General features: G+C 40.4%; 2 protein-coding genes and 5 pseudogenes across 8 annotated transcripts; 6 read left to right on the top strand and 1 right to left on the bottom strand.

The window, feature by feature from the left end:
* Nucleotides 1–23,411: 23,411 nt before the first annotated feature.
* On the top strand, nucleotides 23,412–25,398 carry LOC112622047 (annotated as a pseudogene).
* Nucleotides 25,399–26,175: 777 nt separating this feature from the next.
* Nucleotides 26,176–27,718, top strand: LOC112622050 (transforming protein RhoA-like). 6 transcript variants are annotated; one of them, XM_025381306.1, is made up of 2 exons: nucleotides 26,176–26,928; nucleotides 27,426–27,704. In XM_025381306.1, the coding sequence occupies exons 1-2, from the start codon at nucleotides 26,398–26,400 to the stop codon at nucleotides 27,525–27,527; spliced, it is 633 nt and encodes a 210-aa protein (XP_025237091.1). In that variant the 5' UTR covers nucleotides 26,176–26,397; the 3' UTR covers nucleotides 27,528–27,704. The 6 variants fall into 6 exon arrangements, with proteins under 6 accessions (XP_025237091.1, XP_025237092.1, XP_025237096.1 ...); XM_025381311.1 differs by having other exon boundaries at nucleotides 26,177–26,370; nucleotides 26,494–27,718; XM_025381308.1 differs by having other exon boundaries at nucleotides 26,195–26,526; nucleotides 26,587–27,718.
* Nucleotides 27,719–29,213: 1,495 nt separating this feature from the next.
* LOC112622052 lies at nucleotides 29,214–29,950 on the top strand (annotated as a pseudogene). The gene has a single exon (XR_003118923.1). The product of XR_003118923.1 is annotated as a transcription factor BTF3 pseudogene (transcript).
* Nucleotides 29,951–33,101: 3,151 nt separating this feature from the next.
* LOC112622668 lies at nucleotides 33,102–34,390 on the top strand (annotated as a pseudogene).
* A 4,665-nt stretch (nucleotides 34,391–39,055) lies between these two features.
* Nucleotides 39,056–39,983, top strand: LOC112622048 (annotated as a pseudogene).
* Nucleotides 39,984–43,533: 3,550 nt separating this feature from the next.
* Nucleotides 43,534–44,328, bottom strand: RFPL4B (ret finger protein like 4B). The gene has a single exon (XM_025381305.1). It carries the CDS (start codon nucleotides 44,326–44,328, stop codon nucleotides 43,534–43,536), a length of 795 nt encoding a protein of 264 aa, XP_025237090.1.
* A 22,195-nt stretch (nucleotides 44,329–66,523) lies between these two features.
* Nucleotides 66,524–67,119, top strand: LOC112623838 (annotated as a pseudogene).
* Nucleotides 67,120–72,089: the final 4,970 nt, after the last annotated feature.

Genomic DNA, 72,089 nt, shown 5'->3' with positions numbered 1-72,089 from the left:
GGGATAGCTTTGTTATAAGACAATATTGACTCCATAACATGAAATTTCTGGAGATCAGATAATAATACAATTTGATGAATTGCAGCAAACTCTGTCTCACCCTGAAGTGTTTAGCTGACAGGCAGATTATTGGCTCCTAGAAATTGGAATAGGTGTATTCCAGAGGATCTAGAGTTATCAGTAATCACTGATTCCTTGCCTTTCCCAGAAAAAGGTGATAAAGCTTCCCATTAAAAAAATGTACTTGAGTTCTAGTTAAACATGACAAATTAAACCTAGGTACCTACTTCTTTGAGCCCCACTTAAGTGATTACTAAGAGAAATAAAAATATATAAACCCAAAGGCAAAAAGAATGAGATAGAAGACAACTGAAAGGAAATATATTAATAAAATTTTTAAAGGTAGACAGTGAAAAAAGCAGTAGTAACTAACTTTCTAAACAGAGTTGAGAAATGTTTAACTTAAGTGCTTGTAGATGTAAGATACTAACAGGAAATAAGCTAACATATCCCACTCACAAAAGGCTCAGGGTTGAAGATACCAGATAAATGTTAAATGTAAAGTTAAACACATTTCAATTGATGGATTTATTGACAATCTATTTAAATAGAGTAGCTGGAAGTCCTGTGTCCCCTTCTCAAAGAGAATAAGTAAACATCCCTTCAACAATTTCCCAAAAGAAAATAAAAGATTTTTTCTTTGAGGAAACCTAACCAGAGAGGGTCCAGACTAAAGGATGCACAACTATGACAAAGTATAAGACCAAACTGGGGATTAATGAAAATGTACATACTGGACTATTGGATGCCAAGGCCTTTCATTGTTCCCAGAATTCTCTGGAGAAACTGAACAGTTCTGGATGGAAGATATCTATGTACTGATTTTCAGCATCCTGCCAAAAAAAAAGGGAAGGTTTATCATGTTCACATCCTACAGTGAACTCCATCAGAAAAACATTCTGGTGCTTGATGCACACATTTATAATTTACAATCAACTTTTTAGTGACTCTTAATTATGAACAACCAGGGATCACCAGACATTTGAGAAAATCTTCTAGTGTCAAGATGCGCACCATATTAAACATAAGTGATGCAAAGGAAGGAGACAAACCAGAATTTTTTTTATCCTGTAACTAATAACCTCAGAGAGATAAAGAAAGCAACAAATGCTTATGGAGCTCTTGCTACAGGTCAAGCAGTGTTCTAAGTGCTTTAAGTGTATTCACTCATTGAATAATCACAACAATCTATGATGAAAGCCTTATCCTATTTTACAGATGAGAAAATTTAGTAATTTGTCCTAGTTTGCACAGCCAGTAAATGACAGAGCTGGGATTTGAATTTAGGTGGTCTGGCTGCAGTTCTACCTCTTAACCACACACTACCATGCAATAACATAAGAAACTACTGTGTGTCAATAATACAAGTTTCACCAATCAGAATAAGGCAGAGCTCTTGTAAATAGAAATAAGGTAAGCATTCTTTAAAATATAGTATAAGAATCAAAAGATGATTTCAAGGAATCTCCCAGGAAGCTGAATAAAAATACAAATGGAAAATTTTAAAAGATAACAAAATTAAAGTCTCGGTACAAGAAGCACAGAACATCCTAAAAACCTGCAGAAAGCAAACAGAAGCCCATGTACTAAAGAATGGAAATTCAAATAGCACCACTTTTCTTTTTTTTAATTAATTTATTTATTTTGTAAGTTTCAGGGTACATGTGCAGGAAGTACAGGTTTGTTACACAGGTGGTTTGCTGCACCTGTCAACCCATCACCTAGGTACGAAGCCAAGCATGCATCAACTCTTTTCCCTAATGCTCTCCTCCCACTGCCCTTCCCGAACAGGCCCCGGTAAGTGTTGTTCCCCTCCCTGTGTCCATGTGTTCTCATTGTTCAGCTCCCACTTATAAGTGAGAACATGCAGTGTTTGATTTGCTGTTCCTGCATTAGTTTGCTGAGGATAATGGCTTCCAGCTTCATCCATGTCCCTGCAAAGGACATAATCTCGTTCCTTTTTATGGCTGCATAGTATTCCATGGTGTATATGTACCACATTTTCTTTATCCAGTCTATCATTGACTGGCATTTGGGTTGATTCCATCTCTTTGCTATTGTGAACAGTGCTGCAATGAGCATCCATGTGCATGTATCTTTATAACAGAATGGTTTATATTCCTGTGGGTATATACCCAGTAATGGGATTGCTCAGTCAAATGGTATTTCCAGTTTTAAATCTTTGAGGAATCACCACACTGTCTTTCACAATTTACATTCCCACCAACAGTGTGAAAGCACTCCTATTTCTCCGCAACCTCACCAGCATCTGTTGTTTCTTGGCTTTTTAATAATCGCCATTCTAACTGCTGTGAGATGGTATCTCATTGTGGTTTTGATTTGCATTTCTCCCGTGATCAGTGATGTTGAGCTATTTTTCATATGTTTGTTGGCCATATGTATGTCTTTTTTTTTTTTTTTTGAGAAGTGTCTGTTCATATCCTTTGCCCACTTTTTAATGGGTTTTTTTATTCATGTAAATTTGCTTAAGTTCCTTGTAGATTCTGGATATTAGACTTTTGTCAGATGAATAGATTGCAAAAATTTTCTCCCATTCTGTAGGTCCTCTGTTTGCTCTGATGATAGTTTCATTTGCTAAGCAGAAGCTCTTTAGTTTAATTAGATCCCATTTGTCAATTTTTGCTTTTGTTGAAATTGCTTTTGGCAATTTCATCATAAAGCTTTTGCCCATGCCTATGTCCTAAATGGTATTGCCTAGATTTTCTTCTAGGGTTTTATAGTTTTGGGTTTTACATTCAAGTCTTTAACCCATCTTGAGTTAATTTTTGTGTAAGGTGTAAGAAAGGGATCCAGTTTCAATTTTCTGCATATGGCTAGCCAATTCTCCCAGCACTATTTATTAAACAGGGAATCCTTTCCCCATTGCTTGTTTTTGTCAGGTTTGTCAAAGATCACATAGTGGTACATGTGCGGATTTATTTCTAAGTTCTCTATTAGGTTCCTTCGGTCTATGTGCCTGTTTTTGTATCTGTACCATGCTCTTTTGGTTACTGTGGCCTTGTAGTATAGTTTGAAGTCGGGTAGTGTGATGACTCCAGCTTTATTCCTTTTGCTTAAGATTGTCTTGGCTATACAGGCTCTTTTTTGGTTCTATATGAATTTTAAAATAGTTTTTTTTCTAATTCTGTGAAGAATGCCAATGGTAGCTTAAAGGGAATAGCATTGAATCTATAAATTGCTTTGGACAATATGGCCATTTTCATGATATTGATTCTTCTTATCCATAAGCATGGAATGTTTTTCCATCTACTTGTGTCCTTTCTGATTTCCTTGAGTCATGGTTCGTAATTCTCCTTAAAGAGGTCCTTCACTTCCCTTGTTAGCTGTATTCCTAGGTATTTTATTCTATTTGTAGCAATCATGAATGGGAGTTCATTCATTATTTGGCTCTCTACTTTTCTATTGTTGGTGTATAGGAATGCTTATGATTTTTGCACATTGATTTTGTATCCTGAGGCTTTGCTAAAGTTGTTTATCAGCTTAAGAAGCTTTTGGACTGAGACAATGGGGTTTTCTAGATATAGGATTATGTCATCTGCAAACAAAGCTGATTTGACTTCCTCTCTTCCTATTTGAATACCCTGTATTTCTTTCTCTTGCCTGATTGCCCTGGCCAGAACTTCCAACACTGTATTGAAGAAGAGAGTGAGAGAGGGAATCCTTGTCTTGTGCCAGTTTTCAAGGGGAATGCCCCCAGCTTTTGCCTATTCAGTAAAGTACTGGCTGTGGGTTTGTCATAAATGGTTCTTATTATTTTGATGTATGTTCCTTCAGTACCTAGTTTATTGAGAGTTTTTAACATGAATGGGTGTTGAATTTTATGGAAGGCCTTTTCTGTGTCTATTGAGATAACATCTGGTTTTTGTCTTTGGTTCTGTTATGTGATGAATTGCGTTTATTGATTTGTGTATGTTGAACCAGCCTTGCATGCCAGGGATGAAGTCAACTTGAACATGGTGAATAAGCTTTTTGATGTGCTGCTGGATTCGGTCTGCCAGTATTTTTATTGAGGATTTTCGCATCGATGTCCATCAGGGATACAGGCCTGAAGTTTTCTTTTTTTGTTGTATCTCTGCCAGGTTTTGGTATCAGGATGATAATTTCACCACTTTTCATGAGCAACACTGAATGCTAGAGCACAGAGCAGTAATACCATTAAACTTCCAAGTGAAAATTATTCTTAACCTAGCATTCTGACTCATCAGTGAAAAAGTTTGTATATTCATAATAATGCAAAAATATCAACCAAAATTTGAGTTATGATTGTACTGGTTGGTAGAAGAAGATAAAAAGGATGTCTTGTAAGAGTCAATGCCTCAGCCGCAATAAAAAATGTTATAAATAAAGGCTAAATCAGGTAAATAAATCAAGAAGGAGCCCCATAAGTAACTTTTGTAAATAAACAAATGTAAATCCCAGAAGAAAAGGCTAAAAGTTGAAAGTAGTTACCTCTGGAAGTGGAATTAAAGATGGAGAGAGGTAGGGAGGGGAAAGTCTTCTTAATATGAGCTTTTTGGTAATTCTTTGATTTGAAAACTGTGTGCTGACATTACTTTGATGAAAAAACAACTCGATAAAAACAAAAAATAAATTTTGTGAGTTGCATTCAACTAGGACTCTGAGTGACAACATTCTAAGGCATTCTATTCTCCCCACCCCAGCCTGTGGTTTTCTTTCCGTGTTCTGTGAATGGCACAGCCCACAAGCTTAGTGTTAAGAAAGGAAAACTCTAAGTGCGGAATACAGACTCAAAGGCTTGGCTGAACATGATTATTAGATAACTGAATCTCCCAAAATCAAGTTGACAAGGGATTCACTGGGCTATTAAACTGCACTGCCAAAGGGGGAATACAATAACAAATAAGTCTGTGATTGTTCAACAAGTCAGGCCATGCCCAGGTTTAAGTAGCCTCACCAGTGAGAAGGAAAAGTTTAAGCAACACGGAAGACTCAGCAAAAGAATTGTCCTTCCTCTCAGAGTGATGCATAGCATACTAGAAAATGAATGTGTGCTGGTAAGTGGACCCCAGGGAGGCTGCAGGATTGTGAAATTCAAAGATGCCCATGAGATTCTTAGGTCCTGCCATGTATCTCAGTGGTCTTCAAATTATTTTACATCTGTAGAATATTGAAAAATTATGTACCTCTCACATACTGGCATTTAATATTTTTCATCAGAAATTTAAATTGTTGCAAATAACATAATCCCTGACATATTATAAATACTGATACCAAAATAAAGACATTGTTGTCTAATGTTTTCATCATAAATTTAAACAATTAGAAGTAATTTAATTGTTGGCATATTTCAAGTACTGACATTTTGATATCTTAAAATAAAACTGTTATATTACTCTTTTAAATGTATCCAATGAACTGAAAAAGCCATCAGGATTTTATATCTATCATCAGCCATTTAAAAAATGCACGAACATGTCCATCTCTAACAGTCAAAATTTTTACATTCACTTTCTCCTTTATCTCATATTTGCAATCTACTTCCTCACATACTTTTTACTACTGTAATATAATTTATGCTTTAATACATGTATAGGTTTTTTTGGTCACACATTATATTTCTCTGTAGCCAAATTTCATATGTAGGTTAAAACATTAAAACATATTTTAATTTTATGATTGTAAGTTTCCAAGCATTAAAATAAATCTTAATGATATTTGTTATTAATAAAGCACAATTGGTTAAAATAATCCAATTGCACAATTCTGATAAACAATTATTAAACATAAAAATAAATTCAATACGTTTATGTACTTAGGTGATAGAAGAAAACAGATCATTTAAATGTACAACCAGGACTAATAACCAATGTTTGCAGAAGAGCCTAAGGAGTCAACTTTTAGGTGTTACAAATGGCCCATCCAGCTGCAGCCATGCTTCTCAAAGTTTAATCACAAATGAAAATGCAGAATCTTACTTGACTCAGGTGTAGGGCCTGAGGTTCTATGTTCCTGGCAAGCTGCCAGGTGATTGATGCTGACGTTGCTGGTCTAGGGATCATACTTTCAGTAACGAGAAGCAGTAGCAGTGAAGTAGTAGTTCTTAACCTAATCTGCACTTTGGAATCTCCTGGGAATCTTTAACGTGTCCCACCCACTTCCAGACATTCTGACATCTGATTGCACAGTCTGGACTGTGGCCTGGGCACAAGGGCAGATCATCGTGTAGTGTAGGAATTCACCACTGGGGTGAAGGAGCTAGTGCTAAATGCAGTGTGAATGTTTCCTCTTGGGCCTCCCTTTGACTGAGTCTCTTGCCCTGGAAGGCATGCTACTCTAAAGAGAAATAGTGTAAATCTCCAGGAGCTATCTGAACAAATTGACTGTTGCAGGCAAGGCTGGTTCCATGGCTTTATAATCAGTGCAATTGTATAGGAAGTCATGTGCAGAAGAACCCTGCACTTGGTATCATGCTCTGACTGTCACCATCTTTGGATTCTTAATGATACTATCTTTGAACTTTTTTGTAAGTGAAGTCTGAAAAGACAATGAAGCATAAGCAGAGGACTGCACACCGTTTGCATTTAGGGCATGCCTTGTTGCCCTATTTGCATATACATTCAAGAGTCCGATGAGTGTAAATTTCAGTGGACCAGCAATGCATGGGAGTCCAGCAACAAAGTGCAGGATGAACGTGTTATATCCACGACTGAGTAAACGGAACATTGATAGCCACATTTTCCATTCAACCCAGAACTCAGAAAGGAGGCAATGATGTTCTAGAACATTCATGACTAAGAAACTATCATATTTTTTCTTACTTGTATCACTTTCCTGTATTATTCAAGGACTTGCACTGAAAGTGATGACATAGAAGGAAAGGAAAAGAAAGAGAAAGACAGGGTAACCCATATTGCACACATATCAAGAAGTAAAATAAAAACATTTGAGTTATTTTAAGCAGGTTTTCCACTATTCTGGGAAGAACAAAATACATATGCATGTACAAAATTCAAATTACGTGATTTCCGCATACAAGTTAAATGCTTTTGTATTTGCATTTAAAATGGGCATTGTACATTATAAAGATGAATGGTAAAATTTATGCTAATAATTTATTTCATTTAGGACATTAAATAGCAAATCCACCATGAGAAGATGAAAGAGAGGGCCCATGGAATACAGAAAAAAAGCTTTATATTTTAGAACCTTAAAAACACTTTTTTTCCTGTTTTTCATTTAAGGGGACAAAAATTTTCGTTTTGCATTGGGTACCAGAAATTATACAGCCAACTCAGGTAGTAGATTAAAGACAGCATTGCTCCTGGTGACCAAGACTCAGTAGAGTTCCCATCTCCCACTCTCTCTTGTGCATCAGGGCCTGGTCTTCTCCCGTCAGTATTCCACATGCTAAGACTCTTAGAGCAGAGGTGGGAATTACTTATCCTTGGCTTATTTACTCCTCCAAGAAGTACCAGTCTAATTATCAAAAATTGGATTGCTTTATCTTACTTAGGGAAACACAGATTAAATTCCAGTTTAGTGACAGAATTTGAAGTATTTTGGTGGCTCGATTATGTTAATCAGTTTTAAATTATCTCTATTTACTTAAAGCAGAAAATCCTAAACCAAAATATACTCAAAATCTGAATCCAAACAAATTCATTTTGACTCTTATTTTAGCTTTTCTTAAAAATGTGTATTTTGAAACTTTCCGATGCTGTTCTTTCTTTTATAATCCATGCTTTATATCTTTCCAATATATACATCAAGGGAATTTAATTAGAATTGCCACAGTTAAGTGTTTTCTCAAAATAATCTTGAACTAGACAATTTAAATAATGCTGTGGATTAAAATTATATCAACAATTTACATTTCTTAATGAGACGTTTGTAATTTCCATTCTTAGGAAAGTACACTATACTGGCCTGTTAATATCTTGCAGAGTGCTTCCCCTTCATTCACCAGTCAGAGACCCTGCCTTGTTCCTAAATAGTCAAAAAAGTCATCTCTATGTGGCGCCTAATTCCTATTAGAAAATTAAACAGAGCCGGACACAGTGGCTCATGCCTGCAGTCCCAGTTACTTGAGAAGCTAAGGCAGGAGGATCATTTAAGCCCAGTGTGTGGAGGCTGCAGTGAGCTGTGATCGTGCCCCTGCACTCCAGCCTGGGCACAGAATGTATAAAAATAAAATAAAATGCATAGGTAAAATTAAACAAAATAAAGCTTGTGGTAGGCCCTACGTGATGGTAAACTAGAATTACACATTAAATTTCCATTCTGCTAATAGACAAGATCTGCCACACTAGAGAAGAATCCCTCTCTTCAGAAGCCCCACTAGCAACCAACATTTTACTCTCTACGAGCTTGAATTTTTAGGATCCACATATAAATGAAATTGTACAGTATTAGTCTTTCTGTATCTGGCTTATTTCACTTAGCAGAACATCCCCCAGGTTCATCCATGTTGTTGTATGGGGGATGTGGGGAAATATTGGTCAAAAGGCACGAACTTTCAGGTATAATAGATAAGTTCTGCAAATGTGATGGTTAGCGTGGTGACTGATTCATATTGTGTTATTTACTTGAAATTTGCTAAAGGAGCAGATCTTCAGTGTCCTAACCACAAACACACCCCCAAAAAAGAGTATGCATGGTGATGAATGTGTTGATTCATTCAAACTATTCAGTGAATAGTTTGATGGTGGAAATCATTACACAGTGTATAGCAGATAGGTATATCAAAGCATCACATTGCACATTCTGAGTATTTTTTTTTTAATTTCTCAACTACGTCTCAATAAAGCTGGTGGAGAAAGAAAAAAAAAAGCCTTCTAAAGAACAAAATGCCTTCTGAGTCCAAGGAGTGAAGTAACTCTGGTGTTGATTAAAAACTGTAGTAGAGAATTCTTACAATTTGAGCAAAGCCTTCTTCTGGAGGTTGGCACCTTGAACCATTTCAGTTTTACTCCAGATATCTGCCAAGCCGCCTTTGTCTCTCCGCCATGAGATAGTCTGGGACTGTCTTGCTTTTCCTGACTCTAGAGCTAATAATGGCTTTGTACTAGAGAGCCCACTCTGCTTTTAGTAAAAGCCCATGCAAAGAATTGTGATCTGGGTGCTACCTGCAGGTGATCTCATTCCAGCCAAGCACTGGCAACAGATGCTCTTCCATCCTGCAGCTGGCCTTTTCACTCTCTTCATATGGAAGTAGATAAGACTGTCAGCAGAGTAGAAAAAGCTGCTTTTGTTACTGAATAAGAATTTTTCAAAATCACAAGTTCATGCAAATGTTTTCCATTTAGCACTGTTTGTCACTGTCCCCTCTCTTCCTTTTCTAATTAAATTCCTCAGAAAAAGTATCTCTGCCCAACTTTCATTGTCTATGTTTTTTTATATGATTATTTATATTTTCTTCAAATTGCTTCTAATGTTTTCTGCACATTTCTTTAAGGTGTTATAGCAAATAATGAACGTTAATTTATTTGAGTCAATATGCTTAAATATTGAAGCTTTCTGGATTCACTATCTCTAATCTACTCAATATATATATAATAGATTTGAGAAACTATTTCCAGTTATTTATCACCCAAGGTTTCATTTATTTGATATGATCTGATCATGTGAAAGCATTAAAAAGAAATATTCATAGTATGTGATACAGAGACTCCATAAATTTAACTACTTTATTTATTACTTATAGAATAATTTGGGATACAATCCATTCCATGTAACAATAGTACCGTTATTCAAATTAAAAAGCATTACATATTTTTTTAATTGTGCTACCAGGTTTAATTCATTGGATATCCATATGGAAAACAAAACATATATCATTCTCAAACCACTAAAACACAGTTCTAAGTAGATTGCAAATATAATTGTAACTATTAAAGCAATAAAAGTTTTTGAAGAAAATGTTGGAGGATGTTTTCATGGCAGACAACGAGTTCCAAACAGAGCTATAATAAAGAAAAGATTATAATTTGGACTGGACCAAAACAGAACTCTGTTCATCAAAAGACATTATTGAGAATGAAAAGGCAACCCACATAATGTAATATATTTGCAATATATTTACCCAATATAGAATTTGCATCCAAAATATACCAAGAATTGCAAACTAATAAGAAAAAACTTGATGGAACATGGAGAAAATGATTTAAGCACTTAAGGTGCACAATGTGATTAGGCATCATGACTATGCAAATTAAAAGCAAAATGCAAAGGAATAAACATCCAGTGTTGGCAAGAATGTAGAACAACCTAAACTCTCATATACTGATGGTGGGAGTGAAAATTGATGCAAACATGTTGGAAAGCTATCTGGCAGTATTTACTAATGCTGAACATATGCCTATCTTATGACCCTATACACACAAAAGATGTGTATACATATGTTCACCAAAAGATACAAAATGAACGTTCATAGGAGCACTTTTTATAATAGCCAAAATCTGGAATATACCCAAATGTCCATCAAGAATGAAAAATAAATTGTGGTACATTCAGATAATAGAATACTATGTAGTTCTACTCCCCACTGATACTGTTCAGAAAGAGTATACACAACTATATACAATAATGTCCATAAACCTCATAAGCATAATCCCAAGTGAAGGAAGCCAGACACAAAAGAGCAAATACTGATTTCGTTTACTTCAGGCTCTTGATTGTTTTTTGATCTGGCTTTTTACATGAGTGTGCTCATTTTGGAAAAAAGAAAAAAGCCAAAAACGTAATTTTTACACTTTGCTGAATGTGTGTTAGACTCAATTTAAACACTAAAAATACTTAGCAGAATATTACGACACCTTGCTGTGTTAGATAACATCATCTCTATCTATAAGAAGTTAGTGTGTGTGTTTATGTGTGTATTTGAGTAAAAAGTTGCCTTTGTGGCCGGGTGCGGTGGCTCCTGCCTATAACCCCAGCACTTTGGAAGGCCCAGACGGGTGGATCATGAGGTCAGGAGATTGAGACCATCCTCGCTAACACAGTGAAACCCTGTCTCTACTAAAAATACAAAAAATTAGCCAGACATGGTGGCGAACGCCTGTGGTCCCCGTTACTCGGGAGGCCGAGGCAGGAGAATGGCATGAACCCAGGAGGCGGAGCTTGCAGTGAGCCGAGATCGCGCCACTGCACTCCAGCCTGGGTCACAGAGCGAGACTCCGTCTCAACAGCAACAACAACAAAAAAAAAGTTGCCTTTGTGGCTCCACAACAGAGCCATTATCCTCAATTAATATTGCTAGTTCAGGTGAATCAAATGTTTAAAGTACTTTCATCTGTTTTCCTTGTAGCTGCAGGGTTGAGAGGCTAATTGCTTTGGAAGGATAAGTTATTTTATTTTTTAACTGTGCTTTACTTATTCTTGAATTCAAATTGAGTTAATTTACAACTAAGAATTGAATGCCATTTTAGGATATGAGTTTACAAAATCAAATTTTCTTAAGTTTATAAGATTTTCAAATTTGAGAAATTTAACCCTGGCCTTAGATTTTTCACATCTGGGAGTTTTAACTATGAGTTAGCTAGTCCTGTCCATAGGAGCTGAATAATTTCACCATTGATCATTTTCTGTCAAGGTCTTCATACCACTGACCGCCTCCATTCTATACACATGCCTAAACCTCCTCCCAAAATAAATAAAACTAAGTCACAAACCCTGATCATCACTACAGTTTCTGGAATTTTCTGAAAGCAAAAAGAGACATTTGACTCTGACGAAAGTGAGGGCCCCTGAGGAAATAAGGCGCATTGATGGTCCCAGGACCAACACTTGGTCATGATTCCCAAAGCCTGAGCAGTCCTGGTTAAGTTATCTAAACTCTTTGAGTTATATCACTTGTATAACCATTTCCTCATTGGTGTACTGGTGATAATAATTCTAACTTTGCAACAGAACTATGAGAAGTTAAACTAAGTTGACAAACCATCTGGCCTTGAATAAATGCTGCACAATTAGTGCCTGTTATTTATCCATGTATCCATCTGGAGGTTTCTCAAGGCAGCAACTATGTATTGTTCATTTTATCCTCAATGACTGGCTAAATCCCTAGCAATTGTTAAGTGCTCGATAAATAGTTAAAATGACTATGTTAATAAGTTAAAGAATTCTTTTAAAATATGTTATTGATGGCTTTCAAATATTCCATTTTACCTCTGACCTGATTGGTTCTGAAAAGCTAGGTGGACCTGTCCTGTTTTCCTGGAATTCTCTGCCAGAGCACACAGACCAAAACCAAGATACCCACATTCTGAGTTCAGGGAGTCATCTGCTGTGAGGCCTGTTTGCCATCCTATGAGGCTTTTGGAGAAGTGAGAGGTGAAACCAGCTGGACTTCCTTGGTAGAGTGGGGACTTGGAGAACTTTTCTTACAAGAGGTTTGTAAAACGTACCAATCAGCACTCTGTAGCTAGTTGGAGGTTTGTAAAATGCACCAATCAGTGTTCTGTAAAAACACACCAATCAGTGCTCTGTAGCTAGCTAGAGTTTTGTAAAATGGACCAATCAGCACTCTGCAAAATGGACCAATCAGCAGGACATGGGTGGGAACAATTAAGGGAATAAAAGCTAGCCATCCCAGCCAGCAGCAGCAACCCACTCAGGTCCCCTTCCACGCTGTGGAAGCTTTGTTCTTCTGCTCTTCACAATAAATCTGGTTGCTGCTCACTCTTTGGATCCGTGCCACCTTTAAGAGCTGTAACACTCACTGCAAAGGTCCACAGCTTCATTCTTGAAGTCAGTGAGACCACGAACCCACCAGAAGGAACCAACTCTGGACACAGAAGGACCATTTCAGCAGAATCTATATTAATATAAAACTACCAGAGGACTAGAGAAGGGATGCAAGTTTGCCACAGGTTGGGAGAATAAAGATGCATAATTTGTGGAGTAGCAAACCATCCATTCCTCCTTATTGGGGGAACCAGCCCCCAATGTTTCATCGTAGGTTCTTTTCTATTTTCCCTAAGTGTTGGCCAGTCTGAGAAATAAAGGGAAAGAGTACAAAAGAGAGAAATTTTAAAGCTGGGTGTCCAGGGAAGACATCACATGTCGGCAGGTTCCGTGATGCCCCCTGAGCTGCAAAACTAGCAAGTTTTTATTAGCGATTTTCCAAGGGGAGGTAGTGTACGAATAGGGTGTGGGTCACAGAGATCACATGGTTCAAAGGCAATAAAATGTCACAAGGCAGAAAATCAGAGTGAGATCACAAGGTCAGGGCGAAACTAGAATTGCTAATGAAGGTCCATGTCCCACTGGGCATACATTTTCATTGATAAACATGTTAGCAGGAAACAGGGTTCAAAAGCAGAGAACTGGTCTGACTAGAATTTGCCAGGCTGGCATTTCCTAATCCTAGCAAGCCTGGGGGCGCTGCAGGAGACTAGGGCGTGTTTCATCCCTTATCTGCAACTGCATAATGCAGACACTCCTAGAGCGGCCATTTTAGAGGCCTCCTCCTGGGAATGCATACTTTTCCCAGGGCTGGTAATTATTAATATTCCTTACTGGGGAAAGAATTCAGCGATATTTCTCTTACTAATATTTTCTTAGAAATGAAAAAAATATTTCTCTTATTTTCAGCAATAAGAGAAATATGGCTCTGTCATGCCTGGCTCCCAGGCAGTCAGACCCAATGGTTATCTCCCTTGTTCCCTGAACATCGCTAGTATCCTGTTCTTTTTTCAAGGTGCCCAGATTTCATATTGTTAAAAACACATGCTTTACGAACAATTTGTGCAATTAACACAATCATCACAGTGTCCTGAGGTGACATACATCCTCAGCTTACAAAGATGACGGGATTAAGAGATTAAAGTAAAGACAGGCATAGGTAATTATAAGAGTATTGATTGGGGAAGTGATAAATATCCATGAAATCTTCACAATTTATGTTTAGAGATTGCAGTAAAAACAGATGTAAGAAATTATAAAAGTATTAATTTGGGGAACTAATAAATGTCCATGAAATCTTCACAATTTATGTTCTGCCATGGCTTCAGCAGGTCCCTCTGTTCGGGGTCCCTGACTTCCCGCAACACCTCCTCTTCTATCTTTTGGGATAGGGCCATTCTATCAAAACCCCTGCCCAATTCCTGTGATACTGGAGGCACCTAAGCCACTGTGCTCAAGATTTTCAATTATCTTTCGTGTAAAAATGCTGAACCTCTGTTCTCACACAATGCCTGTTTCCCCAAGTCTGGTGGTGGAAGCATAAAGAAATGGGCGGAAGAGTGGCCGTGGTACAGAGAGAGAACCTAGTTGGACTGTGTTACCATTTGATGTGTAAGCATCTGTGGATTTCCTACAGATGATCGAGCAGGTGGTAGGGATTCAGCCACTCATTGTACTGGCCCCTTCAAGAGAGCCATTCTGGGTGAGGCAATCCTAGCAGCAACAAGATAATCTGGATAACTTGTTGTAGGGGCTACAGGTGAGAAAAACACAAGCTCAGTTGCTGGTCCTTTACCACAGCCTCTGAAGGGACTGCGCCCTCCAATGAGCCAAACATACACCCCACCACTCAGGACAGCCTGCTGCTGTGAGGAAACCGACAATCCCATCTGGACTCATTGATGAGCAATAGGAAGAAAAAACCTGCAGGTATAAGTGAAGCCTCCCTCCCCCACTTTCCTCCTCTCAACACCAGGAGGGCAAGTGCAGGAAAGGAGGTGAGTGAGAGAATAACTATCCCAATGTCCACAGTTCCCAGCTGCTAGAGCTTTAAGTCCACCTGTATTCGTGGGAAGAGGAACAGAGAATGCACAAGGTTAGGTCTAATATTTGAAATTCACCTCTCTTAATAACTAAAAGTGTTTGAAAAATTACATAAATGACTTGAGTTGTCAGTAAGGGAGTCAAAGACCCCACAGGAAAACAAGGTTTGATGCAATATAACAGTAACACTAATATAATAAAATAAAAAATAATGGTAGTAAATCCAAAACAAGTCCATGTGGATGGCTGATCATTTATATAAACCATTTTCTAACTTTCACTCACCTTTCTAGCCTGCAGTTTTTGGACTCATGCAAATAAGACGGCTTTGTGGCAGGATCTTAGGAAATTTTATACCACATGGTGAGCTTCACACCATCCAGTTAGAATAATTCATATGCAGCACAAACCTGAACCAAGATGATTTTATCAGGTGCACTTCTCCAAATTCCTCCTGTCCTTGTATGCTCTCTGACCCTTCCAGTCCTTTCTCGAATCTCTTCTGCAGTGGACTGGGCTGAACCCTGCAAATTCCATTTCCCACTGCCTTGTAGTTGGGTTCAGGCAGTGGGAACACTGGCAGAATATTTGAGGGTGCAAAAAAGAAGAGGCCAGGGCATTTCTTCACCTACCTCTCTGTTTTGGAGGCATCCTTGGAAGTGGCTGGACATCCTCCAGGACTTCCAGATTCCTCTGGACAGCTTCTCCCTCTGTGCTCCCAGCCCCTCTGGACTCTGGCCATACTACTTCCTTCGTCCCCCTTTCCTCCGTTCTAAAGCTGGTAGGAAATTCCTGCTGTGGATAATAATGGGGCTGCCTCTTTTTTGCCTTCCTGACATTTTGGATCTTGCATCACTGCTGTAACTAGTTCCCCATATTGGATGTCTTCTATTGAACTACTTGGCATGAGCTGTTTTCTTGGACAAGCATTGACAAATATTCTCTCTTAATCCCATCCCTCCTCAACCACTGTGTGGTGACACTCAGATGAATGCTAAATACACACACCTCATTTCAAGATATGCCATATTTATTGATTAATCTTTAACCTATTGTATTAAAGACAGTGAGAAATACATTAAGTGTCTATTACCAATCTCAAGTTTTCAAAAGAAAAGTGATAGCCATCAAGAGTAAAAGGGAACATCAAAGTAAGTTTCTCAATCATTGGGAAAAATGGGCAGAACACTGCACTCCCCACAGTTCAAGAATGGATATGTTCATGGAATCAGTGTATTCTTCCATATTAGAGCACAAATCCTTGGAAAATAGGCCACAAAACCAGGTAAATTTTGATTGGAAAAAGAATTGGATTTCTTTCACTACTTAATTCTAGGTGCTGGATATACAGCTACGCATGAAACAAACAAAATCCCTGATCTCCTGGAGTTTAGTCTCAAGGAAGAGACACTAAAAAAGTAAACAGATCAACAATATTATTTCAACAAATTGCAAGTGCCATAAAGAAAGATGAAGTAGGAAAAGGAGAAGCATAGTGGCTGGGAAAGGATGTTTATTGGTGGTGTCATGGAAGGCTCCTGAGAGGTGAGAAGATAGCAGAGTCTGACTGATGAGGGAAAGTCAGGCCAAGAAGAGCATCCCCAGCAGAGGAAGGAGCAGGAATGGAAGCCCTGCTGCAAGAATGCAGAGTGCGGCTGGGGAGTTCTGCCCTGGCTCCAGCACGTGCCCTGAAGAGCCTGCATTTTGTAGCGCATTCGGATTTATATACCAGTGCAATTGTATTTCAGTCATTGTTGGCCCACCTCTCAATTTTTCCAAAACACACACAGACTCCTCAAAAATAACTATCACTGAACTTTTCTCAATAAATTCATTTATAAATGGTTGCAAACCTCCACATTATTGGCCTCGGGTCAGCTGGTGTTCCTTTCAGTGATAATCCCTAGAGCAGTTGCTTCCCAGTCACCTGAGGTTGGGGTTCTTGTTTAAAATGCCACTTTCTCATCCCCCTCTCAGAACTTCTGAATCCGAACCCCTGGGCTTGAGGCCTAGACATCTGTGACAGTCTTTCCACGTAACATTTATGCACACTAAGTCTGAGAGTCACTGGGCTGTATACCTCCATGCCTCTATGCCACAAAATTTAGCATTACGTGGTTAGTGAAGCTGCAGCTTGCCAACAAGTATATACAATTTCACAGTGTAAATTGACCCCCTCCACCAAAAAAGAGTCCCATTAAATGAAAAGCAATCAGTCAGTATGGAAATGCCCAAACAAAACTAAAATGCATAATTTAATTTGTGATTCTGATTTCAAAGGGCCAGTTTATTTAATTCCATTTGGAACGTTGTCAACATTACTAGGTATCCCCCTGTGTGTGTTTCTCCCTCTCACCCTGGAGAAGATTGAGCCAACTTTTACTGTGGTCTAGCAAGATTTTAACTTCTGTGTCTCTGGGGCAACTAGTGAGCTTCTACCTATCTTTGATTAAAAAGAATCTCTGGCTATCTCGATTTCTCAGTATACTCCCTCTTTAGTGCCCTTTCCCAGTGCATTCCTGGCAAAGTCACAGAAAATCACTTTCAGACTAACGTTTCTTTAAAAGTTATTACCTCTAATTTATATAAAGCACTTGTCTAAAAGTACTATATAATTATATGTTTAACCTTATAGCATAGAGTTCTGTTTGCTTTAAGAGAAAACCAAATAAATTACAAAGTGTATATAGTCAAAAACTTTTCTAATAAATCAAATTCACATAGATACTTGTTTGGAGGTTTGGAGCAAGTAACCATTATTTCAAAAATAACAAATTGCTTGCTAACCATTATTTCAAAAATAACAAATTGCTTGCAAACCCATCAGAAAGGTCACACAAGAACAAAGTAAAAAGGCCTTTACTAGTTTCAAAATATAAATAAACATACATTGCAAATCAAACAATTCAAATTATGTATATGGGGTTTATTATTTCTAACAATTGGTACTATTTTTGTTACCTTTGGAGCACACTTTTAACCTATTTCATATATATTACATCTGTCTGAATTTTAAAAAATTGATAGTTGCACATTGTCAAAAGAAACATTACTTCAAAAAATTAAAAAGTAGAAAAGAATAATCTCTGTTAGTAATGGCTTTTAGGATATTAGGTAGCCCTACTGCCACTTTTAGCCATCACACTTTCTATCTCATTCCATGGAAATGTTGCCATTCCACAGTCTTCCAGAAGTTAATTGACTGGGGTTGGTGAGGACAAAATCATAGGATTTCAAGAGCAAAATTTCTTGCTGTTTTTCACAACTTGGTCAATTCTCTGTATACCAAGTGACTTTAGTCTAATGAAAATTAAAATAATTTTTCTAATTTCACAATCACAGGTTGGGTTTTTTTTTTTTACATTTTTATATTTCCATGTCATGACACCCAGATGCTCCGATTTTCTTTTCTGTGAGAGTGTCTCTCCAAATTCCCTGTCAAACTTTGCCCTATTCTTCCTACACTCTGCAAAGGGCAGTAGAGTGAAGCAGCAAGGACTCTAACACATTCTACATACACACTCCCCTCTTCCAACCATTGTTGTCTTCTGGTCCTGTGGTTAGTCCTTCATACTCCTCGTGTTACCACAAAGACGGCAACCAATAAGCTACAGATTAAAGGGTGCCAAGGATGTGTAACGTTGCTCCCCATTAACTAACCCAATTGCAACCTGTGTTGCACAGCGGTCTATGCTAGTCCTTAAAATGTTCACTAGAGGGTGCACTATTTCTTTCCAAATTATTGAAGGTGACTCCTAAATTAAACAGTAATATTAAACGCAATCTATTCAAATGTTCCACTATATTAAGTTGTCAACATTAGATTTCAAGAAAAATAATAGCCAGAAAAGTCATATTTAGTGGGTCTACTGGACAAAAATGGAAGTAGCAGCAACTATCTACCGTTAGTCCAGTGTCAGGATAATTTCTTCATCTGGAATTCTCAACCTTAGGATGAATGTGACTGGCACCATATGCACTATGGTTTGTCTGTGCTTTCTGTGCGCGCACACACACACATACATATACACACATGCACACACACACTCCCTACTACAGCCAAGGTTCTTGGAGAAAAGATGGAGGGGAAGAGATGCACCTCAGGATAGTAGCCAGACAGAATAACTATGACATGCTGTGCAAAAACCAAAGAAGCTTGGCCCTTTTTATAGTAGCGCTCGTCTCTCTGCTGCTATATCAGAGGAGGGTAGTTCTTTCCATGAGCTTATTAACTCAAAGGCAGGCTTCCTTGTCAATGAAGAATCAGTAGGGGAAGCTATTAACTGTCAGCTTATGGCCAACGCAAAAGTGGAGGTTTTAACGTCAGATCAGAGTCACCTGTTACCCCATGCAAACTTTCATAAGGAGAGCGGGAAAGGGCAAATCCAAAGCTGGACATCTGAGATCATTGATAGTCATTATTAAGTAAATGAACAAAAACTTTTTCCCAATAGCAACTTTAGTATAATCCTCACAATATCACTCATTCCGTATATTTTCTTCAACTGAAAATGCATACTTGTGTTTAATACAATTGTCTTTCCATAGCCTCTCAGCACACTCCAAGACACCTGTTTTTTTGTTGTTGTTGCTAGAGTGTGTGCATGTGTGTGTGTGTGTGTGTGTGTATGAAACCAAGGCTCCTGTTTAAACTCAACCTGTTTCACATTGTGGTAATAGTTGACTTTCATTTGTCACCACTTGTTCATTTTTATAAGGCTGACCTCTTTTCACCTCTTAACACTACCCCAGAAATTTCTGAAAGTATCATCAGCACTCCCATTCAGCTAAGATGTTCCAGAACTATCTTGTTCTTCCTGCCCAAGTTAAGCAGTTGCTCCCCTCAAGGGAGAGCTGGTTCATTTTGGGGAATGATAGTACATAGCCCTGAAATCCGGGTGCTTGTCTGCATTTTATATCATTCTACACCACTACTGGCAATAAACTGCCTCATATTAGAAACCATGTGTTTTTAGTAACATAAGAGTAGACTTTCAAATTCAGTCCTTCAGCTGTCGATGTGGAGTAACTGGTGCTCACCAGGATTGGGTCATGATGGTGAGTGTTTATTGCAAAGCATGTTGACCTCCAGTGCACATTGATGCCACTGCTCTCCTGGGTGACAGCAAAGTGGGCTGAAATTCAGAAAATGGTTCCCCTAATATGGCACAAGTCCATAACGTGACCACAGCTACACATAGCCAAATGCAGGCTTATTTTTTGTTGGTTTTTTTACATTATCAAGTACAGCATTAAAAAGAAATTATTAACACACTCTGGCAAAATGGGCCTTGGCTGTTAGTCTCTGTTAACAAAGAAGCTATTCAATAAGGTGAAGTCTATTAGATTCACTGTTCTTGCTAATACTGCCCTATGGAATGTAATACATATTCTCTACAGATGACCAATGTATGGAAGGGTCCTGTGTTTGCTTTGACTTTCCTTTGTCCTAAGTAAGAACTTTTATTGAAGTTCTCTTAATTTTTTTCCACCTGTTATACATCAGTGATGAATGTAGTAACTAACCTTATTTCACCTATGGTTTACAGACAAGCCTTTTTCTTTCAAAAAGAAAATACCTTTTTTAAAGCTGTTTTGAAATTATTTCTCTTACTTCATCCCAAAGAGTCTGTTTTTGAAGGTGGTCTCAAGTTATTTAGCTATTCTAAAATAGAACATTCTTAGCATTTTAACCAAGCAAGGTCATGACTGGAAAAGCTGCTACTTTCTGACAAGGGTCAATAGGAGTCAGAATTAATTGGCACATTTTCAGTGGGGTAAATTGAAAACTTTAATCAGGGACTAAAAGTTCGATCATTTCCAATAGTAGAACGGTCAAGGGGGAAAAGAGGTGTGCTCTTCATAGGCCTCTTAACTGAATTATTCATGATGGGAGAAGATATTACACTCTTATAAAAGTTTCCCTGTGGACTTCATTTAGAATTATTTCCTTTAATCTATTTGGATATTCAGGGGGAGTCCTGCCTAGGGTGAATACTGACTTCAGTGCCTATAAAATTTCTGAATGACTCTGTTTTTGGGATTCTCAGCCCAGGCAACTTAATAACATAGCAACAGCTTTTAGGATAAACGAATTCACCCAATTAGGCTTATGAAACTGGTCCATGCCCATGAGGTCACCTACTCTTGAGACCCCCCCGCCCAAACAAAGTTTTCACACCTCTGTAGAGCAGAGGCCTTAATACAAATGTTTACAGAAACCAGAGACCAATAAACATGGCTTCCATTGACTGGTGATAGACAACGGGGAGGGGAGCTGCAAAGCATTGCTCCACATCTGTCTCACCTCCTGGTTTCCACTGTACCAGACCTTAGGTGGTCAAATCTTCCTATTTCTCAAGAGAAGCTGGTGGATTTATAAGTTCACTTATTGTAGGCATGTCAGATGGGTAGAATGGGATTAAGCATGCCATCAGTTTATGACACATTATCTGTTTCTTATTTTATTTTATTTTTATCTCCATCCTGTACAATCCAATTTCTCTTCCCTGCTGACCTAAAGTATTTCATATTTGTACCTTCAACTCACCTTCCATATGCTTATTTATATGTGTGTGAATGTCTTTAAAATATGAACATTACTATTTGTGTACATGTAATTTACATAAATAGTGCTAGACTACAAAAATTATGTTATCGAGATCTGTCCATGTGGCTAAATATCTACTTTGTTCATTTCTTGCGACTGCTGTATTATCTAAATTTAGCCTAATTATCCCCTGGTTCTTTGCTAGCACAAATAATTCTGCGATAACATTCTTATAAATATCTCTGGTGCACACTTGTAAGAATTTCTGTAGTGTTTAGGGTCTACAGAGTAATGAATCAATTCCACTAAGTACTGCTTAATTGCTTTCCAAGGTGACCATACCAGTCCATATCTCCCAGCAGTACCCAGGTTTCCTCTCTCCACACAGTCCCACCAGCATTTGATATGCAATGTTCTAATTTTTTGCACTTCAGTAATCAGTATCTCAGAGTTTTAACCTGTATTTTGTTGATTAAAATGAAGTTTAACAATTCATCTTTGCATGTCATTTTTTAGCCATTAGGGTATGTCTTAAATCATAATCCTTGACTTTTTATTTTTTTTCTTATTTATAAAACTTTATTTTATTATGGTAAATATTAATTCTTTGTTGGTGATAAATACACTATAGATCTTCTCTCAAACTGTCACTTATCGTAAGTTTTGTTTTCGTTTTCTCCAAGTGAAACCCCATTCCTAAATTTTGTTTGTGGTGTTTTCGATTCTCCTTTATTAAGCACTGACTGGAAAGCTAAAATGCCACCTTTCCAGACTCTAGAAAGTGAAGGTAGCCAGGTAACAGCTCATTTTGATGTAATGAAATATATTAATTTTTCTCTTTATTGTTTATACTTGAAGGATTTATTATTTATTTATGGTCCAAGGTCACTCTATCTGATGGATTTATTTTAGAATCCTTGTACATGCCCAATCACAAAGAAAAGTTTCTGTATTTTCTTCTACTAGCTTTACAGTTTTAGCTTTCAATTTTAATTTTTTAAATCTACCTACTTATCTAACTTAATTTTTCCTCCTATTCCATGCTTTATATTCTGTCCAAGTCTCCCAACACAATTTCTTAAGTAACTCATTCATTTTCCAAAGATCAAATACTAAGTGTATTTTTGTGTATTTTTTTATTTCTATTCCTTTGAATAACAACTTAAACTCAGATAAATTTTTGCCCCCTTACTACTCCTCATTTTCTAAATTAGCTTAGCTATTTATACACATTCATTCACCTATGATCATCTGGAAATCAGCTAGTGAAGATGCAAACGCAAAAAAAAAAAAAAAAAAAGTTTACTGGGATTTTAATTCAACTGCCTTAAATATTTAAAATATTAAATTATCCCATCCGTGAACATGATTTATGTCCAATATTTTATGTCTCTTTTATATACCTTACTTATATAAGTATGATGCACTTAAAGGTAATTCCTAGATAAGTTACAGATTTTGTAACTGGACATTGGGATTAATACTCAAAAGCATTTGAAATCACTTTTTCGCCTCCTTCCACAATGGAGGCCAGTTTCGGCCAAAGACACCGAAGGTCCCTGTAAAGGGGCTTTTCTTCCTCACCTCACATCCTCAAAAGCAAAGCTCGATGAGAAGGAACCCACTGAAATCCACCGGACATTGAAGTCTTCTTATCAGTAATCTTTATAACTGATGCACTCAGCAAAATCCGGACACGGAGATCTCTTCAGCCCAGTTTCTTCAGCCAAACACTCTCAAGGGAAAGAAGTGAAGGGGAAAATGTATAGAAATTTCAGCCAACAGCAATGTTTGTATCTTATTTGGATTTCAATTCAAACGTACACATTGGATAAACAATGTGTAAGGCAATTTAGGAAATGTGAACACTTGGATGTTTGGTATTATTAAGAAACTATATTTTTAGATGTGATAATGATACTTTGGTTATTTTTAAAGGATTTGGTTCTCTAAGAGATACATGCGGTAAATATGTATAGATGAAATGATGCGGGAACCCCTCAGAAGGCGGCGGGGAAGACGGTGAAGGCTGCAGCCCGCCGACCCATCCGGGCTCTAATCCGCTGTCTCCGGGTCCCCAGGCGCCCAGACTATGGACCTCTGCCCCGCGGTGTAGGACGCCGCCCGCGATGGTAAGCTGCAGCTGCTCCAGAAGCTGTTCACCGGCCGGAGTCCGGAAGAGCTGGACAAGCTGACAGGCCACGTGGCCAGCGCGGGGGGCGCCGCTGCTCATCCACCTGCTCTACTTGTTGGAGAAAGTGGAGCGCACCCCCAGCACGCTTCGGCCACCTGGACGCGGTAGGACACCGGGTGAACCGGTGCAGCGCCAGGGTGGAGGCTGGTGGCTAGGGGCACTTAGCCGCCTCTAAGTGCCGCCTCTGCCGCCGGCCATCTGGCCGTGGTGCGGAGCCTGCTGCGCCACAGGGCCCCGGCGAACCGCACCAAGCGCACCAACTCCAAGCCCCTGAGCGCCGCCTGCTTCCATGGCCACTGGCGAGAACCAGACTCACCCGGAGGTGACCAACCGTCCCTGTCACATGTGCCTCATGGTCTCTTGCTACAGGGGCCACCGAGAGATCGCCCGCTACCTGCTGGAGCAGTGCGCCCAAGTGAACCGGCACAGAGCCAGTGGCAACACTACCCTACAAGACTGAGCCGCGTCCAGCAGCCTGGAGAGCCTGCAGCTGCTGCTGGGGTGCCAGACCCGCATGGGATGGGATGGCCTCCGCAGGACCCCGCTGCTGGCGCCAGCGTGACGGGCCACACTAACCTAGTGGAGTGCCTCATCCAGGAGCAGCCCAGCCAGGAGCAGGACGCGGGGAGAGAGGCCCAACCAGGGCTACCCCAAGAAGACCCTCCACCAACCCGGGGTGCGTGCGGCCTCAGGGACTCCATGCTGCAGCTCCTCCGCGGAGGAACCACTGAACGGGGAATCTTACGAAAGTTGCTGTCCCACTAGCCCGGAAGCTGTCGTGGAAACCTTGGGATTTCTGGGAGCCACGTATTTGGAAAAGAAGCAAGATCTGCTTGGGATCCTTAAACACTGGAGACGAGCCATGGAGTCACCTGCCCAAACCAGAACCCCAGAAGCTGGTCTTGGCCTATAGCTATTCCAGGGAGGTCCACACCACCGAGGAGTTGGAAGCACTGGTAAGCCACAGGGATGAGATGCGCATACAGGCCCTGTTCATCTGTTAGCGAATCCTCGGAGCCTCTCACCCCTACACTTCTCGTTACATCCGTTGCTAGGGCAAGGTGTGGACGAACTGAGGCAATTTCCAACGCTGCATCCGCTTGCAGAAGTGGGACCTGGACGTGCAGCAGGTCAGCCAGCCTCTGAGCCCCATGACCGCCAGCAGCTTGCTCTCCTTCGTGGAACTCTACTTACGTGCTGCAGGACCGGGTGGCCAAAGGCAGCTTGGGCATACAAATCGGCTTTACAGACCTCGTTGGGGTTCTCACGGAAGGGGTCTGGCAAATGGAATGTTTCCCGGACACAAGGAGCTGCAGCTGCCCAAGGAGCCTGAAGACGCGGCCCAGTTCACCAAGGCGCTGGACATCATCCTCCACCTGCTCTATCTGTTGGAGAAAGTGGAGTGCACCCCTAGCCAGGAGCACCTGAAGCACCAGACCATCTACCACCTGCTCAAGTGTGCGCCCAGAGGCAAGAACGGCTTCACCCCTCTGCACATGCCTGTGGTCAAGGACACCACAAATGTGTACCACAAATGGAGGCAGATTCACCGCCCTGCACGCGGTCAAAGTGCTGCTCAACTGCGGGCCAACTCAGAGAGCAGGTCCTTTTACAACAACACCCCGCTGCACATGGCAGCCCAGAACAACTGCCTGGCAATCATGAACCCCCTGATCCAAGCAGGGGCCCACACAGATGCCACCACAACGCCTTCAGGAAGATGGCCTATGAGCTGCTGGAGGACAAGCTGCTGGCCAGGGGCACCACGCAGCCCTTCAACTACATGACCCGGCAAAGCCTTGCAGCCCGGGCCCTGGACAAGAGCAAGATCCCCTATAAGGGCTTCATCCCGGAAGAGCTAGAGGCTTTCATCCAACTGCACTGACCTGCCCCGAGTGTTTGCACCCTCCCCTCTTCCCTCTCCTGCTGAAGGGAGAAATGAAGGCATGTGGTAGATGCCCGTTCTTGCCTCCTTCAGGCACGAATCAGGAGAAGGGCTCTTCTGCCTCCCTCCCCCTTTACCTGCAGACAGAGGGGAAGAGGAGGTAGTGAGCCTTTGGTGCTAGAAGCCTTCGGGTCATGTGCTAGGAGAACTATCTTTCTCTAGGAGCCCACTCATTCATCCTGAGTTGGGAAAAGAAGCAAGAACTTCACATCCTTTCTTTCCGGGTTTTGGAGGCTTTTGCCTTGTTACCTAGAGGAGAAGGGACTGAAGCCATTGCCTTCCTTCCTGATAGAAACACAGGAAGAAGTTGAGAATTGGTTTGCCTTCCCTTGCCCTTGATGTGGCTGGATAACTCCAGCTAACGAATACAGCGTTAGGACTAGGGGCTCCCAAGGTTCGAGTTTGAAGGTCAAGGAGGAAGACCACCTCTCATTTCTTCCAGCTTGATCACGCCCTGCTCCTGAGCTGGGGTAGTCATGAGCAGGCAGGCAGGGCTTTGCCCAGGGTGGCCTGCCACTTGCATAGCTTTTGGTTGGTGTGCTGTTCTGTTTATTTAATAAATGGGCTGGTTGGAAGCATTGCACAAAAGTTCTGAAATTTTACTTCCTTTTTTGTTTTGTTGGTGGATTTTTGTTTATATATATATATATATATATATTTCAAGTTGAAGAAATGCCTTTTTGTTTGTTTGTTTAAAGAAAGTTGTGGGGTCGGCTCGAGCCCGCTGGGCACTCGGGGGCGCGCACGTCGTTCTCCGCCCTCCCGCCGCCGCCCGCCCTCGCTCTCTCGCGCTCCCCTCCCGCCGCCCGTGGTCCTCCGTCGGTTCTCTCGTTAGTCCGCGGTCTGGTTTTCAGCTACCCGTCTTCGTCTCCGAGCTTGCGACTCGCGGACCGGCGTCCCCGGCGCGAAGAGGCTGGACTCGGATTAGTTGCCTGAGCAATGGCTGCCATCCGGAAGAAACTAGTGATTGTTGGTGATGGAGCCTGTGGAAAGACATGCTTGCTCATAGTCTTCAGCAAGGACCAGTTCCCAGAGGTGTATGTGCCCACAGTGTTTGAGAACTATGTGGCAGATATCGAGGTGGATGGAAAACAGGTAGAGTTGGCTTTGTGGGACACAGCTGGGCAGGAAGATTATGATCGCCTGAGGCCCCTCTCCTACCCAGATACCGATGTTATACTGATGTGTTTTTCCATCGACAGCCCTGATAGTTTAGAAAACATCCCAGAAAAGTGGACCCCGGAAGTCAAGCATTTCTGTCCCAACGTGCCCATCATCCTGGTTGGGAATAAGAAGGATCTTCGGAATGATGAGCACACAAGGCGGGAGCTAGCCAAGATGAAGCAGGAGCCGGTGAAACCTGAAGAAGGCAGAGATATGGCAAACAGGATTGGTGCTTTTGGGTACATGGAGTGTTCAGCAAAGACCAAAGATGGAGTGAGAGAGGTTTTTGAAATGGCTACGAGAGCTGCTCTGCAAGCTAGACGTGGGAAGAAAAAATCTGGGTTCCTTGTCTTGTGAAACCTTGCTGCAAGCACAGCCCTTATGCGGTTAATTTTGAAGTGCTGTTTATTAATCTTAGTGTATGATTACTGGCCTTTTTCATTTATCTATAATTTACCTAAGATTACAAATCAGAAGTCATCTTGCTACCAGTATTTAGAAGCCAACTATGATTATTAATGATGTCCAACCCATCTGGCCCACCAGGGTCCTTTTGACACTGCTCTAACAGCCCTCCTCTGCACTCCCACCTGACACACCAGGCGCTAATTCAAGGAATTTCTTAACTTCTTGCTTCTTTCTAGAAAGAGAAACAGTTGGTAACTTTTGTGAATTAGGCTGTAACTACTTTATAACTAACATGTCCTGCCTATTATCTGTCAGCTGCAAGGTACTCTGGTGATTCACCACTTCAGGGCTTTACTCATTAACAGATTTTGTTGGCATAGCTCTGGGGTGGGCAGTTTTTTGAAAATGGGCTCAACCAGAAAAGCCCAAGTTCATGCAGCTGTGGCAGAGTTACAGTTCTGTGGTTTCATGTTAGTTACCTTATAGTTACTGTGTAATTAGTGCCACTTAATGTATGTTACCAAAAATAAATATATCTACCCCAGACTAGATGTAGTATTTTTTGTATAATTGGATTTCCTAATACTGATATTTGTCATCCCCAAAGAAAGTGTATTGGTTTTTTAAAAAAGAAAGTGTATTTGGAAATAAAGTCAGATGGAAAATTCAAAAAAAAAAAAAAAAAAAAGAAAGTTGTTGGTCAGACTTCATAAGTGAATTTCAAGCAGTGAAGATTCTGTGGTGCCTGAGATGCTAAGGCACCACATAGAGTGAGCTCTATCGTGTGAAGAATTTGGTAAGCAAGATAAAGTCCATGGTGTTGGTCCCTAAAATGTGGGTGACCGTATGTTTTTATAAAACTCCACTCTACTGCCTTTTAGAGGTGATATGGTTTGGCTGTGTTCCCACCCAAATCTCATCTTGAATTGTAGCTTCCATAATCCCCACATGTCATGGAAGGGACCCAGTGGGAGGTAACTGAATCAAGGGACAGTTTTCCCACGCTGTTCTTGTGAAAGTAAGTCTCAGGAGATCTGATGGTTTTATAAAGGGCAGTTCCCCTGCACACGCTCTCTCACCTGCCACCATATAAGATGTGCCTTTGCTCCTCCTTTGCCTTCCACCATGATTGTGAGGCCTCCCCAGCCATGTGGAACTAAACCTCTTTTTCTTTATAAATTACCCAGTCAGTCTTTGATATGATTTTATTAACAGCATGAGAACAGACTAATACAACAGGCCTCCCCATTTTCTATCCTCATTAGAAAGAGAACTGTTTTTCCAAACAGGAAATAAGGCCAAGCACCAAAGCAGTGACATCAAAGCCTTTGCCATCTAATTCTTTTCCACCTAACAAGAACTAGCACAGTTGGTTTGGGCCTGGGTTGCCAAAGTCCGAGTTAAAACTACAGGCCGCTCAGCCTTGCAAACCTCCCACAGTCTCTCTTTTCCTTGTCGGCATAATTATAGGTAGCCCAAGCCACTTTTTTCAGCTTCTCTGAGGATGGGAATCCAGGTCTTCCTGAGAAAGGCCCTAGTATAGTATCAACTCCATAAATCCACTAAGATGGTGAGTGTCAAAATCAACTTGCCAGCTAATGTTTGTACGAAGTCTCAGCTCACCGTCATTCAGGGTAAAGTGCCAGTACTGCTAGAGAACCTGCCCCAGCAAGATTTTTCTCAAGAGCCAGACTCCATAAGCCCTGGCAGGCAGGAGCAGATTCTCAGCCTGTCTGAAGAGCAGTGAATTGCAGAAGGGAAGCCTTTCTGGTGCATCCTCCTTGTGGCAGCCACAGCCCGGCCCTCAGGAGGAGCAGTGACAGTGGGTGCCCAGAAACGTCTGTCCCCTTGAAGGAAACTAGGTCTCATTTGAATTTACGGTGTGTGCTAGGAAATTATGTATTTATTTATAAGAAAAAGTTTTAACTCAGCCAAGGTGGGAAATGCCATCCCTGTCCCTTCCAAAGCACAAAAGAATTAGGCAGTTTAAATCGTGAGTCTCAGTGCTGGTGTTCAAAACATTAAAAAGAAAATATTTGAGGAGGGAAACAAGAAATGATACAGTGACTGGGATTTGCTTCAAAATAACTTTGAGGGTGTGCGCCTAATCTCAGCTGGTCCACCCGAGACCCCCTGAGCACCAACCCTAGTCCCCTGCGCAGCCCCTTATTCGCTCCAAAGAGATGAAAGAAACCATCATGAACCAGGAAAACCTCGCCAAACTGCAGGCACAAGTGCCATGGTGGGAAACGAACTGCTCGCAGAAAGAAGAAGGTGGTTCATAGAACAGCCACAGGAGATGATAAAAAACTTCAGTTCTCGTTAAAGAAGTTAGGGGTAAACAATATCTCCGGTATTGAAGAGGTGAATATGTTTACAAACCAAGGAACAGTGATCCACTTTAACAACCCTAAAGTTCAGGCATCTCTGGCAGCGAACACTTTCACCATTACAGGCCATGCTGAGACGAAGCAGCTGACAGAAATGCTACCCAGCATCTTAAACCAGCTTGGTGCAGATAGTCTGACTAGTTTAAGGAGACTGGCCGAAGCTCTGCCCAAACAATTTGTGGATGAAAAAGCACCACTTGCTACTGGAGAGGATGATGATGATGAAGTTCCAGATCTTGTGGAGAATTTTGATGAGGCTTCCAAGAATGAGGCAAACTGAATTGAGTCAACTTCTGAAGACAAAACTTGAAGAAGTTACTGGGAGCTGCTATTTTATATTATGACTGCTTTTTAAGAAATTTTTGTTTATGGATCTGATAAAATCTAGATCTCTAATACTTTTAAGCCCAAGCCCCTTGGACACTGCAGCTCGTTTCAGTTTTTGCTTATACACAATTCATTCTTTGCAGCTGATTAAGCCGAAGAAGCCTGGGAATCAAGTTTGAAACAAAGGTTAATAAAGTTCTTTGCCTAGTATACAAAAAAATAATAATAATAATAACTTTGAGGCCACATGTTTATAATGATTGAGGTTGAGTTATAGATGCATTCGGTTGTTTATATGCTCTATTATGTGTATGTTTAAAACTTTACATAATTAAAATCTACCTAAAGGAGAAAGTATTGATTTTTTCTATTATTTGCTGAAAAGAGCCCAGATGCTTTTTCTAAATTTCAGAAATCCATATAAAACATACGGTTTTCCAGCTTCCCATTCTCAAAATTGTTATAAGTTCGGTCTGTTTGGTGTTTCTTTCTCACCATTCCAAGAGATGGTAACATGTTTTCTGGGCTTATGAACTTTAACCAGAAGGCTTTGCTCACACCTGAAGATATATTTAGATACAGTATCAAGAAGCAGACCGAGGTGGAAATTCTTTGAATGTCACCAATGTGCACCTTGAGTGGGGAATGGGGGGGAGGCTCCACGAGAAGGGGAGGCTTTGATTGCCAATAAGAAAATGAGGACTAGAAATAAGGAACCTCAAATTTTTCGGGGCAGTGCTGATGAAGACATGGCTAGCAGTCAGTTATTTATCATCACTACAGAGATCAGTCATTTTTTATTTTATTAATCCATAATATTTCACATATTTATGGGGTACATATGTCTGTTACATGCTTAGAATGTGTAATGATCAAGCCAGGGTATTTGGGGTATCCATCACTTGAGCGTTTATCAGTTGCCTGTATTGGTATCATTTCAGGTACTCTCTTCTAATTATGTTGAAATATATTTAATATGGCTGCCAAGTATAGTCACCCTCGTCTGCTATCAAACATTAGAACTTATTCTATCTAACTGTATATTTACACCGTAACCAACCTCTCTCCATCTCTCCTCCCCTCCACCAACCCTTCCCAGTCTCTCTTATCTATTACTCTATTCTCTATGTCCATCAGATTAAGTTTTTTAGTTCCCTCAAATGAGTAAGAACGTGCAGTCCTTGTCTTTCTGTGTCTGGCTTGTTTTCCTTAACATAACAACCTTCATTTGCATCAATGTTGCTGCAAATCACATTATTTCATTCTTTTTATGGTCAAACAATATTTCATTGTGTACACATACCACATTTTCATATTTTCTTTATCCATTCATTCATTGATGGACATTTAGGTTGATTTCATATTTTTACTGTTTTGATTAGGTCTACAGTAGACATGCAAGTGCAGCTATCCCTTTGATATACTGATTTCTCTTCCTTTGGGTAGATACCTAGTAATGATGTAGCTGGATCATATGGTAGTTCTATGTTTAGATTTTTGAGAAATCTTCATACTGTTTTTCATAATGGTTGTACTAATTTACATTTGTACCATCAGTGTGTAAGAGTTCTCTTTTCTCTGCATATTGCTTGCATGTTATTTTTTGTCTTTTTAATCATAGGCATTCTAACTGGGGTGAGACACTATCTCATTGTAATTTCAATTTGCATTTCCCTGATGGTTAGTGATGCTGAGTATTTTTTCATATACCTCTTGACCATTTGTATGCCTTTTTTTTTTTTTTTTTTTTTTTTTTTGAGACAGAGTCTCACTCTGTTACTCAGGCTGGATTACAGTGGCACCATTATGGCCCACTGCAGCCTCGACCTCCAAGGCTAACGTGATCCTCCTGCCTCAGTCTCCCAAGTAGCTGGGACTACAGGTGTTCACCACCATGCCCAGCTAATTTTTTTTCTTAATTTTTGGTAGAGACAGGGTCTCTCTATGTTGCCCAGGCTGGTCTTGAACTCCTGGGCTTAAGCAATCCTTCTGCTTCAGCTTCCCAAAGTGCTGGAATTACAAGCATAAACCACCATTCCTGGCCTTGTATGTCTTCTTTTGAGAAATGTCTATTCAAATCTTTTGCCTGTTTTTAATAGGATATCTGTCTTTTTAGAGATCAGTGTTTTTAAAATCAGATCCCTTGGTTTAACATCAGAGTGTTGTCCCCCAACTTCATTAATTACATTTATCACCACAAATCAATGTCACTTTATATAACATTTAAATACATCATTCCAGAAAACTTAAGAAAATAACTAGTTTGTGTTGAGGTTGTTATAAGAAGAGTCCTATTGATCCTTATGCAAAGCATTAATGTTTCTGCAAGGAGAGTATGGGGGCAAGGGAGGAAGTTAGAGGCTCTTCCTTTGTAGATTCAGTAAGAATAAATAGATGACTTTATTAGTTAAGCTGATTTTGACTGGAATGAAAGAAGCCTCTTATTGTGGACTGGCTTAAACAAGAAGTGGAGTTTAGAGGAAGGGACACTACAGTGTCTCAGGGCAGAGCCAAAGAACAAAGGAAGCCAGGACACTGTTGGGCCCCAGGCCTTTTAGAACCTGGGATATGAAATATCACAGTTAGTCTCCCACCACCACAGCCTCTCACAAAATGCTGACTTTTTTTTCTCCCTTGATATCAGCCTTCTCCACATGATGGAAATCATAGATGCTGTCTGTACCAAGATTTGCAACCTGCAAACTCACCCAGTGCTGGAGGAATGTTGGGTGTCTCGAAGGAATGAATCAGCAGTCTGTAACAATGTTGTACAGAAATGTTGTTACCTCTGAGAGAACTGTTTCCCCTCTAAGGTTTTCAGTGTATGAACTCATACGTTCTCTAAGTAATGATCGTTTGATCTCCTCTTTTCAATAGTTAGTTTTATTGCTAGCCTATAAATCAGTGTCATGCTAGTAAATGTCTAACAACTGATTCTCAAAAATTAAGAGAAAAGAGAAGGAAGAAAAAGAAAAAAGGCTTTAATTGTAATATTTGCCTGTTTGCCAGTATAAATACGTCCAACACCACCAATGTGAAGCTGCAACATGACGTCACTGAATGCAGAGATGGGGCCAAGTCAACAGTCCAGAGCCCATACAAACAGGATCCCACAGTGCTGCTTATAATTTGTTTAGCCTCTAGAGAGCAATGTTAAATAGCAGTGATAGTAGCAAGCAGCCTTTCCTTCATCCTGATGCTTTAGTACCCAGCTGCAAATAACTTGCTCCCTGTGTGCTCCATTTGATTACATGCTAGTGGGTTCCTGGAGCTCTGTATCTGGACTTAGAAAGAGGGAATATCGGTCGTCGGCAAAGCCTGAGTCCTGTCCCCTCATTCTCTTCCCCAGACAGCATGAACTTCACCACTCAGTCCGTCTTCTTCACCAACTACAGGTCCCTGGGCTCTGTCCAGGTGCCCAGCTACGTGCCCAGCTGGTCAGCATCGCGGCCAGTGTCTATGCAGGTGCCCGGGGTTCTGGTTCCCAGAACTCCATGTCCTGCTCCACCAGCTTCAGGGGCCTCTTGGGGTCCAGGGGCCTGGCTTAGGGGATGGTCTGGGGTCTGGCAGGAATGGGAAGCATCCAGAACAAAGAGACCATGCAAAGCCTGAACAACCACCTGGCCTCCTACCTGAATAGAATAAGCAGCCTGGAGACCAAGAACCGGAATCTGGAGAGCAAAATCCAGGAGCACCTGGAGAAGAAGGGACCGCAGGTCAGAGACTGGAGCCATTACTTCAAGACCATCGAGGACCTGAGGGCTCAGAACTTTGCATATACTGTGGACAATGCTCGCATCATTCTGCAGATAGACAATGCCTTTCTTGCTGCTGATGACTTCAGAGTCAAGTATGAGACAGAGCTGACCATGTGCCCGTCTGTGGAGAGCGACGTCCATGGGCTCCGCAAAGTCAATGATGACACCAATGTCACTTGGCTGCAGCTGGAGACAGAGATCAAGGCTATCAAGGAGGAGTTGCTCTTCATGAAGAAGAACCATGAATAGAAAGTAAAAGGCCTACAAGCCCAGATTGCCAGTTCTGGGTTGACTGTGGAGGTAGATGCCCCCAAATCTCAGGACCACTCCAAGATCATGGCAGACATCCAGGCCCAATATGACGAGCTGTCTCAGAAGAACCCAGAGGAGCTGGACAAGTACTGGTCTCAGCAGATTGAGAAGAGCACCACAGTGGTCACCACTCAGTCCACCGAGGTTGGAGCTGCTGAGATGATGCTCACATTGCTGAGACATACAGTCCAGTCCTTGGAGATCGACCTGGACTCCATGAGAAATCTGAAGGCCAGCTTGGATAACAACCTGAGGGAGGTGGAGGCCCACTATGCCTTGCAGATGGTGCAGCTCAACAGGATCCTGCTGCACCTGAGGTCAGAGCTGGCACAGACCTGGACAGAGGGACAGCACCAGGCCCAGGAGTATGATGCCCTGCTGGACATCAAGGTCAAGCTGGAGGCTGAGATCGCCACCTACCACAGCCTGCTGGAATATGGCAAGGACTTCAATCTTGGTGATGCCCTGCATAGCAGCACCTCCATGTAAACCATCCAAAAGACAAACACCCACTGGATAGTGGATGGCAAAGTGGTGTTTGAGACCAACGACACCAAAGTTCTGAGACTTTAAGCCAGCAGAAGCAGGGGACCCTTTAGGGAGCAGGAGGCCAATAAAAAGTCCAGAGGATAAAAAAAGAAAGAAAGAAGGAGTGTGTCATTGTCAATTACAGATGCTGACCAAGGACTGGGGAGGAGAAAATAAAACTGCTAAGCACAGCAGTGCCCCACATCTGCCCCATGGTGGAGACCATGCTCTCTGAGCGAACTGTTGAGATCCACAGTCTATTTTTACCTTTTCTAGGCTATAGACTACTTAGGGAGTGAGGAGACTTAATAATTAGGCAACTTATTTAAACTCCCTTTGCCTCAGTTTCCTAATAATTTAAACAGGGGTATTAGAATATATATCTCGTATGACTTTTATGAGGTTTAAATTAAATAAGTCGTGTTAGGCAACAAATCCAATGCCTCACACACAGTAAATGCTCAATAAATGTTTTCATAGCCATTTTAGTTATTTGTCTTTTTCTCTTAAATACTGTCAACCATAATATTGGTTTAATATGGTCTATATTACATTTTAAAAATGTCCTTCTTGTCCTTGTTTTCTAAGTTCTTTTTGAAAAATAAAGAATGTTTTGTCATTTGCCTTTTGGGGATTTATTACTCAGTTTTTCTTATAGATCTAAGAAGAAAGAACATTCAGTAACTCAATATAAGCCAATAAACTTCCACCTCATGTCTCTCCCTCACATGCCCTTTCTCCATGAGTCCTGGCCTTTTTCCAGCTGGGCTGACTCCCCCATCCAGCCATGCTCATCAACAGTTTTCTTCCTGGCTACTCCTCCCACTCTCTCAATTACAGCCCCCCGCACCAGCCCTCCACAGAAGCACCCTTTCAGCCAATACAAAATACCTTGATCGCAATAGTCTGCCTCAATTTATGGCTGAAAAAAAAAAAAAACAAAAATTTAAGCATAAGCTCCTAAAACATTGTGTTACACAAAGTGGGAAGGGGTGTTATTTAAAAACACAACTAACTGAAGTAGCTTTTTCCTGGCAAGAAAATAGAAAAAGAGACTTAATTCACTCTATGTAAAAAGTAAGAATCTGAGTTTTGGGGGAGGAAGTTGAGTTTGTCGAGTTGCCTGGGAGCAGCCCAGGAAGGAAAGGAAGCTGTCCAGAGGGACAGACAGGTGGCAGAGACAAAAGCAATGACTGCGGGCAGGGGTTCCATCTGGAATCATGGTTAGAATGGTTATGAGATTTTTTAGAAACCTGAGTATTTAACATCCAGAAATGAGTATTTAATATGCAATACATATCCCATCATCCTGAAAACATGACAAGACCTGCCAAGTTCACAGCATTATATGTTCAGAGTACTTTCTAGAGAGAAGAGAAGATATTCGGTGGGGTCTCACTGTTGCCTTCTCCTGCTGATCTAAACAAACGGATGCAAAAGAACTGACTGTATAGGGAGGTAACCAACAGTAACATCAAAAAAATGTCATTTTCCTCAATTCAGCATCTAGGAAATTCCCACATGATGGAGGTATATTAGTTAGAGTTCTCCAGAGACAGAACCAATAGGATATATTTATATATATATATAGGTAGATAGGTATATGAGAGAGGATTTATTAAGGGAATTGATTGGCTCATGCAATTACAGAGCCTGAGAAGTCCCATGATAGGCTGTCTGCAAGCTGGAGAACCAGGAGAGCCAGTAGCATGGCTGTCCAAGGCTGAAGGCCTCACAACTAGGAAAGTTCATGGTGTAACTCTCAGTCTGAGGCTGAAGGCCTGACAGCCCAGGGGACTGCTGGTGCCAGTTCCCAAGTTCAAAGGCCTAAGACCCTGGAGTTCTGATGTCCATGGACAGGAGAAAAGAGACATCCCAGTTCCAGAATATCCTTTTTGGAAAAACGAATTCACCTTTCCTCTGCCTTTTTGTCCTATCTAGGCACCCTGCTGATTGGATGGTGCCCACCCACAGTGAGGGTGGATCTTCCCCAGTCAGTTCCCGGATTCGCACACAAACATACTTTGACAGACACAACCAGAAATGGTGTTTAACAAGCTATCCGGTCAGTTAACATTTGAAAGTAACCATCATAGGAGGTAAGGGCTAGCAGAAGGTCTGGCCTGTGGACCAGAACTGGTGTCCTTAGAGGACCAGCCATTCTTCCAGTTTCCGTGAATGAATGCCCAGCAGATTCCCAGAGCCTATTCTCTCCTGCTTCTGCCTCTCAGCAATGGTAGCCGGAGGTGAAGGGGGAGCATCCAGGACAGAGAATACATGGGTGAATATCTTGGGATCATCAATTAGACATGAAATTTCAGAGGCTTTGGAACCAAAGCAGCTCTATCTTGCATAGGGGCTGGGTAAAATGAGGCTGAGACCTATGGGGTTGCATTCCAAGGAGGTTGGGCATTCTTAGTCACAGGGTAAGATAGGAGGTCAGCCCAAAATACAGTTCCCAAAGACCTTGCTGGTAAATCAGTTTGCTATAAGGAAGCCGGCCAAACCCCACTAAAATGAAAATGGTGATGAAAGTCACCGTTGGTCGTGCTCAATGCTCATTATATGCTAATTATAATATATTAGCATGCTAAAAGACACTCCCACCAGCACCATGACAGTTTACAAATGCCATGGCAAGGTCAGGGAGTCATCCTATATGGTCTAAAATGGGGGGAACCCTCAGTTCTGGGAATTGCCCACCCCTTTCCTGGAAAATTCACGAATAATCCATCTCTTGTTTAGCACATAATCAAGAAAATACCATCAAAATGGCCAACCAGGAGCTCTCAAGGCTGCTCTACCTATGGAGTAAACTTTTTTTTTTTTTTTTTTTTTTTTTTTTTTGAGACGGAGTCTCGCTCTGTCCCGCAGGCTGGAGTGCAGTGGCGCGATCTCGGCTCACTGCAAGCTCCGCCTCCCGGGTTCACGCCATTCTCCTGCCTCAGCCTCCGGAGTAGCTGGGACTACAGGCGCCCGCCACCACGCCCGGCTAACTTCTTTGTATTTTTAGTAGAGACAGGGTTTCACCGTGTTAGCCAGGATGTTGTCAATCTCCTGACCTCGTGATCCGCCTGCCTCGGCCTCCCAAAGTGCTGGAATCACAGGCGTGAGCCACCCTGCCCGGCCCCCATTCTTTATTCCTTTACTTTCTTAATAGACTTGCTTTCACTTTACTCTATGGACTTGCCTCAAATTCTTTTTTGCACGAGGTCCAAGAACTCTCTCTTAGAGTCTGGATGGAGATCCGTTTCCAGTAACAGAAAGATTTTTCCACAGTGGACACCCCTTAGGTCGTTAGCGAGGGCAAAGAGGGAGGTGGTGGTGACAGCATTGTGGGTCACATCACTTGGAACCTCTGGATTAGATCACACCTATTCAGATTTCCCTCTAGCAGGGTACAGTTCCATTTGATGAGAAATGATGCCTTCATGAGCCCTGAATTCATCCACATTAATCTCTTGGTTACTGCCTGACTCACTGAATAGGGAAAGCCTATCGCTTCCTGTTGTCTCATCTATCCCATGATGCATTTGAAGCAAAATTGTGCCAACGTGAGAAAATATGGGGATTCAAAAAATTATCCAGACAAATGTAATGAGTCACCTTGTTTTTGAAACTCTGCCTAGTTTGTGAAGGTCAGATGCTATTAGTTTATCGTTTCTGCCAGCATTATCAAAAAAAAGGAAGAAAAGAAGAATAAAGCTCAAATGGTTGCTCAGTGATTATGAGAAGCAAAAGTAGATCTGTTTAAATATATGTAGTAGTCATTTGCTGAGGTTTATTTACTTAATCTTCATCAATTTGTAACATTAAGGAGGTATAACCTGCAGACTGGGCACGGTGGCTCACGCCAGTAATCCCAGCACTTTGGGAGGCCCAGGCGGGCAGATCACTTGAGGTCAGGAGTTTGAGACCAGCCTGGCCAACATGGCAAACCCCTGTCTCTTCAAAAATACAAAAATTAACTGGGTGTGGTGGTGCGCACCTGTAATCCCATCTGATTGGGAGGCTGAGGCAAGAGAATTGCTTGAACTTGGGAGGTGGAGGTTGCAGTGAGCTGAGATCACACCACTGCACTCCAGCCTGGGCAACAGAGTGAGAAAGACTCTGTCTCAAAATAAACAAACAAAAAGTCATTTCTACTATACCCGATAACAATGCTTGAAAAACAAAATTATTTCTTTTTTGAAAGATAGAGGGTTTGAGGTCAATCTGATGTTACTGTTATTTTGGAGTAATTAGATCTTCTAGAAGTCCTTTGACGGCAGCTGTGATGTCATGCATTTTGGAGTGAGAGGTGTTAATGACTTTCTGGAAAGACTTAAGGGAAAATGTATGCTTATGAATCTGATTGAGAATTGTTTGCACAGAATTGACTAAGTTGATAAATATAACACAAAAAGTATTATCTGAGTCCTGAAAAAAGACTGTTTGAAGTCAATCTCCTCAAGCGAAAACAATGTGCAAAATAATGTATATGCAGTACTAAATGTATATATAGGTGAAATACATGCATATATATATACATATAGAATACCTTTGGAAGAATCCTCAAGCAATTGGTAACAGGAGTCGTTTTCGGGAAGAATGAATAAATGGGGAGTGTCAGGAAACAGTTTCATTATGTGGCATTTTAAATATTGGACCCCATGCATTTATTAGCTAGTTAAAAAAGTCTGAAGCCTTTCTGCGCTACCCACAGAGGGGTCCATACGGCGTTGTTCTGGATTCCCCTCGTAACTTAAAGGGAAACTTTCACAATGTCCGGAGCCCTTGATGTCCTGCAAATGAAGGAGGAGGATGTCCTTGCAGCAGGAACCCACTTAGGTGGCACCAATCTTGACTTCCAGATGGAACAGTACATCTGTAAAAGTAAAAGTGATGGCATCTACAACATAAATCTGAAGAGGACCTGGGAGAAGCTTCTGCTGACAGCTCATGCCACTGTTGCCATTGAAAACGCTGCAGATGTCAGTGTTATATCCTCCAGGAATACTGGCCAGAGGGCCGTGCTGAAGTTTGCTGCTGCTACTGGAGTCACTGCAATTGTTGGCCGCTTCATTCCTGGAACCTTCACTAACCAGATCCAGGCAGCTTTCTGGAAGCCATGGCTTCTTGTGGTTACTGACCCCAGGGCTGACCACCAGCCTCTCACGGAGGCATCTTATGTTAACCTACCTACCACTGCTCTGTAACGCAGATTCTCCTCTGCGCTATGTGGACATTGCCATCCCATGCAACAACAAGGGAGCTCACTCAGTGGGTTTGATGTGGTGGATGCCGGCTCAGGAAGTTCTGTGCATGCGTGGCACCATTTCCCGTGAACACCCGTGGGAGGTCATGCCTGATCTCTACTTCTACAGAGATCCTGAAGAGATTAAAAAAGAAGAGCTGGCTGCTGCTGAAGAGGCTCTGACCAAGGAGGAATTTCAGGGTGAATGGACTGCTCCAGCTGCTCAGTTCACTGCTACTCAGCCCGAGGTTGCAGACTGGTCTGAAGGCGTGCAGGTGCCCTCTGTGACTATTCAGCAGTTCCCTACTGAAAACTGGAGTGCTCAGCCTGCCATGGAAGACTGGTCTGAGCTTCCAGTCTCAGGCCATTGAATGGGTAAAAACAACCACTGAATGGTCTTAAGTTGCCCTTGCATGGGCTCTTAAACAATATCGAAATAAGGTTAATGGAAAATAAATACGAGTTTCTAAAAACAAAAAAAGTCTGAAGCACAAAAATCACAAAATATGCATATAGCACATGAATGATTATAAATATTTATGAAAAATAAAGTTTAAAGAGGGAGAACATTTTTATAGGAAAATAATAAAAATTTTATTTGAAATGTCATCTTAAACAATGAAAAACTAATTAAAATTAGTTTAACTTTAGCTACAACAAAGGTTAGCTGATCATTGCAACTGAGCACAACTTCTTCAACTGAACAAAGACTGAATCAAGTAATTTTTCTAACATAATTGGATAAAACCTCCTATCCTAATTTGTGGTTAACTTTAGTGGCAAAACCATAAACAGGATGCTTTTGGCATGAATGTTTCCATTTTTCCAAAGCCCTCTCTTAGTCTTTGATACTTAAATCATTCTCCTAGGAAGAAATATAGATTCATTTCACCTTGCTATTGATTTGGAAGGTTGTCCACAAACCTAAGAAATTGCTCCCTAATGCAATTTCTTAAAAAGGAATGTCTTCACTTGTTGAGGGAGAACATTTACAGCTAGATAATCTGCCCACACTAAGAGACCACAGGTTCAGTAAAGAGTGGATCTGGTCACTAATCCCAGAAATTACTCCCTCATTACTGAGGAAACTTATAAAGAAAATAGAAACAATCTTCAGGCAATGCTACTTCAGAACCAAGTGAGGAGGCCATAGAACTGGGATGTTGCTTAAGTAACATGTCTCAGAAAGTGACAAATACTTGATACCTGTTAATGTGAATTTTTCACATTTTCACCTGGATGCAAATCTGAAAGTTGAAATTTAAGATCATTTGTGCCCTTAAAGCAACATCTCGTCATTTTGCTTCCTACGAAAAGAGCAAGGCCTGCATGAGAGCCTTTGTCTCCAGTCAGTTTCCTTTTTTTTTTTTTTTTTTTTTAAAGTGTACTGTATTTCTGTCGTTATGTCTTTGGGGAATCACCACTTTGGCTTCCACAACGGTTGAACTAATTTACACCCCCACCAACAGTATATAAGCATTCCTTTTTCTCCACAACCTCACCAGCATCTGTTACTTTTTGATATTTTAATAATAGCCATTCTGACTGGTGTGAGATGGTATGTCATTGTGGTTTTGATTTGCATTTCTCTAATAATCATTGATGTTGAGCTTATTTTCATCTGCTTGTTGGCCACATGTATGTCTTCTCTAGAAAAACTTCTGTTAGTGTCCTTTGCCACTTTCTAATGGTTGTTTGGTTTTTTCTTGTACACTTAAGTTCCTTATAGATACTATATATTAGACCTTTGTCAGATGCATAGCTTGCAAAACTTTGCTCTCATTCTTTAGGTTGCCTGTTCACTCTGTTGATAGTTTCTTTTGCTGTGCAGAAGCTCTTTAGTGTAATTTGATCCCATTTGTCCATGCTTGCTTTTGTTGCAATTGCTTCTCATCATCTTTATCATGAGCTCTTTGTCCATGCCTATGTCCTGAATGGTATTGCCTAGATTGTCTTCCAAGGTTTTTATAGTTTGGGGTTTTACATTTAAATCTTTCGTCTATATTGTGTTGATTTTTGTATGTGATGTAAGGAATGGGTCTGGCTTCAATCTTCTGCATATGGCTAGCCAGTTATTCCAGTACAGTTTATTGAAAAAGGAATCCTTTCTCCATTGCTTGTTTTTGTCAGGTTTGTCAAAGATCGAATAGTTGTGGGTATGTGGTCTTGTTTCTGGGTTCTCTAATCTGTTTCATTGGTCTATATGTCTGTTTTTGTACCAGTACCATGCTGTTTTGGTAGTGACACAAACTATACTACTGTAGCCTTGTAGTGTAGTTTGAAGTCGGGTATTGTGATGTCTCCAGCTTTGTTCTTTTTGCTTAGCCTTGGCTAAAAAATAGCCTCGGCTATTCAGGTTCTTTTTTGGTTCCATATAAATTTCAAAATAGTTTTGTCTAGTTCTGTGAGGAGTCTCAGTGGTAGTTTAATGGGAATAGCATTGAATCTGTGAATTGCTTTGGACAGTACGGCCATTTTAACAATATTGATTCTTCCTTTTCATGAGCATGGAATGTTTTTCCATTTGTTTGTGTCATCTCTGATTTCTTTAAACAGTGGTTTGTAGTTCTCATGGAGATCTTTCACCTCCCTTAATTAGCTGTATTCCTAGGTATTTTATTCTTTTTGTGGCAATTGTGAATGGGAGTTCATTCCTGATTTGGCTGTCAGCTTGACTCTTGTTAGTATACAAGAATGCTAGTGATTTTTGTACATTTATTTTGTATCCTGAAACTTTGTCCAGTGTTAGGGAAGGGCAATGAGTCCCCTGAAATAAAGTTGTAGAGATCAAACGAGAATAAGAAGCGGAAAATGGCTATCTCCCTACTCCCAGTGAAGTTGGAAAGGGAAGGGAAACGACAATTCTGGGTCTCTCTAGAAAAGAAGTCAAAGGCAGATTCCAGAATATGCTCAGACCCCAGTCCTTTGGGGGCAGTTGTAATCTCAGAAGTGGCTGACTCAGTAAATCAGAAAAAATACAACCCTAAGAGACCTGAATAGTTTGAAAAGGAGTCATCATGAAAGTATAAGGATGAGATACTGGAAATCACAGTCTGGGACCATGTAGATGTGGTGGGAGAAGAGGGGCACCAACTTCAGACTTGATGTGAGAGACAGACCAAACAGCATAAACACGAACACATCCAGTGCTTTATAAATGTATTTGCAAGAAAATGTAAATTCTACAAATAAAAAATAAATCCAAAATGCAACCTTGAAAACAATTTTTGATGAATATGTGTTAGAGTTAACATGGTTGATAAGAATTCTTTTTTTTTTTTTTTTTTTTTTTTGAGATGGAGTCTGGCTCTGTCGCCCAGGCTGGAGTGCAGTGGCCGGATCTCAGCTCACTGCAAGCTCCGCCTCCTGGGTTTACGCCATTCTCCTGCCTCAGCCTCCCGAGTAGCTGGGACTACAGGCGCCCGCCACCTCGCCCGGCTAGTTTTTTTGTATTTTTTTTAGTAGAGACGGGGTTTCACCGTGTTCGCCAGGATGGTCTCGATCTCCTGACCTCGTGATCCGCCCGTCTCGGCCTCCCAAAGTGCTGGGATTACAGGCTTGAGCCACCGCGCCCGGCCGATAAGAATTCTTATAAATCACAATAGTCCAATTATTGAGATGGGTAAATGACACTTCCCATAAGAATATGAATCACCATTAACAATACATTTTAATATTAATGACATCCTCAAAGATGTTATTAATAACATCTTTGTTATTAAACAAAGTACTTAACAACATCCCCAAAGACCCCAGTTACCTAGCTACAAATTCTACAAAATTTACCCCAAAAATCCAAAAATTGTTTTGCTACAAAGTCTACAAAATCTACTTTAAAAATTTACCAAGTCTTTGCACTGTAGCACATTATTCCTTCCTCAGTCATGCTGACCTTTCTCAGGCGAAAATTCTCTTTCACCTCTTAGAAAGCTTCTAAGAAGGGCTGATTTTCTCATGGGCAGATGGTCAGGACGTTGCCACTCTCCCCTTCTCCCAAGAGCTCAAGACAGAAGAATGGACGCAAAGGCTCCAAAGAGAAGAAAGAATCATGGGTATAGATGTGGGCATTATTGTCAACATCGAAAAACTGGATTTCTTCAAAGTCAACATCCAGGAAAATTCCCACATGACGAAGGCTAGGGCTTGCAGGAATTCTCTCCAGGTCGGTGTTAGCATGGATTGCTCCTGCCTCCATGCTAATGATCCAGAAGCCATGCTCAGGGGATAAATCACTGCTGTTTCTGTCAGCCGACTCCTTGCAGACGCCCAGGGACCATGACTTCACCTCTCCCACTGTAACCTCCCAGTAATGTTGGCCGGAGGAGAAGCAGGGAGTACCCAGGACACAGGTCAGCCTAGGATCTTTTGTCAGGTCGTGGTGGATCTTCCCACGCTGAGCGCTTCTTAGATCACTGGAGAAGACAAGGAGGGAGCTGGCAGTGGCTGCATCCAGGGTCACATCTTCCCGAAAACACTGGAGCTCCTCCCTCACGTGCAGAGTTTGCACCAGTCGGTTATCATGCTGCTTGGCGATAAGTGCTATGGCTCTCACTTGCCATTCTTCCAAAGGAGGTGCCTTCACCACATCTCGACACAAGGGGCACATCACTCTAAAATCATGGTTTTCTAGGATCCAATTCTGGATGCAATCAAAGCAGAAAATGTGTGCACAAGAGAGAGAAATGGGACTGGAGAAAAAATCCAGGCAAACTGGACAGGACAACTCTGCTTGCAGGTTTTGGGCCATGGTACTTAAGGGTTACTCCTTAGCCGTGAAGTAGACTGAAATGATCCTTTCTTGGCTTCTGGAAGCACTTGGGAGCTCTTCAATACACTAAATCCAAGATTAAATAACATAAATTAATAAATAAGTTATTGGCATAAATGAATTATATTATGTAATAAATAACAATAAATTTATTAACTAAGAAATTAAGAATAACAAAAATTAAATATTATTTCTGTAGCTTGTGTATGAAAGTGACACTAAATTGCTAGAGAATCACAATAATGTAGTCATGGTGATAAAAATGATTTCAGAACTCTCCAAACTCTAGATAATCACAAGACAGGAATAGGGCAGTGGAAACTGTCTTTTCAGACAGTGCAGCTTACCTAGTCTGAAGACTTCCAGGTGATGTGTTGGTTGCTCTGGCCAAAGTTTCTTCTAGTGGGGGCTGAATTCAAGTGGGTCTTTAATAGAAGCTCAGTATAGTCTCCACTCAGTATTTCTTTGTAGATCACCTGCAGTTCAGGAAAAAGAATTTTCATGTCTAAATTCAATCATGAAAATAAAGCCAATTCTACATTAATCGTCACAGAAAAGTGACTCTAAGGAGAATTTCCAGGAAAATTACATGTGAGTAAAGCCAGCAAAATCCACTGCAAAATGAGATGCCCAATCAAGTTTAAGGACAAAGTGTTATTAGATGAAATGCTTTAAAGTACCCTAAGAAAACTAATTAAGGCTTGAATTAATGTGAATAAAAATATAATTGTCATAAACTTCTCCAAAAAATCATGCCAATACAAACCAAAAAGATGTTCCAGACAAGGAAGATGCCCTCCAGTTACCCCAACTGCTCCCAAAGTTTGAGAGCCTCTGGTGCCCCCAGAGGACTTCCCACCATGACTGTCATTCTTTGAGTGAGCTCTCTCTGACATGCTGGGCACAGCATATTGGACCTGGCTAGACCCATGACCCAAAGACAGCCTCACAAAGCTAGACAGCACCTTCGAGACGATATGAACAGAGGACTATTCTCCAATAAGAGCTTACACTGAGCAGTAACTAGCAGAACTTCTTACCAAGAACCCACAAATCACACATTCAGTGGTGACGGTAGTAACAGAATGAGGGACAGAAAGAGGAGCAGCATCAACATTACCAGAGAGAGGAAGTGAACACCACTGAGGCCAGCCTGAGTTACTAGAACTGTCCTACATCCCAGAATATAATCTCTAATCTCTTTCCAACAAACACTTATTGAGACCCTTCTGTGCTCTTGGCCTCAACTGGACTCTGGAAACACAAATGTGTGTAATAGACAGGGTATCTGCCCACATAAAACTTTGTCTTCCAAGTCCTGATCAGCATTCCAATCTGATGGTGCTTGGCTGGCAGACAGAGATTACCTCTTTCTTAAATTCTGTTATCTTTTTCAATTTAATGGGAAATTTAACATGGTGCTGGAAATTTAATTGTCTAACCCACCTTGGAATGTATCTAAGAAAACAATTTTACAAAAAAAAATGCTACACTTATTAACAAGTTGTTCATTGCAGTGTTAACTACCATCCCAAATGATCAGGAACAATCGAATTATCTAACAATAATAAAATTATTCGGTTAATTATGACACAACTACTAAAAGTGGTCAAGTATATGTAAGTGAAAACCCGAAGCAAAGTCCTTTTTTTGTTGTTGTTTTTGTTTTTGTTGAGACAGAGTCTTGCTCTGTCCCCCAGGCTGGGGTGCAGTGGCACGATCTCGGCCCACTGCAAGCTCTGCCTCCCGGGTTCAAGCAATTCTCCTTCCTCGGCCTCCGGCTGAGTTTTGTATTTTTAGTAGAGACGGGGTTTCACCATGTTGGCCAGGCTGGTCTCCTGACCTCGTGATCCACCCACCTCAGCCTCCCAAAGTGCAGGCACGAGCCACGGCGCCCCGCCAAAAACCCAGAATTCTTTAAGAAATATTCTGAAAATAAAAAGAAACTATTTTAAAACAGCAAATCCAGTGTAGTTGAAAACACACAAAAATACAAGTTCACGGCCGGGTGCGGTGGCTCACGCCTGTAATCCCAGCACTTTGGGAGGCCGAGGTGGGCGGATCATGAGGTCAGATCAAGATCATCCTGGCTAACCTGGTGGAACCCCGTCTCTACTAAAAAATACAAAAAATTAGCAGGCCGCGGTGGCGGGCGCCTGGAGTCCCAGCTACTCGGGAGGCTGAGGCAGGAGAATGGCGTGAACCCAGGAGGCGGATGTGGCAGTGAGTCGGGATCCGCCACTTTACTCCAGCCTGGGCGACAGAGCGAGACTCCGTCTCAAGAAAAAAGAAAAATACAAGTTCATGCAAAGAGCGACCTGAGGTTCATATGTAAAAATTTAAACGGCAATGTTATAGTTAAAGGTGAAGAAAGTTCCCTGGCACAGGAAAAAACTAGTTTTTTCTCCTCTAAAATAAATAGTTTAAGGTATTCAAAAACACCAGTTTGTAGCCAAAGAGAGAATAGGACATTGGAAATAGCTTAAACAGAAGGCGTAACTTACCTCGACTTGGAGACTTCCAGCAGAAGTCTGAAAGTTCCGAAGCCGGCACCTCTACCTCTACAGACCTCTGCTCCTCTCTGAGTTTCAGCGCCGAGACACCGGCATTTTTATACGGCCTGGAAAACATTCTCCAACCAACCAGAGTCAGAGGCTCCGCCCTAAAGGTTGTACCACCCTAATCTGAGTAAACTCATCAACCCACCCTTCCGTTTATGACGATGACATTAAAACACGCTTAAAATTTTATAGTAAAACAATTCAAAATTTCTTAATAACTCTCTGAATTAAAGTGAATCTACTGCCATCTGCTCTTGTTTCTAATTTCAGAACTCAACTTTAAAAAGCAAAATGTGTTGGAGATCAAATACAGAAATTCACTGTTGAAACCTAATCACCTCATGGCTAATGTAATTATTGGTGTTCCTATTCCTGATATAATCATGAGTGGACAGGATCTACAACAGTTTTCATGTCCTTTGATTCAACAATTCTACTTTTAGGGGTACTTACTGGACAGGGTAAGAAAGATGGCAGCCAGGCAAGGCTATTGTCCTGTAATTATTAATAATTCCATTTTTTACTCTCAAAAGTGTTCTTGGATGAACAGTAAATTTTATGGTGTCTGCATTCAGAGCAGAAGGAGCAGTAAAAGTCACAATAGAGGAAAGCTAAGACACAAACTTCAAAAAAGGTATTTGGAGGGTGAATGAAGTCCCATTGCAGAGAGGATCGCTGGAGTATACGTTTTCCCCGAAATAACCTGCATTCTTTTTTTTTTTTTTGAGACGGACTCTCGCTCAGTCGCACAGGCTGGAGTGCAGTGGCCGGATCTCAGCTCACTGCAAGCTCCACCTCCCGGGTTTACGCCATTCTCCTGCCTCAGCCTCCCGAGTAGCTGGGACTACAGGCGCCCGCCACCTCGCCTGGCTAGTTTTTTTGTATTTTTTAGTAGAGACGGGGTTTCCCGTGTTCGCCAGGATGGTCTTGATCTCCTGACCTCGTGATCCGCCCGTCTCGGCCTCCCAAAGTGCTGGGATTACAGGCTTGAGCCACCGCGCCCAGCCGATAACCTGCATTCTAAATAACCTCTCCTTTCTCAGGCTTCCTGTTCTGCAAGGCCGAACACACAGCTTACACAGCTTTTACTTCATTTTTACCTGGTGCTATCTCCATTTCTGTGAGTTAAATACTTGCAGGAGCGGGTCTCAAGCTTTTTTTTTTTTTTTTGGTGACACAATCTTGCTCTGTCTCCGAGGTTGGAGTGCAGTGGCTTGATCTTGGCTCACTGCAACCTCCAACTCTCAGGTTCCAGTGATTCTCGTGCCTCAGCCTCCCCAGTAGCTGGGACTACAGGAGGCCGAAGTGGGCAGATCACATAAGGTTAGGAGCTCAAACTTTTTAAATTGTAATCTCAGGACCCTTTAAACTCTTTTTAAAAATCATTCAGCAAAAATATCCTTTATTTCTTCCATTTTTATTTTTATTTTAATCTCAAGAATCCTTACACTCTCTTTTTTAATTATTCAAAAATATCATTTTTTCTTTCATTTTATTTTGAAATAATTTTAGACACAGAAAATTTGTAGGAATAGTATAAACAGATGTATTCTTTACCCAGAATTACCATTTATTTTTTAATTGTCTGATGTATGTATACACTGTGAAATGATTAAATTAAACCAATTAACATATCTGTCACTTCACATACTTATCATTTTGTCATAAGAATATTCAAAATCTATTCTCTCAGCAATTTTTAGGTATGCTATACATTATCATTAATTATATCCACCATGATGTACAATGGATCTCCAAAGTATATTCCTTCTGTCTGCCTGAAAATTTTGTACCCTTTAACCAACATCTCCCCCATTTCAGTCTTCTTTCTATCCCAGTACCCAGTAGCCACGATTCTACTCCGTGCTTCCATGAGTTCAATTTTTTTATATTTTTTTCCATTCCACATATAGGTGAAATCATGCAGTATTTGCTTTCGGTGCCAGCTTATTTCACTCAACATAATGTCCTCCAAGTTCCATAGTGTTGAAAATGATAGCATTTCTTACGACTCAATAGTATTCCATCGTGTACATGTACCATGTTTTCTTTATGTATTCATCCATTGAGGAATATCCTGATTCTTTATGCATTCATCATTGATGAATATAGGTTGATTCCATATCTTGGTTATTGTGAATAATGCTGTTATGAACATAGGAGAGCAGATATCTTTTCAATGTACTGATTTTCTTTTCTTTGGTTATATATCCAGAAGTAGAATTGCTAGATCACATGGTAGCTCTATTTTTAGTTTTTTGAAGAGCCCCCATACTAGTTTTCATAATAGCTGTGCTAATTTACATTCCCACCAATGGTGTACAAGGTTTCTCTTTTCTTCATATCTTTGCCAGCATTTGTTATCTTTTCTCTTTCTTATTTTTATTTTTATTTTTTTTCTCATGCCTGTAATCCCAGCACTTTGGGAGGCCAAGGCGGGTGAATCTCAAGGTCAGGAGTTCAAGACCAGCCTGGCCAAGATGCCAAAATCCCATCTCTACTAAAAATACAAAAATTAGCCAGGTGTGGTGGTGGGCATCTGTAATTCCAGCTACTCATGAGGCTGAGTCAGAGAATTGCTTGAACCTGGGAGGTGGAGGTTGCAGTGAGCCAAGGTCACTCCACTGCACTCCAACCTGGGCGACAGAGCGAGACTCCGTCTCAAAAAAAAAAAAAAAAATTATTCTTACAGGCGTAAGGTGCTATCATTTGCACTCTTATACATAAATGAGAACTCCAAAAAGCTTTTTGTTCATATGAATTATATTTCTTCATATTTACAATATTAGAAATTCAAACTGAGAATTTTTTAAAGCTCTATTTCACTAATTAAAATAAAATCATTACGTTAACATAAATAATATAGTTTTATTTAAACAAATAACTATTTTCTAAAACAAAAACACTTACTTAGAAGAGTTCCATTGTTTTGAATGTTTGCAAACCTCTGTAATTTTTGCTTAATAAAAGACATCTGGATTCTTACATCTACTTTTGCTGAACCTGTTGTCATATGTTGCTTTGATTTAAATATGTGGGGAAAAATGGGGCTTCCCACAGATGTTTAGTTGGAAAAGGGAGGATTCTGCAGATTCCCTAAAAGTGTCTCAGGGACCTCCAGGACCTCTCTAACCTATTCACAGATCATTGCTCTACTACAAATTCTATAACTCTAAGTGACAGCCGCAAATCTTAGTTCCTTCATAACCAAAAACTCTCATGATGCATCCAGCCATCTTTTGGTTTGGCTTCTGCCATCTCAAAACTAATACATATGATATGGCTAAATATGGAACATTTTCTCTCCTTTTTCCAATAATGATGAGGTTTTTTCACTTTTTCATTTAATTTATTTAACTGCAGTTATGATTCCAAATCAGGTTTTTCACTATCACTGAATAACACCTACTAGGCCCTCAACAGATGTTTGATAATAACAAAAAAGCATCATTTCTTACTGATTTTTACATTTTTCAGCCAGCTCTGACTGTGACCTGACCATACACTAACTTCATGCTACTAAGCTTTTGTCTGCCAGGAGAAATAAATTTTTTTAACAGAAATACTCGCTTTGATTCCCAGATTCTCCATTACTACAGGAATACTGAATTCAGAGAGAAGCATCATTTTTTAAAATTTTCAAGTGCTGGAAATATTGGAAGCCACTTATCTGTGATATCTTAATACTCTCATGACAACATATCAAAAATGTGCATGAAAATTTTTTTAATTTTTAGAATAATTTTTAATTATCATTAATGCTTCCATGAGTTAAGATTAAATCACAAATTAATTTTGCTTCCATAGCGTCCTGATTAAAAAAGAAATCAACTTTCACACACGCTAATTAGATAAGATGAAGCCACTAGTGGGGAGGAGGGAATAATCAGATCTGTCAGGAATCTAAGATACGTACAAGCGGATGATATGTTTGCTCAAAACACAGTTTGCATTTTTCAAAAGGCAGCAGCTGTAGTGGGGCAGCTTTTCACAATTAGCTTCCATCCCCTGGTGTGGGACAGGTGCTGGCTTGCAACCTCCTCCTCTCCCTAACCCATGTCCTCTCCTCTCTACTGCCTGGTTATACATTAAAAGGAATCCTTCCGTCTATCTCAAAGAAGATAGCTGGCACCTCTCTGAATTATTAATGCCATCAAAGCCTACTAATGGAGTTCCCTGGCTCTTCTCTTCAAAAAGAGCTGGTTTTTGCAGATTTGGTGAATTTCATGAAGAGAATATTTTTGGCACTTAGGATATGTAGAATGCTCCACTTCCACACTTGTTTTAGAGGACAGACTATAGTAAAAACCAGAGATGAGATGATTAGACACCATAATTACATATTTGATAACAAGTAGTTCCTACTATAGTTCTATTAATGAACTCCCTTATTTTTGTTCCTCTAAATTTTTGTCAAACATATTGAGAAAAAAAATTGAATAATGTTCATGCATTTTATGCACATGGTGTGCTCATAGCTGTATGAGAACCGACAACAGATTTCCACATCTACAGCACGTTATCTGCAAGAATAATTTGCTCTCACCTGAGTCCCTATGTAAATTTCAACCACTGTAAGCCACTGTGGAATAAATGAGTAGTGCTCAGTTACCCAAGTGGGCCCACCCTTCTTTCACTGGTAGGTCCCAGACCCCAAGCAGGGGCCAGAGGGGGGCAGTGTGAATCCAAGGGAATTTCAGGAGTGCAGAATACGGACACACAAGCGACCATGCCACTTGAGCTCTTTACATTTGTGGCTTTTAGAGCCAAATACAAGTGTCAGATTATGCATACATTCTCTCCTCTAGTTTAGGGCTTTCAGAACACTTTTGTGTGAGTGAGGAAATGTGAATCAAAATAAGCTTCCTTTCCACCCAGTTCTCTGATGTTCGATGTGTTATCAAATGCACACTATGAATCTCTCAAAATGGCTGGAGCGCCACCCCCACTCTGGGATGCCAGATACATCAAGGCAAGCTGTCTACAGTCAGTCCCACCTGGGAGCATCAGACCCTGGGGGTCGGGAGCCCTGGACGCAAACAGAGATCCAGGCTCATGGTAACTTCCTCCTCCAACTGATTGATCCTCATTGGTGGTTGCCCATTACTCTCCAAATAAGAACCCAAATCCCTAACAGGTTCTCCTAGCCCTAGCCTTGCTCCTTTCCAGCCTCATCTTCTGAAATTCAGATACAAAGCCTCCTTTCACTCCTTTCTGGTGCCCTTCTTAATCCAGGATAGGTGAATTCTCTCTGATTGGAACCATCCCCAGCCAGCCACCCTACTAACACCTACTCATCTTTCAGATATATCTGGGGCATTAGTTCCACAGAAAAGTGTTCCCAGAGCCTCCAAACTAGGTGAGAAACTCCTATGATGTCCTCTCATAGATCCCTCATCTTCCTCCATGTAAGTTATCAGAATGTTAGTTACTATTTATTCATCACTTGAGTAATCTGAGGCTCCCTCACGTTAATACGTAACACCTATTGAGCATGTTATATGTGCCAGCTGTTTATTCAAGTACTTCATATGTTTTTTATTATTAAATCCTCTTAGCTCCATGAGGTCAGTGCTATTATCATCTTAATCTCTTGGATAATGAATTTAAGACTCGTGCCACCCCCAAGTTAGTAACAGGTTGATGTGTTACTAACACCTGTCTGGATTGCTTACCTCTGGCCATCTTTCACATGAGACAGAAATAAACTTCTATCTTGTTTAAAACAGTGTATGTTATAATTTTTCTATTTTGTGCATTCAATTCCATCAAAGTTTAATTGAAACAAGTGCTAACCTAATCCTTTTAACTTCTTGGAACTATGAATCTATGCTATTTTGACAGTCATAGAACTTATCAGACTTCATCCATGAACCTGGAAATCCAGAATCCCAAATCCCATCTTTGTTTTCTACTACATCTTTTTTTTTTTTTTTTTTTTTTTGACAGGTCCACTCTGTTGCCCAGACTGGAGTGCAGTGGTGCAATCTCAGCTCACTGCAACCTCGATCTCCCGGGCTCAAGAGATCCTCCACCTCAGCCTCCCGAGTAGCTGGGGCCACAGTTGTGTGCCACCACACCCAGCTAGTTTTTCTTTATTTTCTGTAGAGACAGAGTCTTACCCAGGCTGGTCTAAAACTCCTAGGCTCAAGCAATTCTCTCACCGCAGCTTCTCAAAGTACTGAGATTATAGGCATGAGCCACCATGCCTGGTTCGTATCTTGTATTTTACTGATACTTTACATCCTAACTGAAGAAACAGATATGATTCATTAGAACTACTATACTTTTTTTTTTTTTTTTTTTTCGAGACAGAGTTTCACTCTGTCACCTAGGCTGGAGTGCAGTGGCACAATCTCAGCTCACTGTTACCACTGCCTCTCAGGTTCAAGTGATTCTCGTGCCTCAGCCTCCAAAACAGCTGGGACTACAGGCATGTGCCACCACACCCAGCTAATTTTTGTATTTTTAGTAGGGACAGGGTTTCACCATATTGGCCAGGCTGGTCTCAAACTCCTGGCCTCAAGCAATCTGCCTGCCTCGTCCTTCCAAAATGCTGAGATTACAGCATGATGATCTACTGTGCCTGATCTTTTGCTATACTTTTAAATGTCCTTGTCAGTACTTCTCTGCCTGACTACCTCTTCAGCTTTTTAAAAATTCTATTAGTGAGTTCCTTAGCATGGTATTATTGCAAAACAAGAAAAGATAATAACTAATTAGCAGAGTCAGCACAGTCCTGTGAACTTAGTAGAGAGAGTCAAATCTTTCAACTATGCAGTGAAATCTTTCAATTAACTATCATGTAAACACAACACATTATCTTAGTAGCATGCTGCCTATTGTCAGGATGTTAGGCAAAATAAACTAATCAAAATAAATATTCTTCAGAAGTTACAGGAAAGCCAGCAACATCCAAGAGCACATGAACATCTATTGAGTGTCTACTATCTTTGAGGTACTCTGCTAAGTAGTAGGATCCTCTCCAGAAAAAAATCATGGAATGACACAGCCGATGCCCTTTATGTTATAGCACGATGAAAGGAGATAAGACTAGTATATGAGAAGGGAAATAATGTTGTGAAGTAGTCAAGACTGTCTATAGTATGTTGCAATGGACTGCTGGTTACATATATACCTTTTTAATCACATCTACATATAAATAACAAAGGAGATTGTATTTTGACTTATTTCAGACATTCTCTTTCCAGAACCTCCATACAAGTAGTGTTTATTTCTTAAAATCATCAAAGACCTTTCAAACCAGTGTTAATGAACCTATCCTACATGAATGGAATGGATTCAAGATAATTGCTATAGCTTTATTTTTCTAACCAAGCCTTCCTCCCACACTAACACAACTCCAATTACCCATCACCCTAACTGTCCTATGGGAAGTGTCCAACAAGTATTATGCATTGATAATTTGCAATGAGTTTATTTCTTCATGTATTATTACCACAAATAATACACTACTATACCCCTGTATCCCATGTCCCTACAATATTTGAGGCAATTTCCTAAGTAATAGATATAAAATAGATGAGCACGCTAAGTATAGTTCCTGAACTTGCAGACTAGTGGGGGTTAGAGACAAGTAAACTAGCAAATGTAACATGTTCTGTAAATGTTACAGTAGGGAAAGCACATCATGCTATAGAGTAGATGAAAGAGTGCTTTGCGAAAGCTTGAAAGGGTCAGGATAAGTATTAAGAGAAAATGGAATCAACCGGGTGCGGTGGCTCACATCTGTAATTCCAGCACTTTGGGAGGCTGAGGCAGGTGGATTGCCTGAGGTCAGGAATTTGAGACCAGCCTGGCTAACATGGGTGAAACCCCATCTCTACTAAAAATACAAAAATTAGCCAGACATGGTAGCGCACACCTGAAGTCCCAGCTACTCAGGAGACTGAGGCAGGAGAATCACTTGAACCCAGGAGGTGGAGGTTGCAGTGAATCAAGATCGGGCCACTGCACTCCAGCGTGGGCAACACAGCAAGACTCTGTCTCAAAAAAAAAAAGAAAACAAAGAGAGAGAGGGAGAAAAAAATGGAATCCAGGTAGAGGCCTAATGGTTGAGAAGAAAGAGTCAGAGCTAGGGAAGTAAGCCATAGAAGAGTTGTTTGGTTTTTTAAGCAAGAAACATGGCCAAACGAGCATTCAAAGGATATAATTCAGTTTCAGCATGGGAAGTGGATTGCAAAGGAGCAAGACTGAAGTCAAGGAAATCAGTTAGAAGGCTGCTGCAGAGATCCAAGTAAAAGATGATGGTGGCCTGATAGAAGGAAACAGCAGAAGAAACTGGTGGAAAAAAAATTTCAATAGTTCCCCAATATATTTAGGAGCCAGAATCAACAGGATTTAGTCATTCTTTGGAGGAAGAAAAAGAAATCAAGAATGAATATGAGATTTCTGGCCTAGACACAGATATGGATGCTGAATCAGTGGGATAAGCAGGAAGAACAATATGTGGGGAAAACAAAACGTGAAATGTTGGTCTCATGGAAGTGCCAGTGAGACATGTCAGTGTTTATAGATGTGAGGGCCTACAATTCTGAAGGTCAGGCAAGGGATCTAGGCTACAGACAAGGACTTGGAAGTGATCAGCATGGAAGTGAAATGGCAACTGGGAGCCAGAAAAGTGGTTGAGACAGCCCAGGAAAACTGTGCAGAGTGAGAAAGGAGGGCCTAGAGTAAGAGCCCTGAGAAACACCAGCATTTAAAGCAAGGGGAAAGGCAATCACCAAAAGCCTGTGTCTCAGACACTGAGGAAGGAGAACCCTGCAATCAACAACCCAAGTTTGGAATTCCAAGACCTCTAGTCAAATGGTGGCAACTCTGAAAATGCCCAGTGGTTCAGCCTAACTGGGCCAGCCTTGGGTGCCAGCAGAATGAGTCAGGCCAGGAAAAGCCAAAGCTGGGAATTCCAAGAGACCACGGAATTGGACAGTACTCTGAAATCTAAACGAACAAGAGGTCTGGAAAGATAAATACAGTGGAGCACATTAGTCCAAGTAGGAAAGTCTAGGCAGGCTAAACACTGTAAAATAGAGATCAGAGCAAAGCCCCCAATCTGAAGACACAAATCCAGCCAGGAGAGAAGGCTTGAGAAAATGTGTGTGAGTGTGTGTCTATTGAAATGATTAAATCTCAGTGTAATTAAGTGCTGTACATGATTTGTAAACAACATATCTCCTTTCCTCTGAGACCTCTTCTTCTAGGAAAATTCTCTTTTTAAAAATATCTGTTACTAGTGCTAAGTAAGGTCTCCTTTGCTAATGTTTAATAATAACTATCAATTTATAAATGGTTTATTATAATAAGAAAGTAATTTTAATATTCAGCAAAATGACCCCAGTCGCCTATACCTTCTATAATAAAAAAAAAAAAAAAAGTTTAAATATATTTTAAGGCTATAGAGGAATTACTACTAAATTTTGGGGAAAATATTATGCAGAAATATTTAAATGATTTAAAATATCCAACAGAGTCACCTAATTAAATGTGGTCTTTGAGATTACATGGGGGTACTCATATTAGTCCACCTGTGATGCTGAAAAACCACCAAGTCCTGGTATATCCAACATGTGCTTATGAAATGTCCAGAGTGCTTATCTGTAGGTTATCCAGAGTGATCTTGTTTTAATAAAATTAATAGAATATGAAGCACAAGGAGGTTAGCATATCATATAAGTGAAAGATTATTTTATGCATTTAAGTAGAGTTTTGAAGCACAGACATTTTTCAGACTTAAAGAAGCTTAACATTCTTTGGTGCCAAAGTAGCCCAAATAACTGCAGTTGATTGAATCAGCAAAACCAAGTTTATGCAGAAAAAAGCATTTCCTAGGAGGACAACCTCTCTCTCTGACGAGGCTGGAAAAACAGCATCCATGCCCAGAGATTCAACCTCCTCCCAGTCAGTTGCCCATCCAAGGCTGAGACAGTCGGGAATCTCATACTTCTGTGTTGCACACTGCCATCTACTGTGTCTCTGCAGCCAGTGGAGCCCCAGACTTTCTTTATGATCCCAGACCTTGATGGTGGGCAGGAAACCAATCCATGAGCATCACTTTCTTTCCTTTCCCTTGTGGCAGGTTTTATGAATATCAGGAAAAGCTGCAAATCAGAGATGTGCACATACGCAGTTCGATTCATGGAGATCCAAGGGATGATGATATTAGGAATGGAGGCTAAAAGCAGACAAGAAATTTCCTCACTGAGGAAAACCAGTTTATAAAATCTGTAATCAATTTCTTGGCATCAGGGAGAACAGACAAAAAGACATTCTGGTTTTTTTTAAATCAAACCCCAAAGCAAAAAACTCTAATTGAGATGACTAAATTATGTATATGTGGAAGAAAAGAAAGCATTCATGTAGATCTGTTTCACTTGTAAAAGAAACACTTGTTTCTTTTATAACGTAACATTCTTCTAGTATGATTAGGCATCCGTTTTTTTAAAGGTCAACAGCCTACATTTGGTCTATATGCTCCTATTTTTAATCCTTATACCTAACTTCCTGCCATTTCTCTGCAACAGTAAGTCCAAAGAAAGCAGACTGTGCATAACACTGAACTGTCACACACAGGCTTGTTAGCTGAGCTCTTTAGCAGTTCTGATAGATCAGAGGGGAGGGAGAGATTTTGATAGGATTTTATTATGGATTTAATTCACCAAATCACCCATACTACTAACTGAATACTGGGTGGGTTTCAATGTAATAGGTGTTTATAAACTGTGCCTAGTACATGGTTTGTACATAGTCCTAGTACCTAATTCTGGTGACCTCTTGTAAGGCCAAGTTTGCTAGGAGTTAGCCAGCTGCCGAAAAACACTGTGCATTAAAAGAGAACTTAAAGCACCCCAATTCCAAACACATTTGTTCCTAATGTGATAAACACGGTCTTGTAAAAATTACTCTAATGAGAATAACAAGTTGAGATGATCCCTTGAGCAGGGAAGTAAGAATTCAGTCCCTAGAAAACAAAAGCATCTAAAAAGACGTAGGAGTTCTGTCAGTGTAGTGGGGAGAAAGCAAGGGCATTGAAAGAAAAGGAAGAAGGAACTCCTGCTATACTATTTGATTCTGGTTTGTTCTTACCCACTTGTCCCTCAATTTAAAAGCTAAGAAGGCTCCATTACAATTTTTTAAATTGACTAAGTCAAGGGAAGGGTAGTTTTGTTGTTGTTTTTTAGCAGCCGGTTTTACTTAAAGACCTTTGCAAGAATAACTTGGTTTTCAGCCTTCACAGCTCTGCGGATCTTTCAGAGGCAGTCTGAATTCCTTTTCAAGGAAAGTTAATGGTTGCAAAGCCATGGCTGTCCCTTAGGTAAGGGAGAACACAGCAAAAAGTCTGCATTTCAGCTGTTCTAGTGATTCATTTCCCCTCCAGACTGATCTGACATTTTAGTACAATCCAGCTCCTGTAGAGTTAGAGGAGGCTTCAAACCTCTAACTGTGACCACCCACAGCTCTCATTACTCAAGGGACTAAATGAAATCACTGATTTTTCTCCTCTTCAAAGTGAGATGGGTTTGTAGAAGAGGAAAGTGTTTTATTCTTTCTCATACTTCAAAATATTTATTTATCTCATTTTTCTAAATAGTTTCTAGGATGGGCAAGGCCAAGCACAATGTGATTTGGGCCCTCATTTTAAACTTCCTCTGCCAGCGTCATACTCATACAAGTTCATCCAGAAATTCTCCAATCCTTCTGTTTTTCCTTCCTTTCTGTATGTGCCTGCCCAGAGAACTCCCCACATCTCCCACCACCTTGGCCATTATCCCAGGCTAAGCCACTATTATCTCTAGCCCAACTGCCACAGCAGCCTCCTAAAGGGTGGCTCTGTATCCACTCTGTCCCCTTTTCAGCCTCAGACCCTTTACTCTCGGTCCCCTGGTTAAAACTCTTTAGTGGATCCCCATTGTCCCTGAGATAAAGACTGAAATCCTCACACAAGCCTACAAGGCCAAGTTTTGCTCAGTGTCTGGGTGTGTCTATCTCTTTGATCTGGGCTCCCACTACACTCCCCCTTTATTCTCCATACACAATCCTTCCTTCAAGTCTATGACATGCTACACCCTGCCCCCCACAGTTCCTGAGTGTGTTCTGATAAAATGCTCCCTTGTCCTGGAGGGCATCTCCCTCCCTTCATCACCTAGTTTATTTCTCCCTATCCTTTAAATATTGCTTCTCCTGAAAGCATTCTCTGAGCACAGACCTAGATATCTTCCTTTGATAAACTATCTCCTGGAACTTCACTCTTTCCCTTTGGAGTAATTATTTGGGTATATAATTACTATTGTGTTTTATTTTTATCAAATAATCAAATTTTTTAATGTGATTATTGGTTTACAATCTGTCTCCTTTAATAGACTATGACTTACATGAGGGGAAAACCAGTTTCTACTCACCATTATATCCTGAGCACCTAGCCAGGGTCAGCTTCATGGATGTGTGAGCTACACAGTTACATAGAAGAGCTTGCAAGGGTTGTATGCCTTGTTTAATGCTCTGCTGTCACCGTCTTAAAATTCTTAATTTTGGAACAAGGAACTTCATATTTTGATTTTGAACTGAGACCTGCAAATTATGTAGTCTATCTTGCAACTAGAATAGGACTTGATATACTGAAGGCACTCAATAAATATATCTTCAGTGAATGATTATCTACAGAATAATTAATACACAGATGACTATGCAGCCAATTTTGCACATGAAATTCACAAAGTTGTATCTTTGTGAATTTCATGTGCAAAAGTAAGTCCCTTCAAAATATTCCTGTCTCTTACTAACTTACACCTGAAATTCTCATAACATGGTTAAAATGTTTTATTAACTATTAGAGGGAGACTACAACTTCTGATCTCCCTAAGTGAAAAAACAAAACTTAAGTTCACTGAGGTATAGAGCTCTGTTATTGTGATTTTCGTTAAGATAAGACTTGTGGAGGAAAGAGGGAAAGAACGGTGGCCCAGTCCTGTACTGAACATTATCAAAAGGCTGAAAGTGCTGAAGTCAGACCTCATCTACTTTCTGGTTTTACATGGAATTTACTCTATCACTTGTCAACCATGTTCTACCACTAAATTCCTTGATTAGGTCAATGTCAGACATGGATTTTATTAATTCATATAGTGAAATTTGGTTTCTAGGAGGCTTTTCCTAGATGTGTGATCTAAGACAAATTATTTAACCTCTGAAACTTAGTTTTCTCATCTGTGAATTAGGGAAAATAGAGCCTAACTTATAGTACTGTGAGGATTAGAGATAATATGTGTAAAGCACTTATCATTCTGGCATGTAGTCGCAACACAAATCATCACAATGGTAATACTAAAAAGAGGCAGAAGTCACCAGTGGGGTTTATATGTATACCACATGTGTATACATATACATATGTGTGTGTATATATATGTATAAACATGAGAGAATCTAATTCCTTGTCATTTTTCTCACCATGGTGATTTCATGCCTGGCTTCATAAAGCAGTATCGGTAAGAGATTGAAACCAAAGGTCTCCAAACTCTGAAGCTTGTATCAGCCTGATTATGGAAGTATTTAGAGACGTCAGCTTTTGGGATAACCATTCATCATCCAGCCAGCCACCATTCTGTGCTACAATAATTTTCAAGGCCTTCCTATATACCACAAACGCTGATGGGTGCTAAAGGTATAAAATGAATGTCACTAACTTTGACTCAAGAAATTCACTCTAGGTTGGTAACCCAATTAACCCTGATAGAGTAGGTAGTTGCCTGACTCTGGATGTTGGGGGATGAGGGAGATGAACACTTGAATCGTGAGGAAAGAACCTCTAATTGTGCTGAAGTCATGGGTAAGGCACCCATTGTTTACAACTCCCATGTGGAATATTCCATACACTACATAGGAGGAATTAACACATATGTCTTCTATTTCCTGCTGGGTCACATTCTCCTTACAAACCAGGAGGCCACGTTCTACTCCTCCCTGTCTCCCCTGCATTGCCCCACACAATGCCCAGCATAGCATTACTAAAGTTTCCATTGGAATGACTTGAATTACAGAATGCTTTTGAGAAAAAAAAATTGAAACTTCAAGTACAAGTGGAACAAAAGAGTAAGTAATAGACAGAGAGGTGAATCTTTCAATGATATAAAAGAATTGGGGCCAAATTTTTAGGTTACTGATCTTGCCAAAGAACTGCTGAATACAAGCCTTTTGCACCCATGTGCTGATTGCCAGATGTTCAAAAACGATGACCCAACAAAAGAATAAAATGGTCAAATTTGCAATGAGGATTCTTTTTTAAAAAAAAAAAAAAAAAAGTAAATTTCCTCCAAACTACTTGTGATATTGTTAAAAGAAGCCCCAAAGGACTTACTTTAAAATCATGTTCAAAAACTCCCATATGTGAGCAGGTCCAAGACCCTGGGCTATGTGACCTATTAAAACACAAAGATTCTCCACTGGCTCACATAACCATGGACGTTTTTTCAAATGTATGAATCAAGGCTTTAGTGTGACTAGATAGTGAGGGAATTTTTTCTGAATAACCTCCCTATAATCACGGGTCATCACATTTTACAATGCAATTATTGTGGAACATATCATAACATACTCGAGATTCTAGAAATGGGAATGGGAGGGAATAGAAGGGACACAGTTACTCAAGAAAATGCAAATGCCATTTTGCTTGCAAATTAAATTTAAAATCTAATGAAGTGGGTGTAGAAAATGATTGAAAAATTAATTGAGAGAAACAAATTTGGAATACATTTGTAAGGAACATCTGTAAGAAATTCTGCTGTGACACACCTCTTCAGAGAATCAAGTGCTTCCTGTTAGCTAAAACTTGAATGGAAGCCAGGCTAACGATAGATCTTTAGAACATGTCAGAATAGTCCAATTTATACTCTGAAGCCAATTGGTGAACTCATAGACTTCCCTGGACTTGAACAAGCAACAGGGAATTTTTCCAATGCAAACTCCAAATAAATATTTAGGCCAAAATTTGCCTCCTTTTCTTTCTGTCTATCTCTGCCTCTCATTGATGATAACTTTTAAAAATAAGCTGGACATGTCAAGACATTTTGTTTTTAAATACTTCAGCATGTAGCGCCTAAGAACAAAGGCATTCTCCTTTACAATCACACTATCACAATCAAGAACTAAGCTCCAAGTTTCTACATTCTATTTGCTTGCCATGTCTCTTAAATCTCATTTACTTTAGAACAGCCACCACTACCACCACTTTTTTTTTTTTTTTAAGTTTTCTGGGACACTGACATTGTGATGAGTCCATGTCACTCTACATGTAGAATTCGCCCTCCACCACCCCCAATCTGTTTTTGGCTGACTGTGGGTCAGACTTTTGGGAAATCGATCACACTAGTGTTTACTGTTCATCTGTATCTTTGAATGAGAGATAATTGTTTTTTTTAAAAAAAAAAAAAGATTAAATGAGTTGGCCTTGTTAGATATTAAAAGTATCAAAGAGAGGAAGAGGTAAGGAACTGTTGATTTGTTTTAGTGCCAGATTCTTCAGATTAGATTCAGATGGTATATTCATGAGGTGTGTGTGAATCTTGAAATTTCTGAGCGTGTTTTTCAATGATTCATCAAGCCTTTAGAGATTTACTCAAAAACTCCCTTTTCTTCCTCCACTGAGAGATTTTTGAACTTGAGAATTTAGAAAGTGATTGTTCATTATCCAAATCCTTTTAGGAGAAAAAAAAGAGTGGGTGGCACTCTAAAGGAAGAATTTTAGTTGCTGGGATAAGAGGCAAAATTTATGACTTTCCCACTGATTCCTCTGCCAATATTGCCCCTCCCCAGTACCCACTTCTCCAGAGATTAAAACATGCTTGAATTGGAGTAGGCATTTCCTTCCTTCTGTTCAGTGCCAGTTCTCAGAGGAAAACGTTCATTTTGCTCTTTGATTCCTGTAGCCCAGAGACAGCAATGAAAGGACCTGCTGCTTCCTGGAGTATAAGGATTTCATCTGGGGGGCTGCAGGGCAGGAAAGAGAGTTTAAAGGGTGTGTGCATCAGCGTGGGTGTGAATGATTTCCCCCAGGGCCAGTGAGCTGGCCTGGAGCCCAGAGTATGCCATTCATCCACCTTAAATTGCACCACACAGCAGAGATGCTTGAGGGAGAAGTCACTCAATGGCAGTGCCACTTGTTGCCAGTTTCCATTGTGTCTCTTTGATATGGGGTGTCCTAGAAACTGATGCAGTTTTCTACTTCTTCCCAGATGGGGAGTAAAAGATGCATGGTGCAGTGGGTCAATAAACTGTAAATGAAATAAACCAAAATGAGAATAATGAAGCCAAGAGTTGAATCTCCTCTCATGGTACTGTGGTCCTACAAATGTAAAAATATTTGAGTCTTTCATCGTAAGTCCTATTTCTAAGCAATGAGGAGATGGTAAAAATAAACAATCTCTTGATACAGATATGGAATCTATTCAGATATCTGATGTTCAAAATGTAGACCCAACTTGATCCATATTGATCTGAGAATGTTTACTTCTACCGTTCAGCCTCAGGTTATAAGAAAAATAAACATGAAATCAAGCATGTAAATAAATCTGGCTGCACTCCTTTCATCTTGAAATCAGTGTCTTTGACTGTTTCTAATTAAGGAAATACAATTTGAAAGCACTGGGGTTTTGTGAAGTTTTTGTTGTTGTTGTTATTATTTGACACAAGGAGAAAATTTTGGTCAAACCACATGATGGATTTGTCCAAATGTTGCAGGAAGTCAGGGACCCCGAATGGAGGGACGGGCTGAAGCCATGGCAAAAGAACATAAATTGTGAAGATTTCATGGATATTTATTAGTTCCCCAAATTAATATTTTTATAATTTCTTATGTTTGTCTTTACTGCAGTCTCTGAACATAAATTGTGAAGATTTTATGGACATTTATCACTTCCCCAATTGATACTCTTATAATTTCCTATGCCTGTCTTTAATCTCTTAATCCCATCATCTTCATAAACTGATGATGTATGTCACCTCAGGATCCTGTGATGATTGCATTATCTGCACAAATTGTTTGTAGAGCATGTGTGTTTGAATCATATGAAATCTGGGCATCCAAAAGGAACAGATGGCTGTGATTTTCAGGGAACAAGGGAGATAACCATTGGGTCTGACTGCCTGTGGGACCAGACAGAACAGAGTCACATTTCTCTTCTTACAAAAGCTAATAGGAGAAATATCACTGAATTCTTTTTCTCAGCAAGGAACAGCGCTGAGAAAGAGAATGCATTCCCAGGGGTAGGTCTCTAAAATGGCTGCTCTGGGAGTGTCTGTCTTATGCAGTTGCAGATAAGGGATGAAACACACCCTAGTCTCCTGCAATACCCTCAGGCTTGCTAGGATTAGGAAATTCTAGCCTGGCGAATTCTAGTCAGACCGGTTCTTTGCTCTTGAACCCTGTTTCCTGCTAAGATGTTTATTAATGACAATGTGTGCCCAACAGGACATGGACCTCCATTAGCAATTCTAGTTTCACCCTGACCTTGTGATCACTCTCTGACCTTCTGCCTTGTGATCTTTTATTGCCCTATGAAACATACTGATCTCTGTGACCCACACCCTATTCGTACACTCCCTCCCCTTGGAAAGTCATTAATAAAAAGTTGCTGGTTTTGCAGCTCAGGGGGATTCACGGAACCTGCTGACATGTGATGTCTCCCCCAGACACCTAGTTTTTAAATTTCTCTCTTTTGTACTCTTTCCCTTTATTTCTCAGACCAGCCCACACCTAGGGAAAATAGAAAATCTACGTTTTCTACGTTGAAATATTGGGGGCTGGTTCCCCCGATATCCAAACCTACAGTGGCCAACTGTCCCAATTCGCCTGGGACCAAGGAGTTTCCCAAGACAAGGACAGTGCTGAAACCAGGACAGATATGGAAAAACTACCATAATTGGTCACCCTAGCAAGCCTAAAATGTGCCTATCACTTAAAACATGAATCCATTGCCTAGTTGTTATAATTGTAAACTTACCTCAGAATTGGTGAAATGGAAGAGATGTATTATTTATTGGACTTATACTGCAGAAAGCTCTGTATAAATATGAGTGTCCATGAATGCAGATGACAGGATTTAACATGATGTGCTTATGGAAAAGACTAATACCCATGTCCTTTCCAGGAGCTGTTTTGTGATGTTTCCTTCTAAGAAAAGTTAAAGTAGATTTGTTTCTTCTTGACTTCTTCCTTTATGCTGAGAGCAATAACCATCCCAAAGTCTATAACCCCACTGGGTCAGGCTTTCTAATGAGTGACCACAGAAAAAACAACAGACACAGAAAGGAAGTTTCCTCTAGAGAAATTTTCTGCCAGTAAAATATTGATCTCTTTTGCCCTTGAGTCCCACAGGAAATTTTTGATAGCTATTCTACAGTAAAGAACTTCCTATTCACAAAACATATACACCATTAACCTAGTTAGAATAAGAATCTGCACTTCAGCCAGAGCTTAGTATCCATTGTGAGGTTGGGTCCGTGAGGAAAATGTTCAATAGGAATTGGAAATATTGACAGCTATTCAATAATTTACATGAGAGCCAAACAAGTCATAGAGGAAAATATCAAAGCAAAACTACTTATAACCTGTTAATAAGGATATACTGTGTCTTCTTCATTAAAAGTTTAAATAGGACTTTTGCTTCTTGCAGAAATTACTAAGTACCCTAATTAACCTTCATCTAGAGCTCACATAGTATATGATACTTTACTTATAAGGAAAATGTATTAAACAATTTGAGAAGCAGAAGAGAACCAAAATTTATTAACATGCATCATTAAGGTCTAAGAGTCGATAGAAAAGGAAGTGACAACAAAATTTCATGCTAAACATGATTGGAAGTGGTAGTAGAACAGCAGGTACTTATCCAAGAGTAGTTTGAATCTGGGGAGTACAAATACATTGGTTGCCTAGTGGTTTGAGTGCAAAGAACGAGGACAAAGAGATTAGACCACAAGGATAATGAGAAAACATACTACTGTGATATAGAGTAGTACAAGGATGGGCTGTGAAATCTGACGGCCCTGGATTTGAATCCTGGCTCCATTCCACACAACTTGACCTTGGGTAAGTTACTTAAAGATGTAAGCTTCTGTTTCCACTTATTAAAATGGGGATAAGTTGCCTCAAGACACTGAGACAGGAGCATTGCTTGAGCCCAGGCATTCCAGGCTGCAGTAAGCTACGATCACACCACTGCACTCCAGCATGGGAGACAGAGCTCAGCCTGTCTCAAATAAAATAAAATAAAATAAAATAAAATAAAATAAAATAAAATAAAATAAAATATAAAATAAAATAAAATAGGAATGCTATGTGGTTGTAGCAGATGAAAGTGCTGTTTGTGTATTAAGTTAAAATGGATAAATATTAGCAATTTCATATGCTTCAACCTAAATTGCACCTACCCCTAAGGTTGTTACAAGAATTCAGTGAAATAAGGGAACCAGTTCACCTAGAGATTAAGAACATAGTCTCTGGGCTGCCATCTACCTGGCAATGGAGTCCCGTCTGTGATCTTGCTGCCCGCCCAGTGACCAAAGTCCTTCAGGTCTGGAGGTCGCGGTGTCACAGGCTCTGCGATATGTTGATGTTGGCTGAGCAGCGGCAGAAGCAGAAGTGAGCTGTGAATATTCAAAACACTGGCTGGAGTAATGCTGATTCTAAGTTTGGCCAGAGGATACTAGAGAAGATGGAGTGGTCTAAAGGAAGGGGTTTAGGGGTTCAGGAGCAAGGAGGCCCAGATCATATTAAAGTTCAAGTTAAAAATAACCACCTGGGACTTCAAGCTACAAACAATAATGAAGCCAACTGGATTGCCCATCAAGATGATTTTAACCGGCTTCTGGCAGAACTTGCCAGAGGCAGGTAACAACAGACTCCTTAGACAACAAGAAAAGAAATCTTCTAGTCTTGAGGAAAAGTCCAAAATCATCGAAAACTGTGTTCATCATAGGAAATTTACAAAAGAAAAGGATCTATCATCTCGGAGCAAAACAGATCTTGACTGCATTTTTGGGAAAAAACAGAGTAAGAAGACTCTCAGGGGTGATTCCAGTCCCTCCACTCCAGACAGAACGAAACCACGATGACAACCCATGCTTTCACCATCCAGGAGTGTTTTGCCAAGCGAATGGCAGCACTGAAGAACAAGCCCCAGGTCGCAGCTCCAGGGTCTGACATTTCCAAGACCCAAGTGAAATGAAAAAGGGGAAAGAAAAGAAACAAAGAGGCAACAGGTAAAAATGGGGAGAGTTATCCCCTCACCCAGTCTAAGGCCAAGCGGCCTAAAGAGGGAAAGCCTAAGAGAGATAAGGTCCAGGAGCCGGCGTCCAAGGAGAAAAGAGCACGGGCAGAGGGACAGCGCAGAGGCCTCTGCTGGGACGAGAGTTCTGAGGCCTCTGCTCAGGGTGCAAGGAATTGTGTGCAGCCACCCGATGGCCAGGATTTCACCCTAAAGCCCAAAAAAAACAAGAGGAAAAAGAAAGCTGCAAAGCCGGTAGAGGTAGCAGTGGACGCTACGCTGAAAGAAAAAACAAAGAAAGAGAAGAAAGGTTCTAAATGAATTCTCTCCAACCAGGACCTTCCGACCACTCAGCTGTCAGGGTGCTGCCGGAGCAGACACCTCTGGCCTGAAGTCAGAGCAGAGTTCACCCCAGAGAGCTGGGGCACATCTTGTGACATGCCCATGGGTGGCCGAGTCTTGCCCTCTCACCATGTTTCTCCCCAAAATATGTTCCCAGGAGGGCTTTTTTTTTTTTTTTTTTTTTAATGTTCTGAATCAGGGCTCTCACAAACAAATACATTTTTGTAAACTCTGAAAAAAACCATAGTCTCTTGAGTCATGCAGCTTTCTTTTTAATGCTGACTCCACCAACATCTAGTTGTGTGATGCTGGGCAAATGACTTACTCTCCCTCTGCTTCCCTTTCCTCTTGCATATAATAAGGTTATTAACAGCACCTGTTTTGTTGGCTTGTTGTGTTGGGATCAGTGGTTTGCAGACAATTAACCACGCAACAAATGTTAACAATATTAAACATCTTTGAGTACTAAGGCAGTTGGTCTAAAGTGAGCCTGGAAATAATTGATAAGCAATACAGTGTTCTATTGGCTGTTGTATAGTTTTGTCTTTATGTACATATCTAATTATTAGGTTAGTTCAAAAGTAATGATGGTTTTGCCATTAACTGATGGCAAAAAACCGTAATTACTTTTGCACCAAACTAATATCTACCTATCTGATTATCTAAGTGATAACTTAATCATGACATTTGATCATATAGGTAAATAATGTTGTGTGTATTTATATACATATACACATATATGGTATATGTATGCAGATAAATGTACATCTCCTTATTGGTGTTACATCAAAAGTTAAGCCATCTAATAATAAAGTTGACTTATGAAGTTTAATCTTTCATTTCACGCTGATACATAAAATTATAATTGATGTTCAGACCCAAAAAATTAGAAAACCAAAATACTCATTATTTAGTGAGTTAAAGAAAAATATACTAAGCAATAGCTTAACATTCTGCAGGATTAATGACCTTCAGAAGACTCTATAAACTTCTGATCAAAATAGTTAAGTAGAGATTTGGGGGGAAATGTGCAACAGAAATCTGAAATATTGACATAGGTTTTTTATTTTTTAGGATAACCAAATAAGAAATAGCAAAAATATCACATCAAAATTGTAAGATTTTAAAAATTCATGTATCATAATTTCATGAGGATTTTGATGGTCCTTTGCTCTAATTTATAATGGGCTCCACCCATAAGTTTGAAATCAACCTTATTTGGTTCAGGTATATTTTATTATCGTATTTATATTTAGAAGCCAGTAAATCCCTGGTGATTGCATTAATTTATCAGAAATAAAGGTTGAACTTATCTATTTTTTAACCTAATCATGACTTGCTTTAATTGTATAATCCCAAAATTCGGGTGCTTTTGAGATTCTTTGTGGTGTTGAATTTTCATTTTAGTTGTAATAACTTTATTTAAAAAATCTCTGGTAGTCATCAAAACTGGATGTGCAGTTATTTTAAGTTTAAGATACTCTAAAATCCCTCAAAATGTCCCTCAATAACTAAAAATTTTAATTGGCTCTTTCATGACAAATTCAGAAAGGCACCTTTCTTTTATTTTTCCAGGAGCTCCTATAATATTTACAGTTGGAAAAGCCTAAAGCATGACGGAATATTGGTGTGCTGTTATTGTAAAACTGCAAATTGGAAACCTGATGTTTCATTTCTGATTGCTGTTTTATATAATTATCTCATAATGATTAAGTTTTCTTTCTGAAAGGAAAAGAACACATTGTTTTTCCTGCATTATCTGATTTAATCATCCAAATAACAATGTGAAATATTATCAAACCCGTTTTAAAAGATGACGAAATTGGAGTGCAGAGGAATTTATTAAGAACCTATGGAAGCACAGACTTTTGGGATTATACAATTAAAGCAAGTCATGATTAGGTTAAAAAATAGGTAAGTTCAACCTTTATTTCTGATAAATTAATACAATCACCAGGGACTTACTGGCTTCTAAATATAAATACAATAATAAAATATCTAATATCTATTATTAGATAATAAAAATCTAATAAAATAAGAGATGATCTGGGCCAGGTATGGTGGCTCACATCTGTAATCCCAGCATTTTGGGGGGCTGAGGCTGGAGGATCACCTAAGGTCAAAAGTTCGAGACCAGCCTGGCCATCATGGTGAAATCCCTTCTCTATTAAAAATTTTTTTAAAAAAAATAGCTGGGTGTGGTGGCATGTGCCTGTAGTCCCAGCTACTTGGGAGGCTGAGGCAGGAAAATCGCTTGAACCCAGGAGGCAGAGGTTGCAGTGAACCAAGATCGTGCCACTGCATCCCAGTCTGGGTGACAGAGTGAGACTCTATCTCAAAACAAAACAAAAAAAAATTATCCAGGCATGGTGGTGCATGCCTGTATCCCCAGCTACTTAAGAGGCCGAGGTGGGAGGATCACTTGAGCCCAGGAGCTCAAGGCTGCAGTGAGCTGTGATCAGGCCACTGCTCTCCAGCCTGGGCAACAGAGCAAGACCTTGTCTCAAAAAACGAAAGGAAAAAAAGAGACAATCTGACTCAAAACCCTTCACTCATAATGACCACCCAATCAGCCTTCAGTGAACTTTTCCATGATGGCAGAGGAAGGGGAGCCTGTGTGCAAGAGAAGTGCAACCAGGTTGGGATGGAGACTACCAAAAGAAGTACATAACATCAGAAAAAGCAAAGAACGCCATGTTTTAAAGAAGAGGGATTGGTCACCTTAGCCAAGTGCCACACACAGACCCATGAAAGCATGGACTACCAAAGGCCAAACACATCTTGATGAAAAGGGAATTTTAGTGACCGTAGTGAAAGCAGTTAAGAATGGTGGAGTCAAAAGCCAGGCACCTGTATGAGGTAAGAAAGCAGAGTCAGGGGTACAGTCCACTCCTTTGGAAATTTTGAGTTCTCAAAAAGAGAACAGAGACTTGATGGTATTTAGAAGGACAAATAGCAACAAAGCCAGTTTCCCTTTTTAGGAACCTGTGGAGGAGAGGGTGGAGGCACACGAGACAGGGACAATGACTGTAGGAATGAGGTGTCAGAATTCAGAGTGACCTGAGTTCGTGATTTAGGTCAGTGGCCTAGAGGACTTAGACTTGAAAAAAAGGGCAAGCCCTTCTCTGAGACAGGAAGACAGATCATGGGAACCCACATGAACGTGAAGAAGAAGAGCAGGTAGGTACCAGCTGGTGGTAGAAGGCTTATCTGGGACCTAACTGTCCTCACTAAAGGAACAGCAAGATCATTTGCCAAGACTGAGGAAGAGGGCACTAAAAGGGGGCAGAAGTGTGGGGACACTGGAAAGATCTGAGGGAACTGGAGAGTTGAACTACCAGAAACAAGAGAAAGCATTGACAGGAACTGCTGAGGACTCGGCGAAGGCTTAAGGCTCGCGGTCAATTGTTTAGTATTACCTACTCTGTCAGGAGATGTGGCTTTTCATCCAGAGTTATTACTCTATAGAGCATGAAACCAGAGCAGGCAGATAGAGCCAGCATTCAGTTTTGCTGTGTAAAAGCAGTGAAAGCATGTAGTAATCAAGATGCAAGGTGACTGGCAAGAATTATCGCAGGCCAGAAATAAACTGAGGTTCTTGCACCAGTGTTGGTGAGGTTCTTTCTCCCTGTTCTGTATTTTCCAATGCCCCTATTCGAGACCAAGTGAGCCAGAAGTTAAATCATACGCCCGGGATATTTCCTAGAGAGTTCAGGTATTTCACAGTGTGGGAGCTTGACCTACAAACGCTGCTCCTGGTGTGTAAGGAAATGAGATTTTAAATCAGATCCTTACAGCGAAACATTAGAAACCAAGAAATATGCACTAACCCCTACACATCCCATGGAGAAAATGGATGGGTATACTCTGAATTCAATACAGTATTTGTGGTATGGCCCTCAGATGGAATTTTTCCCCGACTGTCACAGACAAGAATGTGGCCGATTTTGACAATCTCTTTAAAGAAACAAAGTTCTTCCTTGGTTCGCAAATCATGACAGAAATGTCATAACTTCCTTACCTCAAATTAAAGAATTTTAGAGTTGGAAGAGAGAGCTAAGATCAGGTAGATCACATCTTTAATTTCTAGAGGAGGAAATTCTCTAGGAACTCCCGTCCAAGGGGATAAAGGAATTTGCAGCAAGGTTCAGAACAAGAATCTAATTCTGCTTTTGTATCCTGCTGTGTCTCATATTAGAATGTACATTTTGTTTCCTTTCTCTAAAATTGTTTCCTTTGTCTAAAATGTTTTATGTGAGTCTTATTCCTTAAACACTTAAAAATTAGCATTTTAAAGCATTTTAGAAGCTGGCCAGAGAAATCATTCAGGAAGTATTTTCTGGCAAGGATAAGTTGGGCTAAGTAAGAGATTGCAATTTTTTGCAGATTTAATACAGCTAAAAACAGGGATTTTCAAAAAGGCAGTATATTATGGGCTAAAATCCTTACTCTAAAACTTACTACCTGTGTGCCTAAATTATTGAGTTAACATCTCTATATGTCTATTTTCATTTTCACAAAATAGGTAGAGTAATACTGTTTTAGTACTATTTTATACGGTTTT

Source organism: Theropithecus gelada, chromosome 4, assembly GCF_003255815.1.
Source record: "Theropithecus gelada isolate Dixy chromosome 4, Tgel_1.0, whole genome shotgun sequence".
In the NCBI taxonomy this organism is placed as follows: domain Eukaryota; kingdom Metazoa; phylum Chordata; class Mammalia; order Primates; family Cercopithecidae; genus Theropithecus; species Theropithecus gelada.
Note: the sequence above shows the minus strand (reverse complement) of the source record. Positions and strands in the feature narration are given on the sequence as shown.

Coding starts and splice junctions, on each gene's coding strand:
- RFPL4B (XM_025381305.1), bottom strand. CDS start 44,328: ATGGCCCAAAACCTGCAAGCAGAGTTGTCCTGTCCAGTTTGCCTGGAT.
- LOC112622050 (XM_025381306.1), top strand. CDS start 26,398: ATGGCTGCCATCCGGAAGAAACTAGTGATTGTTGGTGATGGAGCCTGT. Junction 26,929..27,425: donor TTGAAATGGCTACGAGAGCT/GCTCTGCAAGCT, acceptor TGGGGTGGGCAG/TTTTTTGAAAATGGGCTCAA.